The sequence below is a fragment of the Hevea brasiliensis genome, chromosome 11, assembly GCF_030052815.1.
Source record: "Hevea brasiliensis isolate MT/VB/25A 57/8 chromosome 11, ASM3005281v1, whole genome shotgun sequence".
In the NCBI taxonomy this organism is placed as follows: Eukaryota; Viridiplantae; Streptophyta; class Magnoliopsida; order Malpighiales; family Euphorbiaceae; genus Hevea; species Hevea brasiliensis.
Genome location: NC_079503.1, coordinates 97,867,356 through 97,928,408, shown reverse-complemented (window position 1 = coordinate 97,928,408; position 61,053 = coordinate 97,867,356). Strand labels below are relative to the sequence as shown.

Here is a 61,053-nt window from a genome sequence, read left to right as displayed (position 1 = left end):
TATGCGTTTCAGTGGGTATTTGTCCAAAACTGTGAGTCGACCGTACCCATTTAGCCACCCACAACCACCATTTCAAGATGGAATATGAGTGACAAATAAATTTTTTATATTTTATGATCTTCCACAACTGAAACTGGGAAAGCTTATTAATTGATTGAGACAGCATTGATAATATTATCAACAATGATTATAAGATGTTTGTAGAAATACACCCAAGGCTGTTGCTATGAAGCACACATATGTTTTCTGCTATTTTATTTTGTAGAAAGAGATGATTCTCATTGATATCAATTAATCTGTACATGGGTATATATATACAATTGATTCCTATAATTGTGTTCTACTAATTAGGAAGAAATCCTAAATAAGAAATCTTAAATAGGAATACAGAATAAAAAATATACAGAGAAATAATATAGTGATTGACTTTCCATAACATAGTGATAGACTTTCCATAACACTCCCCCTCAAGTTGGAGCATAGATGTTAATCATGCCCAACTTGTTACAAATGTAGTCAATCCTAGTTCCATTCAGAGCTTTTGTGAAAATATCTCCTAACTGCTCTCCAGTTTTGATGTGTCCTGTTGAGATGATCTGTTGTTGAATTTTTTCACGAATAAAGTGACAATCAATCTCAATATGTTTAGTCCGCTCATGAAACACCGGATTAGAAGCAATATGAAGAGCAGCTTAATTATCACACCACAATTTCACAGGCAGGAAGGTCTTAAAACCTGTCTCATCTAGTAATTGAAGTATCCACATTACCTCACATACTGATTGTGCCATGGCTCTGTATTCGGATTCAGCACTAGAATGAGAACTACACTCTGCTTCTTGCTTCTCCAAGACACCAAATTTCCTCCAATAAAAACGCAATATCCAGTAGTTGACCTCCTGTCAACCTTAGATCCAGCCCAATCGGCATCTAAAAAACATTCAACATTCAAATGCCCATGATTACCATATAGCAAACCTCTTCCTGGAGCGCCCTTCAGATAACACAAGATTTGTTCCAAGGCTTCCCAATGAGCAATAGTTGGGGAAGACATAAACTGACTTACCACACTAACGGCATAAGCAATGTCAGGACGAGTGACTGTAAGGTAGTTCAATTTTCCTACCAATCTCCCGTATCTCTCTGGATCTTCAAACAACTCACTATCCCCTGCTAACAATTGTAAAGTTGGAGTCATTGGTGCGCTACAGGGCTTAGCACCTAATTTTCCTGTCTCTGTCAATAGATCAAGGACATATTTTCTTTGAGACAAGAAAATACCCTTCTTACTTCTCATAACTTCGATACCCAAGAAATACTATAACAATCCCAAGTCTTTGGTCTGAAACTGAGTTTGGAGGAAGGTTTTAAGAGATGAAATACTGCAGAGTCACTCCCGGTGATGACAATGTCATCCACATAGACTACCAAGAGAATTAGATCACCTCAGATTGCCTATAAAATCTTCGAGTGATCACACTTACTCTTTTGCATACCAAATTCTTGTACTGCTTCACTGAATCTCCCAAACCATGCCCTAGGACTTTGTTTCAAGCCATAAAGAGACTTCCGAAGCCTACAAACTTTACCCAACTCCCTCTGAGCAACAAACCCAGGTGGTTGCTCCATATATACCTCCTCCTGAAGATCACCATGAAGGAAACCATTCTTGATATCCAATTGATGCAGGGGCCAATCATATGTAGCTGCTAAAGAGATAAACAAGCGAATAGAAGTAAGTTTAGCTACAGGAGAAAAAGTATCAGAGTAATCAACCCCATATGTCTGAGCATATCCTTTTGCTACAAGGCGTGCTTTTAACCTAGCCACAGAACCATCAGGATTTACCTTTACTGTATATACCTATTTGCAACCAATAGCTTTCTTACCAGTGGGCAAAGGTAATAGTTCCCATGTACCATTAGCATCTAAAGCCTCCATTTCCTCTTTCATAGCATCACACCAGCCAGGATGAGACAGTGCCTCATCAACAGTATTAGGGATAGGAACAGAGTCTAAAGAAGTAACAAAACACCGAGAACAAGAAGACAATTGATTATAAGAAACAAAAGAAGAGATATGGTAAGTACATGAACGTTTACCTTTACGAAGAGCAATGGGTAAGTCTAGATCAGAATCATGATTAGTACGAGGTATAGGATCTTCCAACGAAGTAGCTGGTGGAGGATCTGAGTCAGGAATCTCCAATCTCCTGGAATAAACATGAACAACGGGAGGTCGAGTAGGTCTAGAGACAGAAGGAATAGGCTGTGGGAGAGGACTAGACATTGGTTGGACAGTATATATTAAGAGATCATCCTCCTCCCCCTGATTCTCATACACAGATGATGGAGGAAAAAATGGAGTGGACTCAAAAAATGTGACATCTGCAGAAATAAGATAACGATTAAGAGTAGGAGAGAAACAACGGTACCCTTTTTGAAGCCGGGAGTACCCAAGGAAGACACATTTGAGAGATTTTGGATCCAATTTAGTAACCTGTGGACGAACATCACGCACAAAACAGGTACAACAAAAAATACGGGGTTCAATAGGGAACAAAGATTTTGTAGGAAACAAAGTAGTATAAGGAATATCCCCATTAAGGACAGAAGACGGCATACGATTGATCAAAAAACATGCCGTAGAAACTGCATCCGCCCAAAAGTGTTTAGGTACTTTCATCTGAAAAAGAAGAGCACGAGTTACCTAAAGAAGATGACGATTTTTTCTTTCGGTCACGCCATTTTGGGATGGGGTACCCACACAGGAAGACTGATGAAGAATGCCATTTTGTGTCATATAAGGCTGAAATTGTGCTGAAAAGTATTCTTTGGCATTGTCACTTCTTAATATGCGCACAGAAATATTAAATTGAGTTTTGATTTCATTACAAAAGGCACAAAAGATAGAAAACAACTCAGAACGATTCTTCATTAAATATAACTAGGTAACACGAGAGTAATCATCAACAAAAATAACAAAATAACGAAATCCAGTTTTAGATGTAACAGAACAAGGACCCCAAACATCAGAATGAACTAACTCAAAAGGAGATGAAGCCCGTTTATTGACTCTAGACACAGAAGGCAAACGATGATGTTTTGCAAATTGACACGACTCACATTCTAGTACTGATAAAGACTGAAATTGAGGACACAGCTTCTTCATGGTAGACAAAGAAGGATGACCCAATCTACAATGAGCTTCAAGAGGTTTTAAGGTACTGGAGCAAACAAGCGACCGCGGTACATGATTTTCCAGAATGTAGAGACCACCTGACTCGCGTCCTCTACTAATAATCTGCTTCGTCGTAAGATCCTGAAACAAACACTGGTCAGGAAAAAAGGAAACAGAACAATTTAAGGTACGAGTAAGTTTACTAACAGAAAGTAGATTAAAAGAGAATTTTGGTAGACACAAAACAGAAGATAAAGAAATTGACGAAGTCGGGTTCGCAGTTCCAGAACCCATGACACAAGAAGTAGAACCATCAGCTAAAGTAATAGTAGAGGAAGTGAGTTTAGACTGAAAAGCAGATAGAAGACTAGAATTACCTGTCATGTGATGCATCGCACTGAATCAATAACCCATTTGGATGAAGAAGACACAAGACATGTAGTGGATTTACCTGACTCAGCGATCGCAGTGACAAGGGAACTGGTAGGCTTTAGAGATGCCTGATACTGGGAAAATTGTGCAAAATCCTCTGCAGATACCAAAATAGTTTTCTCAGAGGAAGATACTGTAGAATTCTCTGCTGCCATATTTGCCATCTGTGATCGCTGATTTTTTCTCTGAAGTTGCGGACAATTATATTTTGTATGGCCAGGCTCATGGCAATAATAACAAATGACTCCTCTTGAGTCCTGATTAGAACTAGCCTCTCCATTACGCTGATTACTTCTGTTGCCTGTAATTCCTCCTCTACTTCCTCTTCTATTACCCTGTTGTCCATTTGGATTACGGCTAATAAGAGCACTACTGGCAGGCTGTGAAGATTGAGTACTCTCTGTACGAAGGACCCGTGTGAACGTTTCATGCAAAGAGGAAATCTCAGAACTGGAGAGAATCTGAGATTTAGCAGTCTCATACTCTGAAGGAAGGCCTGCAAGAAAACTCATAACAGCTAGTTGCTCCCGTTGGGCCTGCTGAACTTTCACATCAGGACTAAAAGGCAACAATACATTAAGTTCCTCATATACCCATTTAAAATCCATAAAATAAGTTGTGAGAGACTTATCCTCTTTCTCAGCACGGTAGAATGCCTTACAAACATCATAAATACGGGAGATATTCCCTTTACCAGAATACAGAAAATCTAAGTAATCCATCAATTCCTTAACAAATTCACAGTGATTAATTAAACTAATTACCTCACTATGAATCGAGTTCCGAAGCTGCAAAAACAACCAAGCATCCTCCCTTAGCCAAGTTTGTCGTGTATCATCAGTGGGTGGATCTTTAGTAAGGTGATCATCCTTATCAATGCTACGCAAATAGATCCTAATAGTTTTACTCCACTCCAGGTAATTCGAACCATTAAGTTTATGTTCCGTGATCTTAGTTATCATCGGAATCACATCAGAAATAACATTCTTATTGTCTGCCATTTGTTGAGACAAAGAAAACTAACCGAAACGCTAATCCAAAGTGCTTATAGCAGCAAAATAACCCAAAATCACAAATCAAGCAAATACCGAAATAGGATCTGAGAGCCAAACCTCAGAAGTCCTTTAATGGTTATCTTGGATCGAACAAAGACACGGTGGTGGAATGAGGGGGTTGAGATGACGCCGGCGATGTTGATCGGGGTTAAAACGGCCGGTCGGCGGCCAAGGTCTCTCCTGAGCTGGGTAGTGAGAACAAATAGTTACTCTAGATTGATGACCTGCTCTGATACCATGTAGAAAGAGATTATTCTCATTGATATCAATTAATCTGTACATGGGTATATATATACAATTGATTTCTATAATTGTGTTCTACTAATTAGGAAGAAATCCTAAATAGGAATACAGAATACAAAATATACAGAGAAATAATATAATGATTGACTTTCCATAACATAGTGATAGACTTTCCATAACATATTTATAGGTAAAATATTCTAGCAGATATCAAGCTACATCTTTCTTACTTTATATCACTATTAAAGGTACTTCAATACACATGGACATGCTGGCTTTAAAGATCATAAATGACTTCCTAAATAAATATGCTCATAGAACAATAAGCCCAATGAGATCCTAGGAAAACTGACTTTTTAGATATCTCTCTATGAATATAAAGCACATAAGTTTTTCTTTGTTATTATCACATAAAATTCTAAAACTATTATATTTATGCTACATGACAATATTTAAAACAGTCAAATTTTTTTTTATGCTATCACATAAAATTGTAAAACTATTACATTTAACCAAGTAGTAATATTAAATTAAATTTATTATTAGCAATTTTTTCCCTTTCATATATGTCAATTTTATTATTAGCAATTTAAAAAAAAATAGCTTAATTGAATTTATTGATATTTATTAAATTTCGTATACTATTTATAGAATATTAATTTTCCATAATTTTAACATTTAATTTTAATTATATATGTATATATATATATATATATATATATAAAGAAGGTATTTCCAAGAAAATGACACGTAACACTTTCCTTGAAAAAATATTACGCGTCACATTTTATAAATATTCTCTTTTATACTAATAATTATTTAATTTTCTAATTTTTCTTTTAATAATAATAATAATAATAATAATAATTATTATTATTATTATTATTATTATTATTATTATTATTATTATTTACAATACTATCTTAATGTTAATTATTTCTTTTAAAATTTATTTTTTTTAAAAAAATTAAAACTTTTTGTAGTTAAATAAAATATTTAAAATTATTTATATTATTTTATAAATTTTAATTATTATTTAATTTTTTTATTTCTCTTTTAATTATTATTATTACCTTAACATTTATATTTAAATTATTATTTTTTAAAATTTGATTTTTTAAAATTAAGACCTTTATGATTAAATACAATATTTAAAAATTATTTAAATTATTTTTTTATAAATTCATTTATGTAAAAATATTATTTACTACATGTTACCCTCTATTGTAGTAGTAGTAGTAGTAATAATAATAATAATAATAATAATAATAATAATAATAATAATAATAATAATAATAATAATAATAATAATAAGATTATTAATGGCCATTAATTTAAAAAAATTGACAATTAATTTATGATCTCATAATCAATCATAAATAATATCTTTATGCTAATAATTATTTAATTTTTTATTTATCTTTTAATTATCATTATTATTTACAATACTACCTTAACATTTATTATTTAAATTATCTTTTTCTTTAAATTTTGATTTTTAAAAATAAAAATCTTTTATGATTAAATGTAATATTTAAAATTTATTTATATTATTTTTTATAAATTTTTTTATGTAAAAATATCATTTACCACATGTAATCCTCAATAATAATAACAATAATAATAATAAAAGGTCACTGATGGCCATTAGATTAAAAAAAATTGACCATTAATTTATTATCTCATAATCAATTATCATATAATTTAATCAATTTTAAATTATTTCATATTTTTAATAAATACTTTTGTTGCATTGTTATATTTTTTATTTTTTATTATGAAATCTTTGTTAAAAAATTTGAAATATAAAAAATGTAATCTATATAAAAAGTTATAAAAATAAAATATGACTTATTTATGATTAGTATGTATTATTTTTTATGTTAATAATTTAATATTCTTTTTATTTCATTTTTCTAAAATTTATTATTATTATTATTATTATTATTATTATTATTATTATTATTATTATTATTATTAACTTATGGCTATTCAATTGAAACGGCCAAGTAAATAAGAAATATTTTACTATTATAAAAATTAAATTTGAATACTTTTGCTACATTTTTTTCAATTAAATAATATTTAATTATAAATTAATTTTTTATTTAAATAATTTTTATTTATTTGTCTATACATAATATGTCATATAAGATATGTGATACACATCAAATACTTTTCTCTCATCAAATATTTTCATTTCACCTAAATACTCTCAATTCTTTTTCGATTTGCGCTATATTTTTATTATTTCTTTCAAAAGTTATTACTTATCATTCTCAAAATTTATTTATTTAAATATATTTAATTAATATGTATTTAATTATTAATCTTTTTATAAATTTCTTATTTAATATTTCTTAAAATTTTGAATATTTTATTATATTATAATTATATATCTAATGTAATTATAACTAATATTTTGATTATCCATATTTTTTATTATTAATTTTTAATAGAATTATTTTTGAATTTTAATTAAATATCTATATTTTTATGCATAAATTATCTCTCAAACTATATTTTTATATAGAAGTAGAATTTTAAAGATAAATTACAAATATGATTGCATCAAAATTTAGCTACAAATAAAGATGATTAAAAAAAATAAAAATTACAGTATTAAAATTATAAAATCTCTCTTTTGAAAAATAATATGTATTTTTAATATTTATTATATTAATAAAAAATGATAATATTTTAAAATTTTAATTTTTATAAAATGTATTTATTTTATTATCATAAATTTATATGAAGTGATAATATTTTTGTCAAAGAATTATTTTATAAAATATATCATATTAATAAAAAAAATTTACAATTAGATATAATATTTTTTAAAAAATAATATAATAAAATGATATTTTTAATTAATAATAATGTTATATATTTTGATTATTATTAAAATTAAATAATTCAATTCATTATTAATAATTTAATATTTTTTATTATATTAATAAAAAATATTATATTTATATATTTTTCAAATAATATTATTTTCTCATTAATCTAAGGTATTTTTTTGTAATTTATAAAAAATAAACATCAGTTTATATAAATTATGAAATACAATATAAAAATTTTATAATATTTAAATTATTTTTTGAATAAAGTATTTTTGTTATATTTTAAACGAAATAATCATAGAAATCACTATTAATATATGTATAAAAAAAATTAAATAAGTATTTTAATTAACTACACTATAAATTAATTAAAAATTTATTATTATAATAGATAAAAATTTATTCAAATTAAATTAAATAAGAGATAAATTTTAATTTAGAACTAATTTAATATTAATAATTTATCTTATTTAAAATATAATTAAAATTTAAATTAAAAAATAAAAATTATAAATTATTCATGATGGCATGGACATTATGCTAGTTAAAGAATGAGACTAGACTCTTGGCCACTGTGGACTTACTACCTGTACAAGCATATGGACAATCAAAATGACATTAATATTGTAACTTTTACAAGAGCAGCAACAGCAGAGAGAAATGTGGTTAGAGAAATGTGATTATGTCATGTACAACCACCAGCATACAACTCTTGATATATATGCATACATGGACTATCACTAAAATAAAATATATCACTAAAAGATACAATGCTCTTTTACCCAAAGTAGACAACCTGCGAGGGAGAAAAGCAGGTTAACCTCAAAAATATCTTCCTGTGGCCTGGAAAAATATTGAACAGGAGTGAGCGTTAGACTCAGATAGTAAAATATCAATTTTAACTATAATCTCTATAACTATCTAAAGCTAATGCATCCTGTAAAGTGAAATGCAACATCAGCAATAAATTCACATCATAACAGCAAAAAGGTAATTTGGAGCACTCACACAGCCAGTAATAACAATCATAATATATGGGAGCTGATTTCCTATACAGCTCTCTTAAATCCAACCTGTGCCAGCGAAGAACTCAGCTCGGACTTCCACTTAATAACCAAATCGGGGTCCCAGCGAAGAACTCAAGCCGTGTCTACTCCGAAGGACCGGGTCCCAGCGAAGATCTCAAGCCATGTCTACCCGTCCTATCCATAGTCCACACCACATCACACGCACGCCAACGCACGCACACTGCTCCAAATTACCACAACAACATCTATGTCACTTTAACAGTTGTGAATGCAACATAAAACGTGCCTAGAGTTTAACTACATAATTATATACATATAAGTGATGCATGGGCATGCTTGAACATATAATAATATCGAAATTACAATTAAAATTAATATTTTACTCACAGACTTGACAGCGATCACTGTGGCGGCTGGGCGGAGGAAGAAGGCTGTCCCGGCTCACCTGACAATTACATTACAATTATTTAACACAATTGACTCAATACAAATCATGAAAAGACCAAATACGTCCTAAGTCGTGCCGAAAATCTGGCAGAGTCTCCCCTATACCTAGGACCTACCCAACCTACAAAAGGGCTCAAAACACACTTCTATATTCACAATCCATATATCCACAACTCAATCAAATCACACAGCCCCTCCTGGGCCCATCAAATCAGTCATCCATCACAATATGTAAAATTTCAATTTAGTCCTTATAATTGATCATTTTTGCAAAAACTGCCCAAATAAGGTCTAAAAATTCTAAAACTTTGCCCCGCAGTCCTTAGTAATATTACTAGGATATTACAAATAAAATCATAATTTTCTGAGCTACCACGAATATTTTACGGATTTTTAATCTCATTTAAGCACTAGAAATTACGAAAAAGCAAGGTTCGGGTTTACCTTTGCCGATTCCGACTTCGGGAACGCTCTCGGGATGTCTGACAATGGTGGGGTAGCCAAAATCTCGATCCAATTCGGAGACTTTTCCGGTAGCGGGTCTGTCTGGCCGGAAATTCACAGACCGGACAACTGTCGAATTTCCGCGAATTGAGGATACCTACACAAAGCCCACAACACGGGGGTTAGTATAAAATTTTTACGGAATTTTCTAAGTTCATTTAATGCTCGGAAAAATACTGCGAAGTTCCTTGAGACCCACCGAAAAACAGTGTCAGAAAATTTTGAAATTTATATCCCCGCGAAGCTCTCGACGAGTGGAGCGCTCTGGTACTCTCGATTTTCTCGTGGAGTTTACGGTTTGTGAGAAATCTAGCCCAAAAGTCAAAATGGGCTAAAACTTCCCAGGCAAAAATTAGACAAACCGCTCGATGGATTTCGGTATTCTTGGTGTCTATGAAAAGTTCTCGACGAATAGATGAGTTTAGATACAAGACCCGGTCCGATTGGTGGCCGAATCGGCCGGATTTCGGTCGGGAAGACGAAGCAGCGCGCTTGCGCGTCACGTCGCTTCAGGAGCCTTTTTCTGGCGTTCGAGCGTGGCCGGGTGGGGCGGTGGGATGGCGCCCGGCTGGGGTGGCAGGGGAGGTGGTGGCGCGGCAAGGGGAGGGGGGAGGAGGGAGGAGAGAGAAAACAGGAGAGAAAGAGAGGAAGGAGGAAACGCACGCGGGAGAAAAAGAGAAGAAGAAGAAGGGGCCGGTCCGATTCCACCGGTCCGATCCGGTCTGGTTCGATTCGGCCAGTTCGATTCAGGATACAAAATTTTGAATCTTTTACTCTGCCTTGGAACCGAAAACGAGGCCCAAAAATTCCGAAAAAATTCTAGAAAACTCAGAAAAATTTGTAAACTCCAAATATATTTTTATTTTTGCCACGTGGTCTTTAAATTAATTTTTAAAAATCATCAAAGTTTATATTTTCGGAAAATCGAACCCGATTTTTAAAATCCGAAAAATCTCAAATAATTTTCTTAAAATTTAAATAAAATTAAAATATCAATATTACTCATAAAATAATAATAATAATAATAAATTTAAAATTTTTGGGGTGTCACAATTCAAATTGTCATTTGGGTATTTTAATTGATAAATGAAATTTTAGATAGTATTCAGGGACATTTTAGACATTTTTGTCCTGCCTCTCACAAAAGGGTAACAAAAAGACTAAGTATCATATTTTGAATTAATATGGATGTTTTAATTGTCTCTAAGAATTTTAGGGACAAACTAATAAATTTTGGCAAAATTTAAGGACCTTATAATAATTTAACCTAATAGTTATAGGTATAAAGTAGCTGCGTATAATTAATAAGTTTTACTATGTCATCCATGGCTCCCAAGCCCATGCTCTCCTGGGAGAATATACGTTTTTGAACTTGAAAATTATGAAGGAAGAATGAGTCCAGTCAACTCAATCGGGCAGTCCATATATCCAACGCCCGTGACCGTTTCTCTTCAGTTATGTTGGTTACTATCCCATAATATAAATAGCTTCTCTGGCGTCTCTCCATTTTCATCCATCATCAGATTCATCACCTACCAGAACATCAAAGAAAGAAACCAGAGAGATAACTAAAGAATTTAAACCCCATATTCATCATATGGCTTCTTTGCAAGCTTCAAATCTCCTCTCCTCCTCCTCCTCCTCCTCAGGGGCATCATCTTCATCAAAAAGAATAAATGCTGCAATTTCTGTCCCTAAGCTTCTAAGAATCCGTTTCCCAGTTCCAAAAACACCATCTACAAACTTGGTTGAGGATCTGCTTTTAAGAAATGGGTTCACAAACACGAAACAAATAGAAAAAATTGTGACCCTTCCCAGAATAGATGAAGAACCTTTTGCCAATTCTTCAACATCTAAAGCAACAGCCAAGCTTTATGCAATCTTAGAGGCTGTTGCTGATAGAGTGGAGATGCACAAGAATGTGGGCGAGCAACGTGACAATTGGAACAAACTTCTTTTGAATTCCATTAACATGATCACTCTCACAGCTACAACCATGGCTGGTGTTGCGGCAACTGGTGGGGCCGGAGCTCCTCTTTTGGCATTGAAGCTATCGTCAACACTCTTGTTTACTGCAGCTATGGGGGTGTCATTTATAATGAACAAGATCCAGCCCTCACAGCTTGCGGAAGAGCAACGTAATGCTACAAAATTATTTAGGCAGCTTTATAGCCAAATACAAACTACACTTGCTCTTTATGATCCTACTGAATTGGACGTGAAAGATGCGATGGACAAGGTATTGGCTCTTGACAAAGCTTACCCACTTCCTTTGCTGGGGAAAATGATAGAGAAGTTCCCTGCAAAATTTGAGCCTACTTTTTGGTGGCCCAAATCTCAAGACTTCCAAAGAAAAAGCAAAAGACCTGGAAAGAATGGATGGAGTGAGGAGCTAGAGGTGGAGATGAGAGAGATTATTGAAGTGATAAAAAGAAAAGATACGGAAGATTATATGAGGCTAGGAAATTTGGCATTGAAGATAAACAAGATTTTAGCCATCTCAGGTCCATTGCTCACAGGTATTGCAGCTGCTGGGTCTGCATTTGTGGGTAACGGCTCTTGGGCAGCAATAGTTGCGGTGGCTGCAGGTGCATTAGCTACCACAGTTAATACGTTTGAGCATTCTGGCCAGATTGGTATGGTAGTTGAAATGTATAGAAACTGCGCTGGATTCTTCTCACTTGTAGAGGAATCAATTGAGTCTTCACTAGAAGAAACAGATATTGATAGAAGAGAAGATGGAGAAATGTTTGAATTGAAGGTGGCATTACAGTTGGGAAGAAGCATGTCAGAGCTTAGAGATCTTGCCCAAAAATCCACTTATTCTAGAATAGAAGGAACCACCATAGATGAATTTGCTAGCAAGCTTTTCTGATTATTAGAATTGATTTTTTGCCCATAATCCGCATTGGTTCATTCTTTTTTCTTGACAAATTCTTTTTGTATATCATGTGAGCGATAAAATGTAATTAAAATCAATATACAAGTTTATTAATTCTAATTCTTCATATTCCTTCTATTCTTAGCTTCGTAATTGTAATGAAAATTGAATACATATATGCATTGGGTGCCCATAACACAAGCTGTGGGATTTTCCAGTTGCTATGGTTTGGTGATGCAAGTACATGAATGAGGAAGACTGGATGAAATAGCAGCTTGAGATTTCAATTTTCATTCCAAGAAATACAAGTCTGGATTGGGTGGCTGCATTTCTCTTATTTGAAAATATTGACTCTCTCTGAGACGAAGAGTTCAAAGCTCAAACTCTGGGATGGAATTGGTCCTATTCTTGGGTTTATATATACAAGGCCCATCAACCCAAAAGTCCTGACTATGCGTTTCAGTGGGTAATTGTCCAAAACTATGAGTCGACCGTACCCATTTAGCCACCCACAACCACCATTTCAAGATGGAATATGAGTGACAAATAAATTTTTTATATTTTATGATCTTCCACAACTGACACTGGGAAAGCTTATTAATTGATTGAGACAGCACTGATAATATATTATCAACAATGATTATAAGATGTTTGTAGAAATACACCCAAGGCTGTTGCAATGAAACGCACATATGTTTTCTGCTATTTTATTTATAGGTAAAATATGCTAGCAGATATCAAGCTACATCTTTCTTACTTTATATCACTATTAAAGGTACTTCAATACACATGGACATGTTGGCTTTAAAGATCATAAATGACTTCCTAAATAAATATGCTCATAGAACAATAAGCCCAATGAGATCCTAGGAAAACTGACTTTTTGAATATCTATTTATTTATATAAAGTAGACAAATTTTTTTTTAGTATTGTCATATAAAATTTTAAAATTATTATATTTATGTCAAATGATAATATTTAAAGCAGTTAAGTTGTCTTTTATACTATCACATAATATTATAAAATTGTTACATTTAACCAAGTAGCAATATTAAATTAAATTTATTATTAACAATTTTTTTCCTTTTATATATATATCAATTTTATTATTAACAATTTAAAAAAAAACAACTGAATTGAATTTATTAATATTTATTAAATCTCATATACTATTTATAGAATATTAATTTTTCATAATTTTAACATTTAATTTTAATTTTATATCCGATATAATCTATACCTATATGTATATAAAGAATGTATTTTCAAGAAAATGAATGACACGTAATACTTTCCTTGAAAAGATTACTACGTGTCACATTTTATAAATAGTCTTTTTTATACTAATTACTATTTAATTTTCTAATTTTTCTTTTAATTATTATTATTATTTACAATATTATCTTAACTTTTATTATTTTAATAATTATTTCTTTTAAAATTTATTTTTTAAAAAAATTAAAACTTTTTGTAGTTAAATATAATATTTAAAAATTATTTATATTATTTTATAAATAATAATTATTATTTAATTTTTTTATTTCTCTTTTAATTATTATTATTACCTCAACATTTATATTTAAATTATTATTTTTTAAAATTTGATTTTTTAAAATTAAGACCTTTATGATTAAATACAATATTTAAAAATTATTTAAATTATTTTTTTATAAATTCATTTATGTAAAAATATTATTTACTACATGTTACCCTCTATCGTAGTAGTAATAATAATAATAATAATAATAATAATAATAATAATAATAATAATAATAATAACTAGTTTAAAAAAATTGATAATTAATTTATGATCTCATAATCAATCATAAATAATATCTTTATGCTAATAATTATTTAATTTTTTATTTATCTTTTAATTATCGTTATTATTTACAATACTACCTTAACATTTATGATTTAAATTATCTTTTTCTTTAAATTTTGATTTTTAAAAATAAAAATCTTTTATGATTAAATGTAATATTTAAAATTTATTTATATTATTTTTTAAATTTTTTTATGTAAAAATATCATTTACCACATGTAATCCACAATAATAATAATAATAATAATAATAATAATAATAATAATAATAATAATAATAATAATAAAGGTCACTGATGGCCATTAGATCAAAGAAAATTGACTATTAATTTATTATCTCATAATCAATTATCATATAATTTAATCAATTTTAAATTATTTTATATCTTTAATAAATACTTTTGTTGCATTGTTATATTTTTTATTTTTTTATTATGAAATTTTTGTTAAAAAATTTGAGATATAAAAAATGTAATCTATATAAAAAGTTATAAAAATAAAATATGACTTATTTATGATTAGTATGTATTATTTTTTATGTTAATAATTTAATATTCTTTTTATTTCATTTTTCTAAAATTTATTATTATTATTATTATTATTATTATTATTATTATTATTATTATTATTATTATTATTGTCAACTTATGGCTATTCAATTGAAACGGCCAAGTAAATAAGAAATATTTTACTATTATAAAAATTAAATTTGAATACTTTTGCTATATTTTTTTTAATTAAATAATATTTAATTATAAATTAATTTTTTATTTAAATAATTTTTATTTATTTATCTATACATAGTTTGTCATATAAGACATGTGATACACATCAAATACTTTTCTCTCATCAAATATTTTCATTTCACTTAAACACTCTCAATTCTTTTTTGATTTGCGCTATTTTTTTATTATTTCTTTCAAAAATTATTACTTATCATTCTCAAAATTTATTTATTTAAATATATTTAATTAATATGTATTTAATTATTAATTTTTTTATAAATTTCTTATTTAATATTTCTTAAAATTTTGAATATTTTATTATATTATAACTATATATCTAATGTAATTATAACTAATATTTTGATTATCCATATTTTTTATTATTAATTTTTAATAGAATTATTTTTGAATTTTAATTAAATATCTATGCTTTTATGCATAAATTATCTCTCAAACTATATTTTCATATAGAAGTAGAATTTTAAAGATAAATTACAAATATGATTGCATCAAAATTTAGCTACAAATAAAGATGATTAAAAAAAATAAAAATTATAGTATTAAAATTATAAAATCTCTCTTTTGAAAAATAATATGTATTTTTAAAATTTATTATATTAATAAAAAATGATAATATTTTGAAATTTTAATTTTTATAAAATGTATTTATTTTATTATCATAAATTTATATGAAGTGATATCTAATGTAATTATAACTAATATTTTGATTATCCATATTTTTTATTATTAATTTTTAATAGAATTATTTTTGAATTTTAATTAAATATCTATACTTTTATGGATAAATTATCTCTCAAACTATATTTTCATATAGAAGTAGAATTTTAAAAATAAATTACAAATATGATTGCATCAAAATTTAGCTACAAATAAAGATGATTAAAAAAAATAAAAATTATAGTATTAAAATTATAAAATCTCTCTTTTGAAAAATAATATGTATTTTTAAAATTTATTATATTAATAAAAATGATAATATTTTAAAATTTTAATTTTTATAAAATGTATTTATTTTATTATCATAAATTTATATGAAGTGATAATATTTTTGTCAAAGAATTATTTTATAAAAAATATATCATATTAATAAAAAAAAATTTACACTTAGATATAATATTTTTTAAAAAATAATATAATAGAATGTTATTTTTAATTAATAATAATGTTATATATTTTCATTATTATTAAAATTAAATAATTCAATTCATTATTAATAATTTAATATTTTTTATTATATTAATAAAAAATATTATATTTATATATTTTTAAAATAATATTATTTTCTCATTAATCTAAAGTATTTTTTGTAATTTATAAAAAATAAACATCAATTTATATAAATTATGAAATAAAATATAAAAATTTTATAATATTTAAATTATTTTTTGAATAAAGTATTTTTGTTATATTTTAAACGAAATAATCATAGAAATCACTATTAATATATGTATAAAAAAATTAAATAAGTATTTTAATTAATTACAGTATAAATTAATTAAAAATTTATTATTATAATAGATAAAAATTTATTTCAAATTAAATTAAATAAGAGATAAATTTTAATTTAGATTTAATTTAATATTAATAATTTATCTTATTTAAAATATAATTAAAATTTAAATTAAAAAATAAAAATTATAAATTATACATGCATGGCATAGGCATTATGCTAGTTAAAGAATGAGAATAGACTCTTGGCCACTGTGGACTTACTACCTGTACAAGCATATGGACAATCAAAATGACATTAATATTGTAACTTTTACAAGAGCAGCAACAGCAGAGAGAAATGTGATTAGAGAAATGTGATTATGTCATGTACAACCACCAGCATATAACTCTTGATATATATGCATACATGGACTATCACTAAAATAAAATATATCACTAGAAGAGACGATGCTCTTTGAGTTCAGCATAGATGTCTTTGTTAATCAAACTTGTTTTTTATGAATTTCTAATCATTATAGTGACAAGAATTTTCTAACCTCAAGGGTGCTAAACACTAATCGCATTCGGCTGTGATGTGTTGTGTAATCCGCAAGTGTACGGGTCACAGTAGTATAGTTTTAAAAAATGATATCGATCCCACAGGGAATTGTGCTTAAATTGGAAATAAAAGTATAAGCTAATTAGAATGGCAAAATTTAAAGATGTAAAATGAAATTTGGAATTAAAATTGGTATTTGAGGAATTTAAGCTAAATCAAACAATTAACTAAATTAATTAAACTAGATTACTAAAATTTGATTTGAAATTTCTATTTATGAAATTGAGAGGAATTAAATCTAAATTCAATAAAAAATTAAAGTGATTCTAGAGATTGGATTTTCCATATTGTTTGCATGTGGTTTATCCCTAATTTAGCCAAACACGTGAAAATTGCAATTTTGAGGGAAATCAATTCTTAAATTTTTGAAACCTTTTTCAAGCATTTCAAAGTTGGTTTTCATTAAATCAAACCCTGTTTTCACGGTATTTCAAACCTAACAAAAACCCAATTAATGCTCTAATTGATTTTGGAAAGTTCCCCTTAATCCTCTTAGCTTATCTCTAACACCAAGAAAATAAAGTTTATTGCAAGATTATCTATCCCTAATATTCACTTTTCAGTCCATCTATTAAGGATTAAAGCTTAACTTAATGAGGGCCCATTCATCAAGCAAGGCAACAAGCTCACAAGTAATAAATCAAAATGTAACAATCTTCATTTAAATGGCTAAATTAGTTCAAAACCACAATACAAAACAATATCTACAAACCCATCTCTAGAATCTCCAACAACTACTCACTATTCATAATTTCAAGACAAACCCAAATGTATAAATGAAGAAATAATGGAAATCTAAGTTAAGGAATAGAAAAACTCAGAAAAATGCAGAAGAATCTGCTGCTGGATGAGTGCAGAACGAGCTCCCTGTTGCTGCTGGAAAATGGACAGACGAGCTCCCTCTTCTTCTCTTTCTATATTTGCCCAAAAATGCCTCCCTTGCTCCCTATGGAAAGAAAATAATAAAGGAGACTTTATATGGGTTAGGGGTCTGCCCTAGAATGGGTAAAAAGGGGGAAGGTTCCAGAGAAAGTGAGGTAAAAAATCAGAGTAACGCAAATGCCACGTCAGCCATTTCCAGTAAAAACGACATAAGCTAAATCGGTTGTGTCGCAGGTTGTGTAACAATCTGCCTGAATATCTGACGATCGACACAACCTGCGACATAAGCTAAATCGGTTGTGCTGCAGGTTGTGTCGCTCTCGGCCATTTTTTACTCATCTTCAAAAATTTTTACAATTCAACTCTAATCTCTTCCAAATGGCTACTCTGATCAAAATACACTAAATTTCTCCAAATTTAACCTACAAAACAAGTAAATTCCAAAAATTAAACTAAGAAGTGTGAAAATTATAAAATTGACTAAATATATGTTAATATCCATAATAATAGCTATGAACAAGGGTAAATTGTGTGCAAAAATTACACCTAAATGATGATCTAAAATGCATGCATCAAATTCCCCCATACTCAAACTCTTGCTTGTCCCCAAGCAAAATTTCATTAAAACTCATTTGGAAGGGAATAGAATCAGTCTTTGAAAACACAAAAATCACTAATCCAAACTACCAACTTACCCCTAGCCACCAACATTCCAAATTCCCACCAGCGAAGCACAAAGAATGAAGCAATCACTCTCAATAATTACAAAATAGCTAAGAATTAACCAATCAACCCAAGCAACAAATACCAACCAACTACAAGAGTCAATTGTGCCAAAACAAACCTAAATGAAATAGATAGCCAATGTGTCTCAAATAGATGGTAAGTAATGTATGGAAGATTATATTGCCAAACCCATATGTAAGCATAAAAGATCTAACTCCACTAATGTAACAAGCATTTTTCAAAGAATCATTAGGTCTTCTTAAGGGTTGTAATGGGGTCATATAAGGTAAAATTGTGGTTAACAAAGAAAGGGAATAAGGTAAACAAAATATGAGAATAATATTAATCATGAAACTCAAAGTGCATCCATTTTTTTTTTTCATCAAGAGGAAAGAAATTCACAATGAATCTCAAGTGCTATCACAATGATTATATGAAGGGACTAATTTTTGTAATATATATAATTTTTTTATTTTGTATGTGTCCCTATTTCACGTCACACCCAAAATTACCTTTGGGATATTTTGGTGACCTCTTTTTTTTTATCAACTTTTCACAATTACTCTATCACTTTTCAAGATGTTTCAATCCTTCGAGTTTTTATTTATTATTATTATTTTTTTTATGCACTTAATTGCTAAAATATTATTCTCATAAATAGGTGGTAGTGTTTAGGTTTTATGGCTAGGTAAATGATTTGGGTTTCAAAGAAATTAGGAAATTAAGGTTCAAGGGGGTCTGCAAGGGTTAAAATGAAATTAAGGTAGGTTAAGGCTAAATGTGAGGTTTAAAATATGAAGGAATGCCTAAGTCATATTCTTGTCAAATGCAAGTTAAAAATTTCGCTTTGAAAGATCTAAGATGCTTGTTCTAGGAATGGTGAGACGACAAGGACTATTTTCTTCCTTAAAGACTTATCCAGACACTCAAAACTCAAAATAACTAATCAGAATCTGCATACCTAGATGAATGTATTAATTTTCAGCTATTAAATAAGAGAAAGAATAATGCTTAAGACTTTGCACCCAGCTGGAACTTTCATTCCACTAACCATCTAAAGACAAGTTGGATTGCTTGAATAAGCAATTTCTGGGATTCAAAAACTGGTTTAAAAATTCAAAAATTTTAAATGAATGAATGAAATGCATGAGTGTATAAATGTATAATCGACCTATATGTAACTAAGTATGCATAACTAAGTGTATGAAGCTATATGCAGTGTATATAAGTGAATATGTACAAGTATGAAGTAATGAATGAGTATGTCACTATATGCAAATGAAAAAGGAAAAAGTAATTTTTGCAAAAAATTTACCCTCTCCCCCATACTCAGAATGAACATTGTCCTCAATGTTAAAAGGTTGCAAGGAATGGGATAATTTGGCTATATGTGCATAAAGAATTATTACCCTGTTGCATAAGCGATAGCACAACTTGTGTTGAAAGTGACACAAGCTGAGATGAGAATTGTTACCTCATTGCAGTGCAGCCAATTTAATTAAGTAAAATTTGGACAGCTGCTGCACTCATTGCAAAAGAAACAGTGCAATGGAATCCATTAATGAAACTCAAAAATTTGGAATAGGGAAGTTAAGTGCAAAAATATAATCATCAAGTGTAAATTCCGAAGGAGCATATCAAAGCAAGTGAGCAATGTACTAAAGATATAAAAGAAAAATGTATGTTATAAGGAACTAAAAAAAAAACTGAATAAGTAAATGATTCAAGTAAAAGAAAAACAACACAAGCAAAATATTAACTAAATAAGTTCAAAATACTAATTAATTAAGCAACGAAATTAAAGACATGAAATGTAAATGGAGAATAAAAACTGGTGAGTCAGGTATGAGAACTCCTTTGCCCTTGCCATCTTGTGGAGGTGGTGGTGCTTTTGGTGGTTGCTGTGGAGAGATGATGCTCAAAATCAGTGCCTGGTTTGTTTCGATCTTCTCCAGCTTAGCTCGCATGACTTTCAACTCGTCTTGCATTTCAACACTTCTATCCAAATATATGTCAGCTAAATCTCGTAATGTCTGAAAAGAGACATCCGTCATTTGCCGAAAAGAATAGATCTCATCACTGAGATTCTCCATGAATGTCAGAAGAGTTGCTATGGATGGTCCAGAAGCTGTTGATGAGGCAGGTTGGGCAGCTGGTGGAGCCTGGCGTGGAGGTTGTGTAAAAGGCTACTCGGATGGTTTCTCAGATGCTGAGGAGGAGCTAATTGCAGTGGGAGAACCAGGTGGTGGTTCTGTTAGGGCAGGAATCTCATACAGCTGGGTAGCCTCATTTTTTATACAAAATTTTTGGTTGGCCAAATGAGGTCCATCCAAAAATAGCAAACCAGTTGGAACAGCAGCACACTTGTGAACTTGAGGATTAAAGCCAAAATAATGTGCAATGGGTGTGACCAAACCTCCAAACACAATGTTACCAGTACCCCTAGTAGTCTGGCGGATCACATGACGGCAAAAATAATAACCAGGTGAAGCTTTTTTTACCAGTTTTTGCACACCATAAAAAGAATAAATCATACTGAGACATTGTGCCAACACTAGTTCCTCTTCCTAAAATTGTATTTGCAATTAATCTCTGAAGCAATCTCAAGGCATGATTCTCAATCTTGGAGGCCTTACTGTGCCCCGATTTGAAGGTACCTGCTGAAGGTGCAATTTGCTGCCAGAATTCATACCCATTATAGTCCCTTTGGCTAGTAGGTATTTTGAATAGACCATCAGGTGGAAAGCCAAATATATGGTGAAAATTATCCATAGACAGCACCCTGTCTTGACCAAGGCATCTAAAATTGATTGTCAAGTCATTATCCAAGGCATTTTTATGCTCACTAGTGGACAGGGAGGCCATAAATTCCTGCACTAAAATGGGGTAAACCAGTTCCTGTTTATGTGCAAATCGCACCCAACCTAAAGCATCTAACAGAGTCTGCATTTCATCATATATCTTCAAGGATTTAAGTTAAACACATCCAAATACAGAGTTTGAACCATTTTTCAAGCTTCGACTCTTGCCTTATTTCTTTTCATGTCGGCAGTAGGTAATACCTAGTGTCTAGCAGCAGGCAAAGAGGAGGGAATTGCAAAGTTACCTTTAGATGTACCGGGGCGCTTGACCGCCGACTTTGGGATGCCACGTCGGACAGCAGGTGCGGCAGGAATTGGGGGCGGGATTGGGGGTTGTTGTGTGGCCGGTTCGGGTCGCTTCCTCTTGACGCCGCCTGTTGATTTGTGTGGCTTAATGCTTTTTGCCTTTTTCTTCTTGTATGTGGCGATCGGGGCGTCACCAGAATGGGCCGCCGGTGAGTCGGCATTCATGGGTGGGGTGGTTTGGGGCTGCGGTGGCTGTGGGGAGTGGGGAGGTGAGTTTTCGAAAGAGAGTGGGGAGTCGGGCATGGCGAAATGGAGGGAAGGGACTGAAATAGAAGAATAATGTGAAGAAGTAGAAGAGGAATGGTGGGTGGCGGAGGGGACTGTGAAGACGAAGGTGACGGTGAAGAGGGGGGGGTGTCGGGGCTAAGCCGAGAGGAAGAAGGTGAAGGTGTGGGCTATGGGTTTGGGTTTTAGTCGGTTGGGTTATGGGTTATGGGTTTTAGGTTTGGTTTCAGGCTTGGGCTTATGGGGTATGGTTTTTGGGCTTTGGATTTGGTTTATTATTATTATTATTATTATTATTATTATTATTATTATATCAAAATGGGTTAGTGGGCTTTTTGGGCTTGGGCTTGGGCTTGCTGCTGACCCATTCTGGTGAAGGAAGTTTTTATCCTGCAAAACAAACAGGCGACACAAGTTAGAACATAAGGATACCGGTTATGTCGGAAGTTGTGTAACAATCTGCCCAAAAATATGGCCAGTAAACATAAGCGGTGACACAAGCAAAACCAGTTATATCGGAAGTTGTGTAACAATCTGCCCAAAAATGTGCCTAGCGAACATAAGTGACGACACAAGCAAACCGGTTATGTCGGAAGTTGTGTAACAATCTGCCCAAAATTGTACCCAGCGAACACAAGCGACGACACAAGCAAACCGGTTATGTCGAAAGTTGTGTAACAATCTGCCCAAAATTGTACCCAGCGAACACAAGCGACGACACAAGCAAACCGGTTATGTCGCAGGTTGTGTAATCTGCTGCCCAAATTTGACCAAATTTCATAGCACCTAAAAAATTGAAACAAATTAGATTTCAAATGATTAAACCTTCATAACATGAATTCTAATTGTTCAATTTGTCATGTTCATCAAATACTCATAAAAAATAATTTTTCAAAGCACCAATTCACACATCCAAATTCAAATAATTTTCCTTTTAAACCAAGATGTCAAGGTTTGAAAAAATTTTCTCTTAAAATTAACAAAAAGGGCAATGAATCCAGCAATATGCACCAGCAAATACTCAACACTAGAAAGATGAAAATGGTAAGTGAACAAATTTGGAACTAAAATTTAAAGCCAAAAATTTAAAGCTAGACTAAAACAAGAAAATTTTTTATGCTCATTTGCTTGCAATGCATTGTATCCCATCTGCACAAGGAAAGTAGAACAATGTTAAACTCTGAATAAGGAGTATAGAAAAACTTAAAACAAATATATGAAAGAAATAAAGAATCAATGAAAAATTATGAGTTATGCACAAAAATGCTAAGTTTAGGTCTTTAGCTTGACCATACTCGCTCAATATGTTATGGAGAATGAGAGAGATAGCAAGTTGCTATCTTCTCAATTGGCTCACCAACTGAATAGTGCCTCAACCTTTGCCCATTTACCTTGAAATTACCCGATTTTTCACCAAAGATTTCCACAGCACCATGAGAGAAAACTTTTATAATTTTGAATGGACCAGACCACCTTGATTTTAGTTTTCCTGGAAAAAATTTCAACCTTGAATTGAATAAGAGAACTAAATCTCCTTCTTTAAAGTCCTTTTTCTTGATATGCTTATCATGCCATTTTTTTGTTCTTTCTTTATAGATCCTAGCATTTTCATAAGCATCAAGTCTCAATTCTTCTAACTCATCAAGTTGCAAAAGTCTTTTGTGTCCAGCAGCTTGTAAATCAAAATTGATTCCTCTAATGGCCCAATAAGCTTTATGTTCTAACTCTACGGGCAAATGACATGATTTCCCAAAAACTAACCTATAAGGTGTAGTTCCTATGGGGGTTTTAAATGCTGTTCTATATGCCCAAAGAGTGTCATCTAATTTAAGGGACCAATCTTTTCTGGACTTATTGATAGTTTTCTCCAAGATTTGCTTGATTTCTCTATTTGTGATTTCTACTTGGCCATTTGTTTGAGGGTGATATGGTGTGGCAATCCTATACTTTACCCCATATTTTCTCATCAATTTTTCAAATTGGTGGTTGCAAAAATGGCTACCACCATCACTGATTATGGCACGTGGGGCACCAAATCTGGTTAAAACAAATTTTTTTAGAAATTTCACCACAACTTTTGCATCATTGGTAGGTGTAGCAATAGCTTCTACCCATTTAGATACATAGTTCACCCCTACCAAGATATATTTATTCCCATAAGAGGATGGAAATGGCCCCATGAAATCAATTCCCCACACATCAAATAATTCGACTTCTAATATAGATTGTTGGGGCATCTCATCTCTTTTGGAAATGTTGCCTACCCTTTGACACCTATCACACTTGCTCACAAAGTCTCTCACATGTTTAAACATATTAGGCCAATAGAAACCAGATGTCAAAACTTTTTCAACAGTTTTTGAGACACTAAAATGACCACCATATTCAGAGGAATGACAATGGTAAATAACATCATGTATTTCTTCCTCTGGTATACATCTCCTAATTATTCCATCATTACATCTCCTAAACAAAAGAGGTTCTTCCCAAGAATAAAATTTAACATCATGCAAGAATCTTTTCTTTTGCTGCCAAGATAAATCAGGTGGCAAGACACCACAAGACAAGAAATTCACAATATCAGCAAACCATGGAAGTGAAGATTTCAACACATACAACTGCTCATTCATAAAAAATTCATCAATTGGCACAATTTCATCATCTTTATTTTCAGTTTTTATCCTAGAAAGGTGATCAGCCACCACATTCTCAACACCTTTTTTATCTCTTATTTCCAAATCAAATTCTTGAAGTAACAAAATCCATCTAATCAACCTAGATTTAGCTTCTTTCTTGCTCATTAGATACCTTATTGCTGCATGATCATTGAAAACTATTACCTTTGAGTTGACCAAATAAGAACAAAATTTATTGAGTGCAAATAGTACCGCAAGGAACTCCTTCTCAGTTGTAGCATAATTAACTTGAGCTTCATCAAGGGTTCGGCTTGCATAGTAAATGGCATAAGGTTTCCTATCTTTTCGCTGGCCAAGGACAGCTCCAACAGCAAACTCGCTTGCATCACACATGATTTCGAATGGCAAAGTCCAATCCGGGGGTTGCATGATAGGAGCTGTTGTTAGTGCCGTTTTTAACCTGCAAAAAGCAACCATACAATCTTGATTAAAATAAAATTTAACATCATGATTCAAAAGATTTGTTAAGGGTTTAGAAAGTTTAGAAAAATCCTGAATAAATCGCCGGTAAAACCCGGCATGTCCAAGAAAACTCCACACTCCTTTGACAATGGTTGGAGGGGGCATTTTTTCAATAATTTCTATTTTAGCTCTATCCACTTCAATTCCCCTATTTGAGATCAAATGCCCTAAAACGATCCCCTCTTGGACCATAAAGTGGCATTTCTCCCAATTTAACACCAGATCATTATCAGCACATCTCTGCAAGATTTTAGACAAATTAGTCAAGCATGAATCAAAATTAGTACCATATACTGAAGAGTCATCCATGAAGACCTCCATAATTTCTTCAATAAAATCAGAAAAAATGGCCATCATGCACCTTTGAAATGTGCCAGGCGCATTACACAATCCGAATGGCATCCTTCGATAGGCAAAGGTGCCACAGGGACAGGTAAAGGTAGTTTTTTCTTGGTCATCAGGATGTATTGGAATTTGAAAGAAACCAGAATATCTATCTAAATAACAAAAGAAAGAATGCTTGGCTAATCTCTCTAACATTTGATCCATAAAAGGAAGGGGAAAATGGTCTTTTCTTATAGCATTGTTCAACTTCCTATAGTCTATGCACATTCTCTAACCTGTAAAAGTTCTAGTGGGTATCAAATCATTATTCTCATTTTTAACAACCGTCACCCCACCTTTTTTTGGTACAACATGCACAGGACTAACCCTCTCACTGTCAGAAATGGGGTAAATAATTCCAGCAGCTAGTAATTTTAGGATTTCCTTTTTCACAACATCCTTCATTGTAGGATTCAATCTTCTTTGGTGTTCAATGGAAGGTTTACTATTTGGCTCAAGGAAAATCCTATGCATACAAACTGTTGGACTAATTCCCTTTATATCAGCAATTGCATAACCCAAAACTCTTCTATATTCTCTCAAAACTCTCAACAATTTGTCAATCTCAATATCAGTCAAACATGCATTAATTATAACAGGATATGTTCCATTGGGTCCAAGAAAAGCATACCTGAGGTTGGAAGGAAGAGGTTTAAGATCTACCTTTGGGGCATCCTCTACCTTTAATGATGGTGGTTTGATCTCCAAATTTTGCACTCCTTCAAGTTGAAAAATTGTGGCTTCAGGATGTGGTGGAGAGCTCTCCAAGTGTTGTGCAAAAGCAGCTATGTTGTGATTGTCATCATCAATGCTCTCACCATGGACTAAGCAATTTTCAAGAGGGTCTTGTGGATAGCTTTTTCTGAAATGCTCTTGAACAATCTCATCAATAATGTCTACCCTCAAACAAGACTCAACTTCTTCATGTTTCCTTTTCATGGCAGGATTGATGTTGAATATCATTTGATCATCTCCCACTCTAAGTGTCAATTTCTCACCTTTTACATCAATTAATGCACCAGCTGTTGCCAAAAAGGGTCTTCCCAATAAGATAGGAACTTTTGTGTCTTCTTCCATATCTAGAATGACAAAGTCCACCGAAATGTAGAATTTTCCAACCTTGATAGGCACATTTTCTAGAATGCCTTCTGGATACTTAATTGAACGGTCAGCCAATGAAAGATACATGTTTGTGGGCTTCAACTCTCCCATATTCAACTTCTCATATATTGAAAGTGGCATTAGGCTGACACTAGCTCCAAGGTCACATAAGGCATTTGCCACACAATTATCACCAATATGACAAGGAATGGAAAACACACCCGGATCTTTGAGTTTGGGAGGTAACTTCTTCTGAATTATAGCACTGCATTGCTCTCCCAAGTTGATGGTGTCATAATCTTCTAGCCTTCTCTTGTTGGAAAGAATCTCCTTCAAAAACTTAGCATAACTTGGAATTTGGGATAGTGCCTCAGTGAATGGTACATTGATATACAACTTCTTTAGCACTTCAAGGAACTTGCCAAATTGTTTGTCTAGCTTATGCTTGATGAATCTTTGAGGGTAGGGAAGGGTGGGTTTGTAAGGTTCAGGTGGGATGTATGGTTTCTCTCCCTCATCTTGCTCACTTTTGCTTTCTTCTTCTTTTTCATTTTTCTTGCTCTCAACTGAATTTTCTTCTTTTGTGCTCTCTTTTTCTTCTCTCTTGTTTTCACTCTCTTGACCAACTTTCTTACCACTTCTCAAGGTCACAACCTTACATTGTTCATGAGGGTTTTGTGGTTGGCTTGGTAGTTTCCCATAGGATTTGCTTCCCGATGAGCTTGCTTGTTGAGCCAATTGAGACTCCAACATGCGGTTGCTTGTAATTGATCCATGGTTTGTCTCATGTGTTGCATTTCTTCCTCCAATTTGCTATTCATCTTGCTTTGTTCAGCAAAAAATTTCTCCATCATGCTTTCCAAGGTTGGCTTCGGTTCATGAGGTGGAAGGGATTGTTGTGCTCTTGCTTGATATCCAGGTTGTGGCTACCTTGTGGGCTGAAATTGAGGCTGAAACTGAGGCTGAAATTGAGGCCTATTCTGCTGCATATACTGCTGGTTATGAGCATAGTTTGAGCTTTGACCTTGTTGAGCAAAAGTTACTTGTGGTCTCCATATTGAGTTGTTCACATTAGAGTAAGCATTTCCCATAGGTTTTTGTTGATAACCTCCTGCATAAGCAGCTTGTTCTTGCAAATAATCATCACCATAAGAAGAGTAATCAACTCCACAACTTTGGGTTCCATCTGTGTAAGCAACTTGTTGCATAGTTGTAGGAGTTGAGGTTGTTGCCTTTGTGAAAAGTCACTAAGAAGCTGAGTCAACTGGTCAAATCTTGCATTCATGTAGTTAACTGAGTCAAGTTCATAAATCCCAGCCTTTTTTGGCTCAAGTGCTCTAGGATTTTCCCACAAATGGGTGTTATGAACAATCTTCTCTAATAGATCATAGCATTCTTCACTTGTCATTCTCATGAAATCTCCTCCTACTTGCGAATCAATTGTGTTTCTTATGGCTGGAGTAACTCTGGTGTAGAAATTCTGAACAATCATCCATTTCGGTATTTCATGATGAGGACATTGCCTTTCAAGCTCCTTAAATCTCATCCAAGATTCATACAAAGTTTCATCATCCCTTGGCTTAAAAGCTACCATCAAATTCCTCAAATGAGTAGTCTTCCCAGGTGGGAAAAATTGAGATAGAAAAGCTTGAGATAGCTGTTCCCAAGTAGCTATAATAGCTTGTGGAAGCGAGTCATACCACTCCAATGCTGAATCCCGAAGAGAGAATGGAAATAAGGTGAGCTGAATTACTTCATCTGAAACTCCAGGCTGCCTTTGTGTGCCACATATCATCAAAAATTTCTTCAAATGAGAATGAGGATTTTCAAGTGGACTACCTCCAAATTGCGAATTCTAAACCATTTGAATGAGACCAGTCTTTAACTCAAATTGATTAGCTCCAATAATAGGTTTGTTATCTCTCACATCAGCACATCTAGGAAAAGCATAATCCAACATGGATCTTCTTTGAGGATCATTTTGATTAACCACTTCATTTTGCCTATTTTGCTCATTTCCTCCATTGTTTCTACCAATAGCTCCATTTTGATTCTCCATATTTTCAATTGTCTCCTCTTGCTCAAATCTTTGTTGTTCTTCTTTTTCTGCTTCCTTTCTTCTCTTATATTCCTTTTTGTTGGCTCGACAGAATTTTTCAATTTCAGGATTGAACAACAATTCAGTATCACTTGTGCTTTTCGATCGTCTCATAAACAAGGAAAGTACCTGAAAAACACAAGGAACAATAGTGAAAATAAAAGAAAATAAAAATTCTAATTAGCTTAAAACAATTAAAATCCAACTTAAAAACAAGTAATTCCCCGGCAACGGCGTCAAAAACTTGATGTGTTGTGTAATCCGCAAGTGCACGGGTCACAGTAGTATAGTTTTAAAAAATGATATTGATCCCACAGGGAATTGTGCTTAAATTGAAAATAAAAGTATAAGCTAATTAGAATGGCAAAATTTAAAAATGTAAAATGAAATTTGGAATTAAAATTGGTATTTGAGGAATTTAAGCTAAATCAAACAATTAACTAAATTAATTAAACTAGATTACTAAAATTTGATTTGAAATTTCTATTTATGAAATTGAGAGGAATTAAATCTAAATTCAATAAAAAATTAAAGTGATTCTAGAGATTGGATTTTTCATATTGTTTGCATGTGGTTTATCCCTAATTTAGCCAAACACATGAGAATTGCAATTTTGAGGGAAATCAATTCTTAAATTTTTGAAACCTTTTTCAAGCATTTCAAAGTTGGTTTTCATTAAATCAAACCCTGTTTTCACGGTATTTCAAAACTAACAAAAACCCAATTAATGCTCTAATTGATTTTGGAAAGTTCTCCTTAATCCTCTTAGCTTATCTCTAACACCAAGAAAATAAAGTTTATTGCAAGATTATATATCCCTAATATTCACTTTTCAGTCCATCTATTAAGGATTAAAGCTTAACTTAATGAGGGCCCATTCATCAAGCAAGGCAACAAGCTCACAAGCAATAAATCAAAATGTAACAATCTTCATTTAAATGGCTAAATTAGTTCAAAACCACAATACAAAACAATATCTACAAACCCATCTCTAGAATCTCCAACAACTACTCACTATTCATAATTTCAAGACAAACCCAAATGTATAAATGAAGAAATAATGGAAATCTAAGTTAAGGAATAGAAAAACCCAGAAAAATGCAGAAGAATCTGCTGCTGGATGAGTGCAGAATGAGCTCCCTGCTGCTGCTGGAAAATGGACAGACGAGCTCCCTCTTCTTCTCTTTCTATATTTGCCCAAAAATGCCTCCCTTGCTCCCTATGGAAAGAAAATGATAAAGGAGACTTTATATGGGTTAGGGGTCTGCCCTAGAATGGGTAAAAAGGGGGAAGGTTCCAGAGAAAGTGAGGTAAAAAATCAGAGTAACGCAAATGCCACGTCAGCCATTTCCAGTAAAAACGACATAAGCTAAATCGGTTGTGTCGCAGGTTGTGCAACAATCTGCCTGAATATCTGACGATCGACACAACCTGCGACATAAGCTAAATCGGTTGTGCAGCAGGTTGTGTCGCTCTTGGCTATTTTTTACTCATCTTCAAAAAATTTTGCAATTCAACTCTAATCTCTTCCAAATGGCTACTCTGATCAAAATACACCAAATTTCTCCAAACTTAACCTACAAGACAAGTAAATTCCAAAAATTAAACTAAGAAGTGTGAAAATTATAAAATTGACTAAATATATGTTAATATCTATAATAATAGCTATGAACAAGGGTAAATTGTGTGCAAAAATTACACCTAAATGATGATCTAAAATGCATGCATCAGGCTGGCAACAATTGATGGCTCCTCAGCACGTCCGACAACTGCCATTTACTCTAGCTGAAGAGTCTTCACAGGAAGCCTTTGGCAATCAAAACAAAGAGAAAGACTCGGCACACAATATTAGTCAATATTAAATCATTAACAGCATTAATGATTTAACATTGCAATTCCATTAGGAAACAATTCTAGATGCCATTGAGCAATACTGATACTAGACTAATTAGTAGGTACTTCTACATTGTATTCACTAAAAGAAGCATTAGTTTAACATTTTGTATTCATGATGACATTAGTGACTTGCTCAACAACCTAACTTTTTATAAACTGCATCTATGCTTGATATCAAATAGTCTTCTACCAACAACTGGAAAAACAGCCACAATGAAATGAAAAGGGCCTCACCACGCCATTCCCCTCATATAGTATGCATTTGCAATTAGAGCACAAAAACATTTCCACTGAAGCAGTACTTCATCTGCTACTGGAGGTGTAGATGACCATCTGACTATAGTTGGCTGTGGTGTACACAAGATTGTGAAGAATATGATGCTCAACCACAGAATACATTCATCAACCTGCACCACGGGATAGATACCACACAGTTCTGCATCTTAGACTGTCATCAGTTTTCATAATGAGCTAATAACTTGTAATCATGATAGATATTACTTGCTTAATAGCCATAAATAAGTCTTTAGTATGAAATATAAAAAAGGGATACAGAAAGTTGAGAAAATTACAAAAGAGATGTAGACAAAGAAAAACCTTATAGGATTATTCTCTTGAAATTCATTTTAGATCTGAAAAAGAAGGAAAATACAATAATACTTAATAAAAATTTATCAGCATTTCCTTCCCTTTATAGATCTTTCAGATTCAAACTAAGGCTGAAGCATTTGGACTGAGATGACTGATGATACATAATGGTTGACTACAGATTAAGGATAACCTTATTGAACTTGAGGAGCATTAACTTATTTTAAGGCCTTTAATGTCCCAATTTATCCCTTCTTATTGAAGCATATATGACAGTAATGCATCAAACTATGTAGGACTGACTAACCTCCTTCGCAAAAAATTTAGTTAATTATCGATTATAATTGAATTAAGCAAAAAATATAATATATATTATATATTATTAATTAATTAATTATTAATAAAAATATATTTATAAATTTTATTTATAAAAGATGATAATATGATTTATTGTGAGTAAAAAAATAATTACAATTAGTATTATTATAAAATTATAAAAATAATAATTATAAATAATATATTATTAATCTATTAATTAATAAAAATTTAATTGTTTTATTTACCAAATTATAGATAATTAAATTAATAAGAGAAATCAAAATTTTTTAGAATTAATTAACAAAAAATAAAATTAAATTAAACTTACCCTTATTGAAATAATTGAATTTTATTAGTTATATTTACTTTTTTTTTTTTAATAATAGAACAATGTACATTTCTTTCTTCACTTCGTTTTGGATATGGCTTATTGTGATGACTAATTAATGGGTCGCATCAGAAATAAATTTTAATACTTTTTATATTTATATATATATAATTTTTTAATAAATTATAAAAAATAAGATTTAAATTTATATAAATAAGAATATTATTCTTAATGTATTTGATAATTTATCAGTTAAAATTAACCTAAATACTTTTAAAATTTTTCTTTTTTTATTTTAAAAATTAAATTCATCTTATGGTCTTCATATGCTTTATTTAAAGTAAGCGCTCAACCATCAAATTATTGATTCGAGGAACATTAATTTTTTTTTTCTTTAGTAAATGTTTAATGCGAAAAAAGGTTAAATTAAAATAAAATAAATTTCCTCCCATGTTTTTGTATTATTTATTTTTCTTAATTTTATTTAGAATTAACAATAATAAATTTAATTTAATGATATTAGAAATTTATTGTGTTGACAATTTATTTTGTAAAATTAGTAAATTATCTTATAATTTTTTTTTCTAAAAATAAGTTTATAATTGAAAAAAGTTTTTAAAATTTTGTTTTTTTTATATTTTTTAACCTTTATTCATTTTTGTTTTCAAATCAGCTTAAAAAAACCATACGAGATAGCTATTGCATTTACAAACTTGCCATTGATCATATATACATGGATTGAATTTTTCGAAATTAGTGTGACCGGTTAATCTGATTCAAATTTAAGACATATGATACGAACTATTTATTAAATATATGTATCTTACATTTTTATATTTTGAATCGATTTAATATAGATAATTAAGAATTTTTGCTCGTGCAAAATAATTATTACTACTAAACAAGAAAAAGAAAAATAGAAGTAATTAAGATCTTGGATTTGATTATTTAGCAATAGCAATATCAAATGGGCACAAATTTTAACTCATCTTTTGAACTATTCAAAGCGAAGAATATATTTCATTAATGTTTCAAGACTAACATTAATGTTTCATGGCCAAGAATGCAATGAAGTGGGTAAAAATTAAAATTAAATAAATATATTTTTTCTATTTGACATTTTACCTTTTCAATTATTTAATAAAATGTTCTTAGGGATCTCACATCGGTTATGAAATGTACGTGAGTATAAGTTATATAAGAATAAATATTCTATTAAAATTGTCATAATTTTAATAATGATTCATTTTTGTCGCTACCTTGTGTGTATGTGTGTATTATCTCTGATAAAATAAAGGCCAAAAGCTAAGAAGAGAGTCGATGTGCGTAAGTCTGAGATAAAAAAATCGAGACAAACCCATCTACCAGTAGGTTGAGTGTCCGTGAGTGTGGATTATATGAGAATTATGACTCTATTAAAATTATCATGGTTTTAATAATAATTCATTCCCGCCATTAATTTATATGTGGGCGTGTATTCTATCTTTAAAAATAATTATCTAATAAAAATAAAGAAGCTTTGATTTCTTGATAAAGAAGCCATAGACTACGTACGTACTAGGAATTCAAAAAATTGCAAAATTCTATAGTTTTATCCAACGCAAGGCAGCCGCAAGGGTTAAGACCATCTCAACTTATGCCCTGTGGGGATCGATAGGAAACAACAATGAAATGGGAGATGATTATGCATGATGACCTAATTCATTATGTATGAATTTTATTTATTTTATAGTTTATGATTGAAAATATAAAATATTTGATGAAACAATATTTAATTTGTGATAAATTAGATTAAAGAAAATTCTATTAATTAACATATCATACAATTTATTAGGGAGATCTATTAGGCAGGGTTTAAATTAGTATTATATACTAAATTTTTCCTGACTTCTTTCTATAATAAAATTTCTCTACTTAAAAAAAAATATAATACAATCCAATCGAACCCAACCTTTTGAAAAATTATACCCTGAAACTGATTTAACATGAAAATGAGGAAGGAACGAGTCCAGTCAAATGGGCATAGTCATTAGTCAGCTTGATCAAGCAGCCCATATTTTCAAATTTTCAACCCCCTTCTCTTCTCTTCGCTTATATATTTGGTAGTACGAAACTATCCCATGCTATGAGTTATAAATAGGTTCCCTTTGTGTCTCTCCACCTCCATTATCAGCTACGTACAGAATAAAATTAAAGCACACAAGAAAACTAAAAGAAAACCATTCATGGCTTCCCTACAAACTTCAGGTCTTCTATTCTCTTCCTCATCAAGTACTAGTTCTTCAAAAAGAATCAATGCTGCTATTTCTGTCCCTAAACTTCCTAAAATCCGTTTCCCACTACCTAGAAATTCGATTAAGGAAATGATTTTAAGAGGTTCCTTCTCAAACACCGTCCCATTAGAAAAGAATGCCGCTACCACAACAATAGATGAACCTTTCATCAATTCCCCTGCTGCTTCTGCTAAGGAAATTTCCCAGCTTTATGCCATCTTAGAGACTGTTGCTGATAGGGCTGAGATGCATAAAAACGTTGGCGAGCAACGTGACAATTGGAATAAACTTCTTTTGAACTCCATTAACATGATCACTCTCACAGCTACAACCATGGCTGGTGTTGCAGCAACTGGTGAGGCAGGAGCTCCTCTTTTGGCATTAAGGCTGTCGTCAACACTCTTGTTCACTGCAGCCACAGGCATGTTATATATAATGAACAAAATACAGCCCTCACAGCTTGCAGAAGAGCAACGTAATGCTACAAAATTGTTTAGGCAGCTTCAGAGCCAAATACAAACGACGCTTGCTCTTTATGATCCTGCTGAGTTGGACGTGAAGGATGCAATGGACAATGTATTGGCTCTTGACAAAGCTTACCCACTTCCTTTGCTGGGGAAAATGATTGAAAAGTTTCCTGCAAAATTTGAGCCTGCTGTTTGGTGGCCCAAATCTCATGACTTCCAAAGAAAAAGCAAAAGACCTGGAAAGAATGAATGGAGTGAGAAGCTGGAAGCGGAGATGCGGGAGGTTATTGAAGTGATAAAAGGAAAAGATACAGAAGATTATATGAGGCTAGGAAACTTGGCACTGAAGATAAACAAGATTTTAGCCATCTCAGGTCCATTGCTCACAGGCATTGCAGCTGCTGGGTCTGCATTTGTGGGTAACGGTTCTTGGGCGGCAATAGTTGTAGTGGCTGCAGGTGCATTAGCTACCACAGTTAATACGTTTGAGCATGCTGGCCAGGTTGGTATGGTGGTTGAAATGTATAGAAACTGCGCTGGATTCTTCTCACTTATGGAGGAATCAATCGAGTCTTCATTAGAAGAAACAGATTTTGACAGAAGAGAAGATGGACAAATGTTTGAAATGAGGATGGCTTTACTGCTTGGAAGAAGCTTATCAGAGCTTAGAGAACTTGCCCAAAATTCTTCATCTTCTCGTATATACGGAATCGAAGTAGATGAATTCGCTAGCAAACTCTTTTGATGTTCATAATTTTTTTGGTCCATGTTTATAATCTAATTAGTTCATTCTTTTTTATGAAAACTTCTTTTTGTATATATCTTCTGAGAGGGAAATGTATTCTATTAATACTCTGGAATCTGTTTATTCTTCATGCCCACAGAAGAGCGTTTCTTGTTTATTCTTAGCTTAGTTCTTGCTCTCAATTAATTTTATGCAAATCGTTCACCATTTTGTTATTTAATGTTCTATTGATAAATCTTAATATAATTTGCAAAATAGAACATTATTAAATATAATATTAATATTACAATAATATTAAAAAATCTAAAATTCTTCGGTATATATTTCTCTTTCAAGAACAATTAGGAGTGGCAATATGTATAAGATCATTAGAATCATGAAATTCGTTTTTCACTATTGATTTTTAGCTTAACGATATTATAAAATCTCAAAATTAAATTTAGTTCGATTAAAATAAATTTACTTATTTTACAACATTTTTTTTTGAATTTTTTTAATGTTAGAGTCTTAGGAAATTTTTATTAATGAAAATTATTTTTTAGTTAAATTAATAAAAAATACTTTTTCCCTGAAAGAAAAAGTAATTAAGACATTTAATTAATAACCTCCTAATTTAAAAATAAAATCATTATATATTAATAAACTTTAGCTGCTAGAATCATCTTTAGAATTATTCTGAGATCGAGTTATAAAAAAAGTCATTATATAAATTTTCAAAAGTTTATAAAAAGACAATAAGAGAATAACACAGATGCACATTCGCAATTATAATTAAATTTTTATGGTAATTTTCTTTCATATTTAAATATTAATAAAAAATTAAATCTTATAACTTGGTTCAAATATTTTCACGGCCACATTTATTGAAGGATTTTTTTATTATATATATAAAAATAACCATTAATAATTTTAATATTCTAAAATTCCTCTTTTAATATATATATATATATATATATATATATATATATATATATATATTACACTAAAAAATTATTAGATTTAGCAGTAATTAATAATTTTAACTGTTAAATATATAAAATTTATTGTCATAAATTTATTACAGTAATATCTAAATTGTTGCATATTATTGCTATAAAATTACTTTCGTAGGTATTTTATTAAAAAAATTGTGATTATTGTAAAAAAAATAATGTTGCATAAAATTTTTAATAATAACAAAGATTGCTGCCATATCTTTTTTATATACTATGTAGCAATAATTATTCATATTCCTGTCTTATATGTTAGTTTTATAAATAACAAAATTAATGCCATTATAAAATTTTTATTGTAAATTCTAACATTTAGTAAAAAAATTATTTTAATAGTATACCATATAAAAATAATAAAGAAATAATGTTTCCATAGTCAAGAACCGAAAAAGGTATAAAATTATAATAATATCTTTTTGATTATTTATTTTGACGTAAATTAAAGTATGAAATACGAAACCTTAAAAAACTTAGAAATAATTATCAATAATTTATATGGGTCTAGACTAGAAATTCAAAATTTCTAATTTGATACAGTTTAATCCATAGGGCTGCCGTGAGGAGACCTCCTCCATCTATATTGGAAGGGAAAGAACTACATATGAAGTGGGAGAGGACATGTAACTTTTGAAGGAATTTGATATATGTATATAGTTTCTCTGAAGTCAAAAGGCATTGTTATAATTAATCAGATGTAGAAGTTATTTTAATATTAATAGCTAGAGTGTAGCAGCGTATAATTAATAACTTTTACTCTGTCATCCATGGCTCCCAAGCCTTAGCTTTCTTGGGAGAATATATAATTTTGAACTGGAAAATTATGAAGGAATGAGTCCAGTCGACTCAATCGGGCAGTCCATATTTCCAACCATGACCGTTTCTCTTCAGTTATGTTCGATATACTACCCCATATTATAAATAGGTTCTTGGGGTCTCTGCATTTTCATCCATCATTGATGTGGCCCAATCGCAAGTGCACGGGTCGTACAAGTAATATAGAAAAGATATCATTCCCACGAGAAGTTGTGTTAATGATTGAATTTTTTATATAAAAATTCTAACTAATTTGGACTATTTTTGAAATTAAAGTAATAAATTGATTGATATTGAAGTGTGAATTTTATGTGTGTGAGATTAATGGTCAATTCAACAATGTATCAATTAAACTAAAATTGCATCAAATTAAAATAAGCAAGTTGAAGTATGGCAAGATTTAAAATGGCAAGTAATTAAATTCAATTAAAAATTAACAATTATAAAAAGGTGATTTCGGAGTTCGTGGGTTCATATTCAAGCTATTTTGGGATTTTAAATTGGTTATCCAATCTTGTGGAATTTACGGGTTTTAAGAAGATTAATTCTTAAATCCTTTGAATACCCTTTCGAGTGGGACAAAGAGTGCCTTAATCAATCTAATCCTACTTTCGTGGAGTTAGAGTTAATTAAGACCTATTAAGTTCTTTAATTAATCTGTGAATCCTCTTAATCCTTAGTCTATTTCTAGATCTAAGTTAATTAAGTCCAATTTCTTGATTATCTATCACAAGGTTTTCTCCTTTCGGTGCCTCAACCATGGATTAAGAACATCACTTAATGGGATCCTACACTAAGCATGTCATTGAGCACACAAGAAATGAATAAAACTCATTAAGACCACAAAATATGGATTACCCAATCAAAATCCACAAAATATCTCAAATATTACATCCCTTACTCTAGAATCAAATGAAAACTACTCACTATCCATAATATTTACAAGATATTCTGAGTTAATATGGAAATAAAACTTTAATCTAAGCTAAGAAACAAGAAACCCAATACTAGAAAGGTAGGAAAAATGCAAGAAAAGAAAGAAATCTCCAAATCTGGTTGGAAATGGTGTGAGAGACAATTTTGACTCTTCAGCTGCTGCCCTCTCCTTTTTCTCTTCTTCCTTTCTTTCCTCCCCCTTTCTAAAATGGGATAAGGGGCTCTTTATAACTTTTTCTGACAAGGAGCCCTAAAATGGTGTGTTTGAGGTGTGATTTTCTGAGGGAATCTTCTGCCAACTCATCAATGAAGTCTTTGTGGGACTGCATAAGTGGACTGCATAAGTTATGCAGTCCCTTATGCAGTTTTCGGCTGGTTTCTAGCTCTCTTATGCGAAACTGCATGACCAAGCGCATAAGTTATGCACAATTCCGTGAGGTTGCATAAGGGAGGCACGAATCTGCATAAGTTATGCGGCAACTTATGCAGATTTCGGCAGGTAGTGGGGACAGTTTCTTCTCCTTATGCAGAACTGCATAACTTATGCGGCAAGTTATGCGCAATTTGGCCAATGCATATTTCAACTTTGAAACTTGTTTTTGACATCTTTGGCTGTAGAAATCACTCCTCAATGGCAAAATTTCTTTTTAGTCTTTCAAAAACACTATGTTTCCTGCAAAACAAAGTAAAAATTACAAATTAATCCAAAATTGGCAATTATGAAAAACTAACTAAATAACTAATGAAATTAGCTAAAAGTGACTAATAATCAAATAAAATGGCTAAACCTAAATGACTATGCAAAATGTATGCATCAAATACCCCCAAACTCAAGCTTTTGCTTGTCCTCAAGCAAACTTTAAAATGTAATGCAATTTTTAGGGGTGCCTTATCCAAAGAGCTATGAAAATCACCTATTAAAGTAACTTAACACACCTTTAGCCATACCAACAATCCATATACCCATCCTTTAAAATGCAAAGAATCTAATGCTTATCCAAGTTTTCACCGCTTAGCCATCAAGTCAATTATCATTCAAAATTTTCAAACCAACCAATCAAAAGAGAGAGTCATGCTCAAAAGGAATTCTAGGACAATCAATAGTCAAAGTGTCTCTATATAAAATGATGGAATTAAATGAATGAATGGATAATTTTCTAATCCCATAGGCAAATTCCCTACTCCTATCTCCACTAATGTAGCAAGTACTATCAAGAGATCAAAGGTCTTTTTAGGGATGTAATGGGGCCATGGCGTTCAAAATGAGGCTAAGAAGAAAAATGGGTAAAAAGGATTCAAAGCATGAGAATATTTTCAATCTTGACAACATAAGGTACACTTCTTATTTTATTATTTTATTTATTTTTCTCTCTTTTTTTTATATATATGGAGGAGAGAAATACACAATGAGAATTGTCAAGTGCTAGCATAATTTACAAAACACATAAAAATAGAGGGACATTTTGATACTTTAAACTTGTATCTTGCATTTTCTTTTGATGATTGTCCCTAAAAATGCCACCCCCAAACTCATTCCTTTTAATACTTTGGGTGGATTTCTTTCAATTTGAATGACAATAATGAAAAGCACATTTACTAGCACTTTTACAAGATGACAAGCATTTCTTCTCCCTTTTATTGTATTTTTTTTTCTTTTTCTCTTTTTTTTATTTTTTATTTTTTTTATGTACCTAATGTTATAATTAATTATTCTCATGAAAAGGGTTGGAGTGTTTGGTTCATTGGATAGGTAGCAATAAGGGTTTCAAGAAAGGTTTCAAGAAAAATTAGGAATAAAAAGGCTCAAAGGGGTTTGCAAGGGTCAATTTTAATTAGGAAAAGGGCCAAAGGTTTAAAATGAGAAGGTTTAAATCAAAGAATGCCTAATCATCTCTCTTTTCAAGTACAAGCTGGTATTTTGCCTTGAAAGGTTTAGAAAATTTATTCTAGGATTGGTGAGACATCATTTGACTACCTTTTATCCAATAACTCCCTCTAAACACTCCAATCTCTTAAAGACTAGTTGGGTGACTTTTTGGCTAAGAAGATATAGGCAAGGGATAAACACTTCAAAACCTTGCACCTCTTAGGAAACTTTCAATCCACAAACCCAACTAAAGGTAAGTCAAATCACTCTCATAGGCAACTTTTCAATACTCAAGGGATTTGGCAAAAGATTTTAATGCATGATTCCTAAAAATGAGCAATGCATTAACTAAATGGAGGAAATCTATTTGTGTGCAATGTGTACAATTTCTAAGTGATGTATAATGTGTGTGTAAATGTATAATGTGTGTGTAAATGTGTTATGCATATGTATGTATGGATGTATATGTAAAATATTTACAATACATGTAAATGGAATGGGGTGAGATGTTCCTATACTTAAAATGTGAAAAATGTAGCGAAAATCAAAATGTACACCCCCAAACTCAAATTTTGACATTGTCCTCAATGTCTCAAGCAGTGCATTATCAAAACTCAAAGCAAAGAAGAATATCCAGGAATTGTTAAATTTAAGAGCAAAAAGAAAGAGTTACCTGGTATAGAGGAGGTGAGAATTCAAGAGATAAAAGTGATGTATAAGAAGCTGCACAGGTTATGCAGAATAAAATGTTGTACAGAACAGGTGCATAAGGAGGGTGCATAAGCTGTGCGGTTCTGCATGAGTGGCAATAAGGACTGCACATGTCACGACCCAACCTATGGGCCGGACCGGCACTAGGACCTGGGCCAGCCTAAAGCCCCCGAGGCCCGTAGTAAGCCTAACTGTTCATTTACCCAATGGTGAGGCCCATTTGGGCCCAATTTCAAGGAAACAAACGGACAGAGTCCGGCCATAAAATGGACTTACCAACGGGGAGTTTTTGACTCACCCGACCTGTAAACACAATAAACAATCCATTGGGGAGCTCAGCTCACCCTCCACATACTCATAAACATAATAATAAATAGGAGCTCAGCTCCCTCATCCAATCCATCAAAATAGACTTAAAAATATTAAGTTTACAGGTCCAACATGATAATAATATTACAGACCAAATTCAAATAATTACTGCTAACACATGCGGAAATTCTAGGAGTAAATGAAATTACACAAATATCGATAAACAACCTGCGAAGTATAAAAGCAGGTTAACCCAGAATAAAATATCCTCCTGCGGCCTGTAAAAATTTTTGAACAGGAGTGAGCGTTCGACTCAGAGAGTAAAATATCAATTTTAACCATAATCTCTATAACTATCTGTAACTAATGCACCCTGTAGAGTGAAATGCAACATCAACATCATATTCACATCATAGCATCAAAAAGGTAATTTGGAGCACTCACACACCCTGTAGCATCAATCATAATATATTGGGAGTTGATCCTATCTGACTCTCTTAAATCCAACCTGGTGCCAGCGAAGAACTCAAGCCGGACTTTCGCTTAATAAACCAAATCGAGGGTCCCAGCGAAGAACTCAAGCCGTGACTACCCCTCGAAGGAACGGGTCCCAGCGAAGAACTCAAGCCGTGACTACCCCGTCCTATCCATAGTCCACACCACATCACACGCACGCCAACGCACGCACACTGCTCCAAATTACCACAACAACACTCATGGCACATTAACAGTTATGAATGCAACATAATTCGTGCCTAGAGTTTAACTACATAAATATATGCATATAAGTGATGCATGGGCATACTTGAACATATAATAATAGTGAAATTACAATTAAAATTAATATTTTACTCACAAACTTGATGACAAATTATCGTGGCAGGCGGAGAAAGAAGGCATCGGCTCACCTGACAATTACATTACATCTATTTAATAAATTTGACTCAATACAAACAAAGAAAAAGATCAAGTACGTCCTAAGTCGTGCCGAAAATCCGGCAGAGTCTCCCCTATACCTAGGACCTACCCAACCTGCAAAAGGGCAAAAAAACGCACTTCTATATTCACAATCCATATATCAACAGTTCAATCATATCACACAGCCCCTCCTGGGCCCATCAAATCAATCATCCATCACAATACGCAAAATTTCAATTTAGTCCTTATTATTGATCATTTTTGCAAAAGCCCCAAACAAGCTCTAAAAATTATAAAACTTTGCCGCGGTCCTTAGCAATATTACTAAGCTATTGCAAAAGAATCGTAATTTTCTAAGCTACCACGAATATTTTATGGATTTTTAATCCTATTTAAGCACTAGAAAATTACGAAAAAACAAGGTTGGGTTTACCTTTGCCGATTCCGACTTCGAACGCACTCGACGTCGACAATGGGGCTAGCCAAAACCTCGGTCCAATTCGGAGACTTTTCCGTGCAGTGCATGCGGCCCGAAATTTGCAGACCCGGTCAACTGTCGAATTTCCGCGAATCGAGGATACCTACACGAAGCCCATAACACGGGGGTTAGTACATAAATTTTTCAGAATTTTCTAAGCTCATTTAATGGTCGAAAATACACTGCGAAGTTTCGTGGGACCCACCGAAAAACGGTGTCGGAAAAATTCGAAATTTATGTCGTTGCGAAGCTCTCGACGAATGGAGCGTGCTGGTGGCCTCGGTTTCCTTGTGGGATTCACGGTTTTCGAGAAATCTAGCCCAAAAGTCGAAATGGGCTAAAATCTTCCCGAGCAAAAATCGGACAATCCGCTCGATGGATTTCGGCGTTCTTGGTGTCTATGGAAAGCTCTCGCCGAGTAGATGATTTTGGACACAAGACCCGGTCCAATCGGTGGCCGGATCGGCCGGATTTGGCCGGGGAAGCTGGAGCGGCGCGCGCGCGCGCAGGGGGCGTTTCAGGCGCGTTTTTCCGGCCGTTCGGGCGGCGGCCGGCCGGCTGGCTGGGCTGGGCGCACGGCCGGGCTGGGCGCGTGGCCGGTGGTCAGCGAGGAGAGAGAAACGAGAGAGAGAAGAGGGGAGGGAGCGTCGCGCGCGGGAGGAAGAAAAAGAGAAGAGACCGGTCCGATTCGACCGGTCCGATCCGGTCCGGTTCGATTCGGCCGGTTCGATTCAGGACACAAAATTTTGAATTTTTACTCTGCCTCGGGACCGAAAACGAGGTCCAAAAATTCCGAAAAAATTCCATAAAACTCAGAAAAATACGTAGACTCCAAATATATTTTTAGTTTTGCCACGTGGTCTTTAAATTAATTTTTAAAAATCATCAAAGTTTATATTTTCGGAAAATCGAACCCGATTTTTAAAATCCAAAAAATCTCAAAAAAATTCCTAAAATTCAAATAAAATTAAAATACCAAAAATACTCATAAATAATAAAATTTTGGGGTGTTACATTCTCCGCCCCTTACAGAAAATTCGTCTTCGAATTTTTACACAAGGCAGAATAAAGCACATGATTATACATTGAACAAATAAGGGTACTTGCTACGCATGTCCCGTTCTGACTCCCAGGTGCACTCTTCCACCGACTGACTCCTCCACAAAACCTTAACCATAGGGATCTGTTTTGATCTCAGCTGTCTCACTTGGTAGTCCACTATGGCTACAGGCTGCTCCTCAAATGTCAAATTTTCTTTTAGCTCTATCACATCCGGCTGCAGTACATGAGAAGGATCGGGAATGTATTTCCTGAGCATGGAGATGTGAAACACGGGATGAACGTGAGAGAGGTTGGGTGGTAGCTCCAACCGGTAGGCAACTGCTCCTACTCTATCCGTAACCTCAAAAGGTCCAATATACCGAGGTGCCAACTTGCCCTTCTTTCCAAATCTCATGACTCCCTTCATTGGAGAAACCTTCAGGAATACATAGTCGCCCACTGCAAACTTCACATCCCTCCTTGTGGGGTCTGCATAACTCTTCTGTCTGCTGAAAGCTGTCTTCAGTCGTTCCCTGATTAAAGGAACTACCTCTGAAGTGTACTGCACTAGGTCTACATCATGCACCTTCGCTTCCCCCATTTCTGTCCAACACAGAGGAGACCTACACTTTCTTCCATATAGTGCCTCATAGGGTGCCATCCCTATGCTGGAGTGATAACTGTTGTTATAGGCAAACTCCACTAAAGCTAGCTGCTCATCCCATTGACCTCCAAAATCCAAGACACTCATGCGAAGCATGTCTTCCAGTGTTTGGATTGTCCTTTCGGACTGTCCGTCATGCGAGGGTGGAAGGTCATCAAGTTCAATCGTGTGCCAAGAGCCTCTGCAACTTTCTCCAAAACCGAGAAGTGAATGGGGCCCTGTCGGATATTATGGAAGCGGAACTCCATGCAATCGACTATTTCTCGAATGTAGAGCGGGCATCTTGTGCCACGAGAATATGTAGTCTTCACGGTAAGAAGTGAGTGATTTGGTCAAGCGGTCTACAATTACCCATATCGAATCATATCCTCGCGTGGTACGAGGCAACCTACCACAAAATCCATAGTGATCATTTCCCACTTCCATTCGGGATAGGAGCTCTTCGGCTTCACTGACGGTCTCAGTGTTCAAACTTCACCTTCTGACAAGTCAAGCACTTGGACACAAAGTCTGCAATGTCTCTCTTCATGCCATTCCACCAATAGCTATCTTTCACATCATGGTACATCTTGGTGGAACCTGGGTGGACACTGTACAGTGTATAGTGTGCCTCTCGCATGATTTCATTCCTGAGATTGTCCACATCGGGCACACATATCCTAGAACCTTGCACTAGGGCGCCATCATTGGCAAACCCAAACTCACCACCTTCACCTTGCTGTACTCTTTCTATGATCTTCATCAATTGTTGGTCTCTGTGCTGGGAAACTCTAACTCTGTCCCTCAAGTCTGGCCTCACTGAAAAGTGAGCCAACAATACCCCCTCATCTGAAAGATCTAGGATTAAACCTTGATCCATCAACTCATGTACCTCCTGAATCAATGGTCTCTTCTCTACTGAAATGTGCGCCAAACTGCCAGAAGATTTTCTGCTCAAGGCATCTGCTACAACATTGGCCTTCCCAGGGTGGTACTGGATGGTGCAATCATAGTCTTTCAGAAGCTCCATCCATATCCTCTGTCTCAAGTTTAAGTCCCTCTGTTGGAAGATATACTTTAAACTCTTGTGGTCGGTGTATATCTCGCACACTTCGCCATACAGGTAGTGTCTCCAGATTTTCAGTGCAAAGATTACAGCCGCCATTTCCAAATCATGGGTGGGGTAGTTCTGCTCATGCCTCTTCAGCTTCCTTGAAGCATAAGCCACTACCTTTCCATTCTGCATCAAAACACACCCTAGGCCAACTCTGGAGGCGTCACAATACACGGTGTATCCTTCACCACTCACAGGTAGTGTCAACACAGGGGCAGTGGTTAGACACTCCTTAAGCACGGAAACTCACCTCACGATCATCTGTCCAAATGAATGGAACATTCTTCTGGTCAACTTAGTTAAGGGAGCCGCTATCTGGAGAAATCTTGTACAAAACGCCTATAGTAGCGGCTAAACCAGAAAAACTTCGCACCTCGGTGTTGTAGGCCTAAGCCAATCGATTCTGACTTCAATTTTCTTGGGATCCACTTGAATACCGTCTCTAGAAACCACGTGTCCCAAGAATGAGATGCTTTCTAGCCAAAATTCACATTTCGAAAATTTGGCGTATAGCTGGTGCTCCCTCAAAGTCTGTAACACCATCCTCAAGTGCCACACGTGTTCTTCCTCGGTCCGAGAGTATACCAATGTCATCTATGAATACGATGACAAAGCGGTCCAAAATGGCTTGAACACCTGTTCATCAAGTCCATGAAGGTTGGTGCATTAGTGAGTCCAAAAGACATCACCAAGAACTCATAATGACCATATCTTGTCACGAAAGCCGTTTTGGACACGTCCTCATTCCCGATTCTCAATTGATGGTAGCGACCGCAGTCTATCTTGAAAAGAATCTAGCTCCTTGAGTGATCAAACAAATCATCGATCCGAGGAAGTGGATACTTGTTCTTCACATCACCTTGTTCGGTATGCGTAGTCGATACACAACCTCAATGACCCATCCTTCTTTCTCACAAATAGAACAGAGCACCCGGGGTGAAGTGCTCGGACGTATGAAACCCTTGTCCAAAAGCTCCTGTAGTTGCTCCTTGACTCTTTCAATTCTCACTGGTGCCATCTGTAAGGTAGCATGGATATGGGGTTTGTACCGGAATAACATCAATGCGTAACTCTATTCCCTTTCTCGTGGCAACCACGAAGCTCTTCAGTGAAGACATCCATGAATTCTCTGACAACAGGAACATTTTCCATGCTGACATCTTCTAATGATGTATCTCTCTCCTATGCCAAAGACACTTGGCATCCACGCCTCTTCATTTTTCTGGCACTAATCGACACCAAATTATATGGAGCCACGCTCTGTCACCATCAAAGCTAAACTCTTCCACACGGTATGTGGAAGTATACCTTTGTTCCTGCAGTCTAAGGTGGCATAATGAGTTGCCAACCATCCATCCCAGGATTACATCGAAATCCATTCGGTAGAGGAACCAAGTCTGTTGGGAGGATCTTTCCATCCACTACCACCGGGCTACCGGAAATACCATGTCTACATCTATGTTGTCACTAAGTGGGGTAGCTCTTGACAAAGGGCACTCTAAAGTTGTAGGGTTTCTACCCAACCTCATGGCAAACACGGGGAGACAAATGAGTGCGTAGCACCGGATCTATCAAAACACGAGCCTCATAAGAATGGACTGAAGAATACCGCCACAAGCGCATTTGAAGCTTGAGCATCTGGTGGGTCGGGGTGAAAACCCGAGCTTGACCCTACCCCGAGTGGCGTAACCACGATCATCGACTTCTACCTCTGACCGCCTCCAAATCCACGTCCCCCTTGTCCTCGCTGTTGGCCCGGCACTGCCATGTTGGAAGCGCCGGATACAAGCGTCGAGGAACATTCGCAATGAACCTGTGACCCCATCGTGGCTCATGAACATGGGGCATTCTCTAGCAAAGTGACCGGTTGGCCACACAGAAGCATACTCGATCCCATCAAACAAGGTCTGAATGTCCTCTTCCACACTGTGCACAAGGTGCCAAGGAGGATCTGAGCAGGACCAGGCTGCTGTACGAACTGTGACCACTTCTTTGGATCCGCCACTGGTCTGAATCCTCGTGGTTTGTGTCTAAAACCACTTTTCTTGTTCCTACTCTTTCCTCTGTAATTACTCTGGCCACCACTATCCGGAGTACCCATGGAAGGGACACCTGAGGAACCCTCTGCTCTGTTTTTCTTTGCTCTTCCGCTGTCATCCACAGCATAGCTAATCTCAATCTGTCTGGCTCGATCAACCACCACATCAAAAGACTGATCAGACATCATGGCCAGGTTCGCATACCTCCTGTCAAGCCCCTTTAGGAACCTCTTCACCTTCATAGTCTCTGTAGCTCTTTGTAGGGCATATCTGCTCAATTCGTAAATTGCAGCATATTCATCTACTGCACTGCCATTCTATCTTAGGGCCTCAAAGCCCATTGCTTACGATCTCTGAAGCTTTCTGGCACAAACCGATTGATGAATAGTTCCACAAACTGAGCCCATGTCAAACCCTCCATCCGGGGTAACACGTAGTCATTCATCCATTGTCTAGGCATAGGCCCCATGACGTGCTGCATACATTCTATCAGTCTTCCATCAGTCAACTGTAATTCTGTTCCTGCCTGTCTGCAGGAATCTAAAAACCGATATGCATCGTCTGACACATCATAAGTTCCAGGCACCAACTTCTTGAAATTTATGATCTGTTTGTAAGATTCCTCTCTTGGTGCGGTGGACTGCTGCTGCTGTGGAGGGTGGACCATATACTGCGCCATCATGTCGATGGTTCTCTGCAGACCAGCTAGAGTAGCTGCCATGGGGTCCATAGGACCCTGTGCCATGAAAGACTGTTCCTGAACTGTGGGTAGCTGCTCTTCTACTTGAGCAGCTCTAGGCCTCCTACCCCGCCTCCTCGGGGCAGGCGCCTCATCCTGTGCTGACACCTCGTCAGGCACATCTGGCTCTAGTGCAGTGGCAGCTCTCCTGCTTCTACGCATTTTCCTGAAATTCAGACATTAGCCCACAAAATTCAAGCGCACATTACAGCTCTATAGACTCATATTTATACATAACATATGGAGCAGAAACTAGAAGCAAATATGACAATGCAAGACGAATGTGGACCCTATATTTCCGCATGTGACTCCTAGTAGACTCTTCCCAACACTTTAGACAACATTCCCTAAGAATCTGGAGCCTAAGCTCTGATACCACATTTGTCACGACCCAACCTATGGGCCGGACCGGCACTAGGACCTGGGCCAGCTTAAAGCCCCCGAGGCCCGTAGTAAGCCTAACTGTTCATTTACCCAATGCTGAGGCCCATTTGGGCCCAATTTCAAGGAAACAAACGGACAAAGTCCGGCCATAAAATGGACTTACCAACGGGGAGTTTTTGACTCACCCGACCTGTAAACACAATAAACAATCCATTGGGGAGCTCAGCTCACCCTCCACATACTCATAAACATAATAATAAATGGGAGCTCAGCTCCCTCATCCAATCCATCAAAACAGACTTAAAATATTAAGTTTACAGGTCCAACATGATAATAATATTACAGACCAAATTCAAATAATTCTCGCTAACACATGCGGAAATTCTAGGAGTAAATGAAATTACACAAATATCGATAAACAACTGAAGTATAAAAGCGAGTTAACCCGAATAAAATATCCTCCTGCGGCTGTAAAATTTTTGAGCAGAGTGAGCGTTCGACTCGAGAGTAAAATATCAATTTTAACCATAATCTCTATAACTATCTCAGACTAATGCACCTGTAGAGTGAAATGCAACATCAACATCATATTCACATCATAGCATCAAAAGGTAATTTGGAGCACTCACACACCTGTAGCATCAATCATAATATATTGGGAGCCGATCCCTATACTGACTCTCTTAAATCCAACACGTGCAGTGAAGAACTCAAGCGGACTTTCGCTTAATAAACCAAATCGAGGGTCCTGAAGAACTCAAGCCGTGACTACCCTCGAAGGAACGGTCCCGTGAAGAACTCAAGCCGTGACTACCCGTCCTATCCATAGTCCACACCACATCACACGCACGCCAACGCACGCACCGCCTCCAAATTACCACAACAACACTCATGGCACATTAACAGTTATGAATGCAACATAATTCGTGCCTAGAGTTTAACTACATAAATATATGCATATAAGTGATGCATGGGCATGCTGAACATATAATAATATCGAAATTACAATTAAAATTGATGTTTTACTCACAAACTTGACGACAAATTCTTGTGGCGGCCGGGTGGAGGAAGAAGGTCATCGCTCACGACAATTACATTACATCTATTTAATAAATTTGACTCAATACAAACAAAGAAAAAGATCAAGTACGTCCTAAGTCGTGCCGAAAATCCGGCAGAGTCTCCCCTATACCTAGGACCTACCCAACCTGCAAAAGGGCTAAAAAACACACTTCTATATTCACAATCCATATATCAACAGTTCAATCATATCACACAGCCCCTCCCGCCCATCAAATCAATCATCCATCACAATACGTAAAATTTCAATTTAGTCCTTATTATTGATCATTTTTGCAAAAGCGCCCAAAAAGCTCTAAAAATTATAAAACTTTGCCCCGCGTCCTTAGCAATATTACTAGGCTATTGCAAAAAGAATCATAATTTTCTGAGCTACCACGAATATTTTATGAATTTTTAATCCTATTTAAGCACTAGAAAATTACGAAAAAACAAGGTTCGGGTTTACTTTTGCCGATTCCGACTTCTGGAACGCGCTCGAGGCGTCTGACAATGGGGGGTAGCCAAAACTTCGGTCCAATTCGGAGACTTTTCCAGAACTGTCCATTCGGCGAAATTTGCGACCGATCAATCGCCGAATTTCCGCGAATCGAGGATACCTACACGAAGCCCATAACACGGGGTTAGTACATAAATTTTTCAGAATTTTCTAAGCTCATTTAATGGTCGAAAATACATCGCAAAGTTTAGTGGGACCCACCAAAAGCGGTGTCGAATAATTCAAATTTATGTCGTTGAAGCTCTCGACGAATGGAGCGTCTTTGGTGGCCTCGGTTTCCTTGTGGATTCACGGTTGAGAAATCTAGCCCAAAAGTCGAAATGGGCTAAAATCTTCCCGAGCAAAAATCGGACAATCCGCTTGATGGATTTGGCGTTCTTGGTGTCTATGGAAAGCTCGCCGAGTAGATGATTTTGGACACAAGACTCGGTCAATCGGTGGCGGATCGGCGGATTTGGCCGGGGAAGCTAGAGCGGCGTCGCGCAGGGGCGTTCGCGCGCGTTTCCGTGGCGGCTGGCGCGGGCTGGCGCGGCCGGCGTGGTCGGGGTGGAGAGGAGAGAGAAACGAGAGAGACGAGGGGAGGGAGCGTCGCGCGCGGGAGGAAGAAAAAGAGAAGAGACCGGTCCAATTCGACCGGTCCGATCCGGTCCGGTTCGATTCGGCCGGTTCAATTCAGGACACAAAATTTTGAATTTTTACTCTGCCTCGGGACTGAAAACGAGATCCAAAAATTCCGAAAAAATTCCATAAAACTCAAAAAAATACGTAGACTCCAAATATATTTTTAGTTTTGCCACGTGGTCTTTAAATTAATTTTTAAAAATCATCAAAGTTTATATTTTCGGAAAATCGAACCCGATTTTTAAAATCCGAAAAATCTCAAAAAAATTCCTAAAATTCAAATAAAATTAAAATACCAAAAATACTCATAAATAATAAAATTTTGGGGTGTTCTGACAAAGCTATCTGAACATTTGCATAAGGATTCACACATGCGGTATATTTAAAAGTCATTTGCATGATGATATAGCAAGGAAAAATGTGCAACCACCAGTAGAAGCATGCAAATATATACAGTGTATGGACAAGTATGCACAAAAGGGCAGTAAAGGCAATGAAAGTCAATGAAAAACTAATGGAATAGCCATTCAATAGAACTTCAAGAAAAACAGAATTCAAAGCAAACTAAAATTGTTTCAACATATCTACAAAGAAAAACTGCTACAAGTTTGAACAAAAGCAAAATAAAAACTAATCTAATTCTATTGTTTTGCCCTTGTCCAAAGATGCTGCTAAAGGGTAGTTGGGTAGCTCTTGTCGAAGGGGTGGTTTTGGGGGAGGTGATGGAGGTGGAGGTGGCATTCCCAGAAAAGCCATGAGCTGCTTCATGATCTCTTTTAACTCTTTCTGTTTATCTCTGGTTTCCATAACAAAGTCAAAGAGTTGATCATGACGATCCTTGAGGGTATCAAGACCAGATTCAAGCTTTATGTCCACAAAATATATATCATCACTAAGCCTTTCAAGATAGGTGAATAAGGCTTTAGTGTTGAAGGGAAGGGGTGCTATGGATGAAGAGGGTTCAGCTGCAGAAGGTGTAGGCTGTGCAGAATCTGCTGGGATATCCTATGCAGGCTAAGTGGGTGGTGTAGGTTCAGTAGAATGCTGTTGGACTGGTGGGATAGATTGTGCCTCTGGTTATGCAGTGGGTCCTGTATCTGTTGCTGGTTGTGCAGTGTCAGAAGGTGGCAAACTGAATCCAGTTTTGTATAGGTGTGTAGCATCAAAATATAGGGTGTCTGAAAGTGCTGGTAGAGGATGCTCTTTTGGATTAAAACCAAAATGCTTGGCTATAACAGTTATGAGCCCACCCATGACAATGTCACCTATGGATTTGGTAGCAATATGTAATACATGCTCACAAAAGAAGTAACGAGGAGAAACCTTGACTTTGTGAAAAGCACACCATAGCATGAACAATTCAGATTTTCCAACAGCACCAAAACTAGTCCCTCTGCCCAAGATAGTGCTAGCAATAAGCCTATGGATAAATCTAAGTGCAGGGTCTAGTATTTGAGAGGTTTTGGATCTGCCAGCAGAAAAACTCTGAGGTTGGTTTGTGATAATCCTCCAAAACTGAGCAGCATTCCAAACACCTTTATTTGCTACCTCTACCCCTGTATATGGTACCCTAAATAGTCCATCAATTGCAAACCCAAAAATGCTATGAAATTGGTCTAATGAGAGCTCTCTATTTTGCCCCAAACACCTAAACTTCATAGTTGGTTTGTAGTCTATCTCATGCAATTTCAGAGTAGCAGAAAATGAGGAAATAAATTCTAAAACTAGATCTGGATAAACTAGTTCTTGTTTATGCACAAATTCCATCCAACCTAAACCATCAAGGTAGGCAATAACATTATCAAATAAACCAACTGATTGGAGGGCATCCGCAGAAATGTACCTTATGGGTTGCACCTTCCTGTCCTTAAGTCTCTTAAAGGTGGCCTTGTGAGCTGCATCAGGAAGGGGCCAAGGTAGTTTAGATACCTGTGGTGCTGTTGAAGGTTGTTTTTTGCTGGAAGAGGGTGATTTGGTTTGTGGGGTAGAGGTAGAAACGCCAGCCCCCTGTCGTGTGGAGGCTGAAGTTTTGGGGTTTTTGGGTGGAGGCTCTGAAAGTGGAGTGGTGGGTGGGTCTTTGCGTTTTGCAAGAGGTGGTGCAGAAGCCATGGATCGGGCAGATTTTGACCGGATTTTTCTCTTATAGGTAGCTGTGGGAGGTGGTGGAGGCGTTTGTTGTGGAGGCGAATCGGGGTTGGGGGGCCGCATTGCCAAGGGCGAGACTTGGAGAGGGGAGGTTTGAGGGGAATGAGGAGGCGATTCCATGGGGTTGTCGATGGTGAGAATGGAGGAGGTGATGGAGAAAGTAAAAGAGGCAGAGGGAAGTTAGGGCAAAGGCGGTGAAAAGAGGAGTGGGGAGGAAGGATGATGCCGAGAAAAATGGTCGTGGGGGAAAGGCGTGAACAGGAACGACGGGAAGTGGAGGTGGGAAAGTGGGTGCTGAAAAAAATTTTTGATTTGAACAGGACATGTGTAAAACTGCATAAGGGGAGAATGGGTGTGCATAAGTTATGCACTCTCTTATGCAGGTTTCGGTGGAAGATAAAGAATGTGAAAAATTGATTATGCAAAAGTGCATAGCTTATGCGCTGACTTATGCAAGTTTCGGCTAATAATGGAAGTGTAGGAAATGTAGTCATGCAGAAGTGCATAAGCCGTGCACTCTCCTTATGCAAGTCTCGGCAAATTTTGGAATTCAGAAAAATTGATCATGCGGAAGTGCATAAGTCGTGCACTCTCCTTATGCAAGTCTCGGCAGAAAGAGAAAATGTAGGAAAGTTAGTCATGCAGAAGTGCATAAGCTATGCACTCCCTTATGCAAGTATCGGCAGGTTTTAGATTTCCAGAATTGGTGGTTATGCAGAAGTGCATAACTTATGCACTCCCTTATGCAGATTTCAGCAGAAAGAGAAAATGCAGGATTTGAAGTCATGCAAAAGTGCATAAGTCATGCACACACTTATGCAAGTTTCGGCAGATATGAAATTTGACAAAAATGTGGCTATACAGAATTGCATAAGCTATGCACTTCCTTATGCAGTTTGCAACAGAGATGAAAAATGGCAAGAATTGTAGTTATGCAGGATTGCATAAGCTATGCACATCCTTATGCAGTTTTTAGCAAGATGAGAAAATGGCAAAATTTGTGATCTAAAAGCTGCATAAGCTATGCAGTTACTTATGCACAATTCAACAAGATTGAGATTACAATTGAAAATGAATTGCAAATTTGAAAAATGCCTTAGAATGAAGAAATATAATTCTATGAAGCATAAATCATGAGAAATTATCACAAAAAACACATCAATATATACAAAATCCATCAAAATTGCATCATACAAGCTTGTAGAAGTGAGTTTTGCATAAGAGGCATTTGTGAATTATGCCATTTCAACTCAAACACTGCAAATCAACATTTAGCATATTAAAACTCAATAAAATCTGCATAAAGTTGCATCTATCCACAAATGAGAATGGACTTCCCAAGTTATGCCAAGGAAATGTAGTATGTCTACCTTGAATCTCACAACCCAAATAAGCTCAAAACTTCAAAAATGACCCACTTACCATCATATTAACATGATAAGCACAAATACTTAAAAGTTACACACCCAACCTCAACAAAGAAACATATGCCATGTGCTGCAGACCCCTCTTTTGCTGAAATTTTCATTTCTCTGCATAAACCAAGAAGCAAACCTGCACAGGTTATGTAGTAAAAATAAATCAATCTTGGGAGAGTTGAAGGACAAAATATCAGTTAAGGGTCACTCCCCAGCAGTTCACCAACCTTCCTCCATTGAAATACATCTACAAGGGACAAGATTCAACAATGTCAAAAATTGAATATGGGGTGATTTAAGATAAAAACAAAAGCAATGTAAATAAAAGTAAATCAACAAAAGCAAAATAAAAGGACTTGGGATGCCTCCCAAAAGGGCTAATTTATAGTCCTTAGCTGGACTCTTCATGCATTTCACTAAAGAGAGGTGAGGGATTAGAGAGCTTGTAACAGCTTGCTCCCTTTATTGGGTCTCCAGTTATGTAATGTTTCAATCTATGCCCATTGACCTTAAAATTCCTAGATTTTTCACTCCAAATTTCAATTGCCCCATAAGGGAAAACCTTAGAAACTCTATATGGACCAGTCCACCTTGATTTAAGTTTTCCAGGGAACAATTTCAATCTTGAGTTGAACAACAAAACTGAATCACCCTCTTTAAATTCCTTTTTCCTAAGATGCTTATCATGCCAAACTTTAGTTCTTTCTTTATAAATACGGGCACTTTCATAGGCATCCATCCTCAATTCTTCAAGCTCATTAAGTTGCAATAGCCTCTTCTCACCAGCTTGCTTGAGATCAAAATTCAAGGTTTGAATGGCCCAATATGCTCTATGTTCTAGCTCCACAGGTAAATGACAAGACTTACCATACACCAACCTAAAGGGAGTAGTTCCTATAGGGGTTTTGTAAGCAGTCCTATATGCCCATAAAGCATCATCTAGTTTGACAGACCAATCTTTCCGAGAATTGCTCACTGTTTTCTCCAAGATATGTTTGAGTTCTCTGTTAGAAATTTCAACTTGTCCTGAAGTTTGAGGGTGGTATGGGGTAGCTATCTTGTGCACTACACCATACTTCCTCATTAAGCTCTCAAATTGCTTATTACAAAAATGTGAACCCCCATCACTAATTACAGCCCTTGGAGCTCCAAATCTACTTAAGACAAATTTCTTCAAGAATTTAACTACCACCTTAGCATCATTAGTTGGAGTTGCAATAGCTTCCACCCACTTTGACACATAGTCAACCCCAACTAGAATGTATTTATTACCATATGAAGGAGGAAATGGCCCCATAAAATCTATTCCCCAAACATCAAATAATTCCACTTCAAGAATATCATTTAGGGGCATTTGATCTCTTTTTGACAAATTTCCACTCCTTTGACATTTATCACATTCTAACACAAATTTCCTCACATCCTTAAAAAGATTTGGCCAGAAGAAACCAACTTGCAAAATTTTACTAGCTGTTTTTGAGATTCCAAAATGTCCTCCATAATCAGAAGCATGGCAATGATGCATAACACTCTGTGTCTCCTCATCAGGAATACATCTTCTTATTAAACTATCACAGCATCTCCTAAAGAGTAAAGGATCATCCCATCTATAAAATTTTACCTCATGCAAAAACTTTTTCTTTTGTTGCCATGTCATTCCTAGAGGTAAAACTCCACAAGATAGATAATTCACAAAGTCTGCATACCAAGGTAGTTTAGCAACAAGAGAGAAAAGTTGTTCATCCAAGAAAAACTCATCAATAGGGACTTCATCCATTTCTTCATCATCCAATTTCAACCTACTAAGATTATCCGTAACTACATTTTCAGCTCCCTTCTTATCTCTAATCTCCAAATCAAACTCTTGTAGCATCAGAATCCACCTAATGAGCCTAGGTTTTGCTTCCTTTTTACGGAGTAAATACCTGATGGCTGCATGATCTGAAAATATAACCACCTTTGAGTCAATAATGTAAGGTCTGAACTTTTCCAATGCAAAGACAATTGCTAAAAATTCCTTTTCAGTTGTTGCATAATTTGTTTGAGCCTCATCCAATGTTCTACTAGCATAATAAATAGCATAAGCCTTTTTGTCCTTTCTTTGACCAAGAACAGCTCCAATTGCATAGTTGCTAGCATCACACATAATTTCAAAAGGTAGGCTCCAATCGAGAGGTTGCATGATTGGTGCAGTGATAAGAGCTTGCTTTAACCTACAAAAGGCATCCAAACACTCTTGGTCAAATACAAATGGTATGTCATGACTTAACAAATTAGACAAAGGTTTGGCTATTTTAGAAAAATCCTTGATAAAGCGTCTGTAGAACCCGGCATGTCCTAGAAAACTTCGAATTCCCTTGACATTGGTAGGAGGAGCCATCTTCTCTATCACTTCAACCTTGGCTTTATCAACCTCTATTCCTCTGTTAGACACCAAATGTCCAAGCACTATCCCTTCCTGAACCATGAAATGACACTTTTCCCAGTTTAACACAAGGTCAGTATCTGCACATCGCTGCAAAACTTTAGAAAGGTTAGCCAAGCATATGTCAAATGAAGACCCATAAACAGAAAAGTCATCCATAAAAACCTCCATTATATCTTCAATGAAATCTGAGAAGATTGCCATCATGCACCTTTGAAAAGTGGCTGGTGCATTACACAATCCAAATGGCATCCTCCTATAAGCAAAGGTTCCACATGGACAAGTAAAAGTGGTTTTTTCTTGATCATTTGGATGGATAGGGATTTGAAAAAAACCTGAATACCCATCTAAATAGCAAAAATAAGAATGTCTAGCCAGTCTTTCTAACATTTGATCAATGAAGGGAAGTGGAAAATGATCTTTTCTAGTGGCAATATTTAATTTTCTATAATCTATGCACATTCGCCAACTAGTCACTATTCTGGTGGGAATTAATTCATTATTTTCATTTTTGACAACTGTCATTCCACCCTTTTTTGGGACAACATGTACTGGACTCACCCAAATCTTATGCGAGATAAGGTATATGATCCCTGCATCAAGCAACTTCAAAATTTCCTTTTTAACAACTTCTTTCATATTTGGGTTCAACCTCCTCTGATGTTCAATAGATGGCTTACAATTTTCTTCCAAAATAATTCTGTGCATGCAAAAGTGTGGGCTTATTCCCTTAATGTCATCTATGGTATATCCTAAAACTTTCCTAAATTGCCTCAACACTCTTAACAACTTATCAACCTCTAAAGTACTCAAGTTTGCATTTACAATTACTGGATAAGTGTTATTGGTGCCAAGAAATTCATACCTGAGCTGAGAAGGAAGTTGCTTAAGTTCTACCTTAGGTGCATCTTCTTCCTTGAATGATAGTTGCTTAGATTCGACTTTTTCCTTTTGTGTGAGTTGAAAAATTGGAGCAGAAATGATTGGTGGACTTCCCTCTAAATGTTGAGCATATGCAGCCACATGAGGATTGCCATAGTCTATGCCTCCTCCATGAACCAAGCAATTTTCAAGTGGATCTTCCGGATATCTCTTTCTGAAGTGTTCTTCAACCAGCTCATCAATGATATCAATTCTCAAACAAGTATCAGCTTCAGAATGATGCTTCTTCATGGTGTTATTAATATTGAAAACCAATTGATCTTCACCAACTCTAAGAGTCAATTTTTCTCCCTTAACATCAATCAATGCTCCTAGCAGAGAAAGGTCTTCCCAAGATAATTGGAATATTAGAATCCTCTTCCATGTCCAAGATGACAAAGTCAACAGGTATATAGAACTTCCCAACCTTCAGAGGCACATTCTCCAAAATCCCTTTAGGATACTTAATTGATCTGTCAGCTAACTGAAGAGAAATGTGGGTTGGCTTAAGATCTCCCATGTTGAGCTTCTCATAAATGGAGAGGGGCATAAGGCTAACACTAGCCCCTAAATCTGTAACACCCCTCACCCAACTACATTGTAGCCGAGCAAGGTGTGCTACAATCGGTGCCGGAGCACCCTAACTTATCTTAATTTATTTTTTTTTAATAATTTTGAATTCGTTTAATTTAACATCAATTATTTTTCGACGGAGAAACCAGCGGAGTTTCTCCTATTTTATTATCGTTTGGCATATTTCAATATTCACCTGTTTGAAATTCAATAATATTTTCAAAATAAAATCTTATCCATGCTAATCATAATTATCTCATCAATCATTCTCATAATTTTCTCATATTTCAAATCTCATCCATGCATTTCCATTCATACTCAATTCATATGTAAACATTCTCAAATTACATAAGCAAAATTTTCAAATTTTCTTAATTTACATAATTTACAAAATAATTACAAAATTTCATAATTTACATGATATATAAATTAATTACAATTTGCTAATTTACATTGCAATATAAGAAATAAATAACATACACAAAATACATGATATGCTTAATGTGAGCCCTATCTACATGCATTGCTGAGGAGGTGACAACCTTGAACGCTCTGCAAATCAGAACTCTAAAATCTCTGTTTAGTATTCGCGGGGCTTTAACTTCAGTACCTGCGCGAGGAAACAATTCCATCGCGCTAAGCATTGTTGCTTAGTGATGCAATAATATAACAAATAAATAATATACAAATAAAGATAGAAATAAAACATAATTTAAATAATTAAGATTTATTTATACTTCACATGCGGTTCTAAAATTTAATATGTTTTATCCTAATTTAGTCTTCTTTGTAAGTGTTTATTTTGCCAATGTACAGTAATAATGTACAAAGAAAAATAATCTAAAAATAATAAATTTATGCTTATATTATCATGTACGTCACATTTGCAATATTTATGTATGTTATAATTTTCTTTGCTAATCTTTTAGCATTTTCTCAATACTTTCTAGGTTGTCTCAGATTATTTCATAATAAGTAAATTTTGATATCGGTCTAGTTCATTTCGATTCTTTCTAATAAATAACTATTCTAATTTATTTTAAGTCATCTTACTTATTTATTTTATTTAATTTCTAATATTTTTAATTGCTAATATTCTAACTTATTTTAATAAATTTCACTGCCCAAGTAACCTATGACAGGCTGACTAAATTGGATAACGGGTCGTTGGCACTGGACACCGCGGTGCCTCAGGCCGTCATACCATGGGACGCAGAACGTCAACCACATATGCAGTCAGTATGGCTAAAAAGCCATGATAACACATAATCAGGCATAAAAGCCATGAATGTTGGCATAATGCCATGAATGCGGGCATAAAGCCATGAATACGGGCACAAAGCCATGAATACAGGCATAAAGCCTTTCGCAGTACTGCTAAAACAATACCCTATTGGCATGCCAAACTATCCAATCTGACACACATGTCTAGGCAATACAAGGGCACATAATATCATTAAATATTAATATATTGTGTTTTATGACTTTATTATTTCATGATAAATTTCATAATTTATATATTCATCATAATATTCATACATTCCTTACATCATTCATATTGATCACAATTCACAACAATGGTGTTCATATACCATTGTTCTCAAAACATTTTTCCTTTCTCTTATAAAGAAAACTAATGTTCCATTCATATTTTCATGTGATTCATTTATTCATTACAATATTTATATGAATTCATAACTCATACAAGGTATTATTATCTTATTTGTAATGGAAACATAAATCCTAATGTAAACCTCATCCCATTTATACTCAACAATCCATCTAGGTTAATGTCATTTCATATTACTTATGTTTTATTAGACCTACTAGTAATGGAAATAAATCTTAACTATATACTCACATAACTTAAATGTTCATTAAGCCATTTAGGTGAATTACTATTTCTATTCCAAAAAATCCATGAATGTTTCATGGATTTCAAATTTCATACCTTAATTTCCTCTACCAATTTAGTTATTATACTTTGTGCCTTTGTATTACTATTCATATTACTATTCACTCAAATTGTTGACTTTTTAATACATAATAAATTTATTGAACCTAAGTTCTCAAAGATACCACATTTTGCATTCAAAATTTGTTGGTATTGGTTGCCAATACCATTTCCAAGCTTAATGTTAATTGGGCAGAATTTTCAGTTTTCATGCCTTGTGTTTATTGTTCCATTGGTCAATTTTGCAGTGGGAATTTGGCAAAATGATCAACATGAAAGTTGTTCCTTATTTTGTCTAGTTTAATTTTTTTTTTTGAATCACTCCATTTGGAGTTTTGTAGCTCAAGTTATGGTCATTTTACCATAACTAGCCGGAGTGACCTGTACCCAGATTTTCTGGGCAATTTAGTTCTGCCAGATTTGGTAACCTAAGTTTGGTTGGCAATTTGACTAGGTTATGGTCAGAATTTGGATTTGTGTTCTTCATGAAAGTTGTTGGTCTATATCTCAGCTTGTTGTTGGTAAAATTTTAGGTCAATTGGACCTTTCTACGCTGAGTTATGGCCAAATGACCAAACACTGTTCATTTGGTCATTTTGCCCAGGTAGACTGTAGGTCACCCGGATTAGGGCAAACTTTTGGTCCACTTGGTTTGATTTTCTAGGCATGGCTTCTTCACCAAAGTTGTGCCATTATGTGTCTAGTTTCATGTCCAATTGGCCAAACACCAATTGAACCTCTACAATTCAAGTTATGGCTGCCCAAAACTGCTGGACTCATGTCCAAATCTGCAAGTCACCATTGGGCAGCATACCATTTCAATTCCAATATCACAATGGT

General features: G+C 34.6%; 3 protein-coding genes and 1 non-coding gene across 4 annotated transcripts; 3 read left to right on the top strand and 1 right to left on the bottom strand.

Annotated features, from left to right (window-relative positions):
• Positions 1-11,293: 11,293 nt before the first annotated feature.
• Positions 11,294-12,743, top strand: LOC131170481 (probable F-box protein At4g22030). Its single transcript, XM_058129511.1, has one exon. It carries the CDS (start codon positions 11,333-11,335, stop codon positions 12,608-12,610), a length of 1,278 nt encoding a protein of 425 aa, XP_057985494.1. The 5' UTR covers positions 11,294-11,332; the 3' UTR covers positions 12,611-12,743.
• A 15,639-nt stretch (positions 12,744-28,382) lies between these two features.
• On the top strand, positions 28,383-28,489 carry LOC131170923 (small nucleolar RNA R71). Its single transcript, XR_009141687.1, has one exon. It is a non-coding gene; the product is annotated as a small nucleolar RNA R71 (small nucleolar RNA).
• Positions 28,490-34,269: 5,780 nt separating this feature from the next.
• LOC131170480 (probable F-box protein At4g22030) lies at positions 34,270-35,731 on the top strand. The gene has a single exon (XM_058129510.1). It carries the CDS (start codon positions 34,334-34,336, stop codon positions 35,591-35,593), a length of 1,260 nt encoding a protein of 419 aa, XP_057985493.1. The 5' UTR covers positions 34,270-34,333; the 3' UTR covers positions 35,594-35,731.
• Positions 35,732-46,413: 10,682 nt separating this feature from the next.
• LOC131170377 (uncharacterized) lies at positions 46,414-53,042 on the bottom strand. The gene is made up of 3 exons (XM_058129427.1): positions 52,621-53,042; positions 51,431-51,675; positions 46,414-46,544 (listed from the first exon to the last, which is right to left on the bottom strand). Exons 1-3 carry the CDS (start codon positions 53,040-53,042, stop codon positions 46,414-46,416), a joined length of 798 nt encoding a protein of 265 aa, XP_057985410.1.
• Between the last annotated feature and the right edge of the window lie 8,011 nt (positions 53,043-61,053).

Coding starts and splice junctions, on each gene's coding strand:
- LOC131170481 (XM_058129511.1), top strand. CDS start 11,333: ATGGCTTCTTTGCAAGCTTCAAATCTCCTCTCCTCCTCCTCCTCCTCC.
- LOC131170480 (XM_058129510.1), top strand. CDS start 34,334: ATGGCTTCCCTACAAACTTCAGGTCTTCTATTCTCTTCCTCATCAAGT.
- LOC131170377 (XM_058129427.1), bottom strand. CDS start 53,042: ATGGAATCGCCTCCTCATTCCCCTCAAACCTCCCCTCTCCAAGTCTCG. Junction 51,676..52,620: donor AGGAAGGTGCAACCCATAAG/GTACATTTCTGC, acceptor CTATCTTGAAAG/GCTTAGTGATGATATATATT. Junction 46,545..51,430: donor AGCAGCATCTTTGGACAAGG/GCAAAACAATAG, acceptor TCCTGTTGTCAG/AGAATTCATGGATGTCTTCA.